Source organism: Lissotriton vulgaris, chromosome 3_1, assembly GCF_964263255.1.
Source record: "Lissotriton vulgaris chromosome 3_1, aLisVul1.2, whole genome shotgun sequence".
NCBI classification, from domain to species: domain Eukaryota; kingdom Metazoa; phylum Chordata; class Amphibia; order Caudata; family Salamandridae; genus Lissotriton; species Lissotriton vulgaris.
This window is the reverse complement of record NC_141689.1, coordinates 2,132,562,466-2,132,634,554: the sequence shown is the minus strand read 5'-3', so window position 1 is coordinate 2,132,634,554 and position 72,089 is coordinate 2,132,562,466.

The window sequence follows — 72,089 nt, the reverse complement described above, 5'->3', positions numbered from 1 at the left end:
TATATATATATAGATATATATCTATAACTATATATATATATATAGTTATATATATATATCTATATATATAGATATAGATATATATATATATATATATATATATATATATATATATATATATATATCTATATCTATATATATATATATATATATACCTACTGGAGATCGCCAGTAGGTAGTTATAGTTAGGACCTAGTTTCCATAGGAAATCCGCAACATTCTATTGGGACTAACTTTGGCGCCGGTTGATGAATCTTCGCAAATTTCTCAAAGAAAATGGCCCGCTCTGCTCTGCTCCTTCCCTGAAAGTTTTGGGGGGATTTGTCAAGTGGGGGTTGAGAAAAAAGGGGGGTCCCAAAACGTTTTTTCCCCATGTCATTAGACATGGCTATAGCCCGAACTGCTGAACGGAATTACAAGAAATTTGGCAAAATGGTAGAGTCTGATTCGCAGATCACGCTTTTGATAAAATTATGTAAGTTCCTCCAGTAGTTCCTGAGAAAATAAAAAAATATATATATATATCTAGGAGCGCGCACCCTGCGCGCACCCTGCGGGCACTGTGCGCATACGGTGCGCGTATCGGGTGTGCGTGAGCGGAATTCTGATTTGCTGTTAGACGTCTGTCAACATTCCTATAAGTTGAAACCAGGAAGTGTTGGCCGCCATTTTGTGTCTCCGAGGCAGAAGAGAGCCAAAAACAAAAGTGGAGAACGTGAAAAGGGGGCAGGGTAGAGACTCCCTGACCCCCTAGGCCTTCTCAGGGGGTCCCTGAAGGACCCCGAAGGCCCAAAAAAACAAAAAATGTTTTTGTAAATCGCGGGGTATGCGCACGGTGCACGTACGTCGGCAAGAAAAAAGACAAAAAAAATACAGTTAAATAACAAGTTTGAGTGTTTAGATGTTGGTTGGTTCTAAAAGAGCTGTTGTGTTCATTGAGTGTTTTTTGTACCTACAAGTAAGTACCGATGCAGAGTCTAAAGTTCAAGAGGAAGACTCTGTTCCCCTCATCTGTGAAATGTACACCGTCTCCTATATAAATGCCTTGCATGTTGTAACGCAAGTTGTTGTGGTACATAGAACCCATACCATAGTGTCTGAGGAAAGCAGAAGCAGACTTATTCACATGTTTCCTTGCTTTCTCAATCTGCGGACAATATTGGTTGGACCAGTTCCATTTTTGCCTTTGGCATATATTAGAATATACAAAGGCCGTTTGTGGAAAAAGTGACATCAGTTGACCAAATGTGTCCTTTCAAAGCATTTCCAGACCTACCCCAGTCAAGTTAGAATTACCTAATAGGTTGTTGTAACTGGTATTGGTATCTCAATTTTTTAAAAAGAAATAGTTTCTATTTTTGAATGTGTGTATCAAAGGTTATATTAGGGTGAGAGGAGGTCTCCCACTCTTTCACAAGGATGATGTCATCAGTTATGTCATCAGTGATGTCATTTCAGATGTCATCAGTGATGTCATGAGTGATGTCACTGACCATGCCATGAGTGATGTAATATGTGACGTCATCAGCACTGCATTGCGGGCGCGCGAGTTATAGTTAGCTGAACTAACTTTAACGGAGGAATTTCACAGGTTTTGTATGAATGAAATGCCCAGCTAACAATAACATGTGTGAAACCTATGGTTTTTTCCGTGAATTTCTAAGGTTTTTTTAATGCTAATCCCTAACTATAACGTGCCTGAAACCTATGGTTTTTTCGGTGAATATATATATATATATTCACCGAATATATATTACCTACTGGCGGTCGCCAGTAGGTAGTTATAGTTAGGATTTTTTTCAATGCAAAATCTCAAAATTCTATTTGGAATAACGTTGGCGCCGGTTGACGAATCTGCCTGAAAACTTCCTCAAAGTTGCCTCGCGCAGCTCCGGTCCTTCCTTGAAAGTTTCGGGGGGATTCGTCAAGCGGGGGCCGAGATAAAAGGGGGTCCCAAAAACGTGTTTTCCCCATGTTAATTTCCATAGGGCGGTCGAACTCACTTTTAGCCCGAACGGCTGAATGGATTACCATCAAACTTGGCAAAATTGTAGGGACTGGTAGCCTGATGTGCCTTTGCTATGTCTCAAGATATGTGCTCCAGTGCATTTTGAGTAATTTAGGTTCAAAAAAATATAAATATCTATGGCAGCACCCCGGTACGCGCACCGGGGAGCACTCTGGGCGCGCCACGCGAGGTGCGCACGGAAAGCTGATTGGCTCTCGGGTGTCTGTAAACATTCGAAACAGTCTGGAGCGGCCGCCATCTCTTGTCTCGGTAAGATCGAGACACAAGAGGTGGCAAAAAAAAGGGGGAAATGACCATAAGGGGGCAGGGTAGACTCCCCCTGACCCCCTAGGTTTGATGTGGGGGCTATAATAGGGTCCCGCGGGGCAAAAAAATAAATTTTTGTTTTGATTTGCGCTGGGGGGAGCACCCGGTACGCGCACCGGGGAGCGGACCGGGGAGCAGACCATGGGGAAAAAAGAATGACAGAGTTTTTAAAAAAGAAGCCTTTTTTTATAAATTGGAGGTAGTTCTAAAAAGAACTGTTTTTTTTCTTCTTTTTGTTGTTTTATATTTTTTTATGTTTTTTTGAACATTTTGTACTTTTTTGGGTTTTCTGAACAGTTTTATTTTTTTTGTATTTTTCATGGGGAGAAACGAAAAAACAGGGAATTGAAAATGGCTCAACTGGAGCAAAAAAAAAAAAGAAAATAAATAATTAGGGTTTATTGGGGCATTTGTGGTTGTCCCCAGCAAGGACGATGAGCTTTACGCTCTGTTCTCCATAAGAGATGGTCTTCCCACAATATTTACAGATACTTCGGAAATCTGCAAATCGTGGCTGAATGCAAGGCATCGTCTCACTTTCCTCTGGTGCCGACGGAGTGGGTTGCTTCCTTTTTGAGGTGGTGCTTGTGGCTTGGGGAGGGTTACTGGCCAGTTCCCTCATCTCTGCAGCAGAATAATTTATTGGATGCTTGCGCTGCATGTGGCGTATCATCGTGTTGTTTCCAAATGAATATTTCTTGTTTGGGTTTCCCCTGGAAAGTTCCACGCCACAGATTTTGCAAGTCACCTTGGCTGCATTTACTTTTTTCTTCCCCACTGGGATCGAAAAAAACTCCCATATAATGTGTGGTCTTGGCTGGGATGGGGTGTTTTGTTCTTCAAGCCATGTTTTCCTCTCCTCTTCCTCCTCCTCCTCCTCTTCCTCCTCTTGTTGACCACCAATGATATCTTGAAGTGGTCCTTTTGGTGGTTGTGGTGGTGGTGGTGGTGCAGATGCACCAGCTGCTGCTGCTACTGAAGCCATTATATAGATCAAAAAGGTACAGAGAGGTACAAACAGGTCTTCCTAAGTCAAAGGACAAAGTCAAAATAAGGAAAAAAGGTGGGGTCTTTCATCCTTTTGAAAAAAAAATGTATTGAACCAATGAAAAGTGTTATTTTTAGGTCAGATGACCAGGGGCTTCATCATTATGAAACCAAAACTGTTATGAACCAATGAAAAGTGTTATTTTCAGGTCACATGACCCGACGCGCTTACGTTGCGCGATCGTATTCGCTCGAGTGCTTCCGGGTGCCCTTACGCCGTGCGTATCACGCGGACGCGGCACGTCACGATCATGTTTTCATTCGCGGTATTGGCGCTTACAGGACGCTCCCCGGTGCGCGCCCCGGGGCGCTTCATAAAACTACGCTTTCCAGGGCGCTCACCGGGACGCGCACCGGGAGCGCTCCAAGGCAAAAAAAAAAAAAAACAATATACAAAAAAAAATTGGGCAAAATTGTAGGGACTGGTAGCCCGATGTGCCTTTGCTATGTCTCAAGATATATGCTCAAGTGGTTTTTATGAAAATTAACTTTGAAAAAAATATATATTGTGCTACATTGGGCTATATATATGTTAGAGCCCAAATGTAGCCCAATGTAGCCCAATGTAGCCCAAAGATGGCCACCAGAGACAAAAAAAAACCAAATGTAGCCAAAATATCAGCCAGATGTAGCCCAACTATAGCCCAATGACAGAATGTACCAGAGTGTTCTAAAGAACAACTAGAGCGTTAACAGTCTTACTTATAAAGTGAGACTTATAGTTAGGAATTAGCATTAAAAAAACCTAAGAAATTCACTGAAAAAACCAATAGGTTTCACACCAGTTATAGTTAGGAATTTGCATTTAAAAAACCTAAGAAATTCACTGAAAAAACCAATAGGTTTCACACCAGTTATAGTTAGGAATTTGCATTTAAAAAACCTAAGAAATTCACTGAAAAAACCATAGTTTTCACACCAGTTATAGTTAGCTGGAAATTTTACTGACATAAAACCAATGAAATTCCACGTTATAGTTAGTTGGACTCACTATAACTTGCGCGCCTGCAATGCACTGCTGATGACGTCACATATTACGTCAATCATGACATACATATATATATATATATATATATATATATGTATGTATATATACAGTAGTTATATAAATATTGTTTTTTTTGTTTAAATATAGCGTGTCATTTAAGTGATTTAAAAAATGTTATTTTTTTAATTGTAATTTATAGTGTTGGTTTGTTGGGTTTGTAGGGGGTTCCGTTGGGAAGTTAATAGGGAATAATTAAGTAAAAATAATTTTTTACATTTTACATTACATATTACATTTCTTAAACAAATCTCTTATAGAAACACATATTTTTTATACAGTAACTCTTCCAATCTCTCACTATCACATATACTCACTTATATACAACAATAGTCACATATACTAGTTTAAATCATATGTAGTTACTCATAAAGATACTATTGACACAGTCATTCACTCACTAACACAGCCATACACAACTCATCCACCCATACAGTCCTGCAGACATTCTGCCTTCAAAACACATACAAACAGTGAGTCAGTCATTAATGCGCCTCTGCGCTAAGTAATACCCCCCAGCAAACCATACAGACACTCATTGTGATACTCAAAAGTCCAACTAATAACCCATATAGACACTCATGTAGCTACTCACCAACCCATGCAGCCACTTATACATAAAGTGAGACACTGATACAGATATTTACATATTTAAACATTACTCGCTAATACATATTTAAACATTACTCGCTAATACATGTATTCACTAAGATATACCTAATAAGTCAGTTATACAATCAATTTTACAAAAAAAACATCCATTTAGACACTTATTTACCCATTTATTTTTCAATCAACCTTTAGAGATCCATATATAAAAAATAAATATTTTTTTGAGAAAGACACACATTCACGGGATGATGTCATCAGTGATGTCATTTCAGATGTCATCAGTGATGTCATGAGTGATGTCACTGACCATGTCATGAGTGATATGTGACGTCATCAGCACTGCATTGCGGGCGCGCGAGTTATAGTTAGCTGAACTAACTATAACGGAGGAATTTCAAAGGTTTTGTATGAGTGAAATGCCCAGCTAACTATTAATTATATTTTAGTTACGGTCAGTGAGGTTTTTAGGGGTCTATACTGGGAAGGTAATTAAGTATTTAATAACAATTCATTATTAATTCATTATTTGATTGATTTTAAATATATAAACTTTGGAATACTTATTTTTCTAGCTATATTTTAGGTTCCGGCTGCTCGGTTCGTAGTGGTATAGGGCGGGAAGTTAAATAATTACTAATTGAATAACAATTATTTATTAATTGATAATTAACAATTTTATTGAATAGTATGTATGTAGATTGCACTATTGTTTTAAGTTTTTAATACATATATATATATATTTATATGAATATAAATTTCATGTTAATTACAAAATGTCATATTAAGAATTTCATATTTTTCTACATTCATGAGTGTTACTCATATATGTAATATGTTTGAAGTACTTTCCCTACTCATGTTTAGACTGCAGTAGGAACAGTAAAATTAAACTGTTCGCAGTTCAACACTTTCCATACTGTCGTGCTTTTTGGAGTGGTAATGGCAAATTTCAACTCTCCGAAATCCAGTTCTTTCCCTTCTGTTTCACACACTGGAGAGGGAACAGTAAATTTTACCCCTCCAAAGTCCCACACTTTTGGTGGTGATATATGTAGCTTAGTTGAAAATCACTCTATGCACTCTGTGCTATTATGTTACTTATTTTAGGAGTGGCAGAGTGGAGATGTGCGTGTCACTACAGATACACAGCTACCCTGGCTACTTTGGTTTTTCCCATGACCATTAAGGCGAATACCAGTGTAATGGTTCCCTACTTTGCTAAATCACTCCTGCTTTCTCTAGATTCTGTAGTTCTGCCTTCAACTGTCATATGATGGAATTCACCAAGGTACACTTTTGACTGATTATACTGTGGGAAGCATGTATTTTCCCATGGTTTTGCCCATGAGGCAGCACATGACTTGGTGAGGTTGTTAACTTTAAAGGCAGCTGTTCTTTTGTCTGCTGCTGTCATTTTTTAGCATGGCTGCAGTTCAATTGGAAATTCAGTTCTGCTTGCATTATTTTAACAGTGGTCAACCTGTCTATGAGGATCAGAACTTTAAAGCATTATATTTCTACAGGACCACAGTTTTTTCTTTGCTTCTGTATTTTTTCTCAAAATGTATATGAAGTTTACTTCTTCATCAGATTGAACTTCGAAGTCGTCCACCTTCTGTTGTTTTTATCTCTCTGTTCGCATGACATACTTCAGCCTTTCTGGGGCTTTGTTTGTTGCAACTGATGCTAAACATACCATGGCACAGTCACACTTCAAAACCAATTGTGCATGTTTTAGCGACTCAAAATGTTCAAGGTCACATTCTGTGGCATTTCTTTATCAAAATAAGTTAGGCAAAGCCAATAAGTCTTAGCTCCAAACGACCAAGCTATTGGTTTTGCCAATGCTTCAGCTGTTTTCATGTGAACACATACGTCAAGATGCATGTGCATGCATGTCCTGCAATGTTGTAGTGGATATTCATTAGTGAAAATCCTTATCTAAGAAGGCTGTGGATGCTCACACATGCAGTACATATGCATGCAAATATGTGGATTGTGATGCCTGTGAACTCTTCATGACGCATGTGTTGGGTATGTGTTGCAATGCACAACAGCATTTAGATTTATCATTCTAACACGGCGGATCTCCATGTTAGAATGGTAAATAACTAAAAAGAAAAAAAAATGTGACAGAGTGAACAAAAATGGGGAGACCTGGCAGCACTTAGCAAATGGATGTCCCTAAACCCATTCTATATATATGTAATATATTCAAATCAATAGTTCTGGCCAACACTGTCTGTAGCCGAGTAGCGTTATTTCTGTGTCAAAATATAAACACCAAGACAGTCTACTAGTGTTTAGAAGCACAATAAAACTTCAACAAAAAAAAACACAAATGTTTTGTGAAGATGTAAGAATTTAGAAAATATGGTCCTGGGTTGTACTAGTTAATGAATACTGAAAAGTTAAGCAATACGTGTTTTGTGCTGTTATCTTGATAAAGTATAAAGTTTCATGTCAAAGAAATAAACCTACCCTATTCTAAGTACTGTGTTGCTTGAACATGAAATACCTTGAAAAAACAAGAGACAAACGGTGTTTGACAAAACAGGAACAGTTATTTTAATTAAACAGTGCGGCGGGGAGAAAAGTTATGGGAATAGGGTCTGAGGACTGTCTCAACTTATAATAGATCTGACATGGGCATTTATGCAATTCATTGAATGCCATAAAATAGTTCTGGCAATCGTTTTTTGGTAAGAATGTGAACCTCTGTCTTTGGAGCCCTAAATTGATGTATTCGAAAAGGACTCCAGGTGGACCTCGACCTTGCGTGGACACTGTAGCCAGTGGGTAACTGTTATACCTGGCTTTTTCAGCAGGTTTATCCCCAGACCTTTTGCTTTTTGGCCTCCTGTTTCTGACCTGATTTTGTTAGTTTTATGACTCTGGGCACATTACCACTACTGATCAGTGTTAAAGTGCATATGCTCTCCCTGCAAATTGTTGTTATGGATTGGGGTTTCCATGATTGGCTGATTTGATTTACTAGTCAGTCCCTAGTACAGTGCACAGTGTGTGCCCAGGGCCTGTAAATCAAATGCTGCTAGTGGGCTTGCAGCACTGATTGTGCCACCCACATAAGTAGCCTATAAATGTAACTCTGGCCTGCCATTGCAGAGCCTGTGTGTAATCTACTACTGACATGTCAACTTGACAAATGCACCCACTTGCCTGGCCCTATCTGTCCCTTTTCTTGCATGTTAGTCACCCCTTAGGTAGGCCCAAGGTCCCCTGTGGGCAGGGTGCAGTGTATGTGAAAGGTAGGACATGCCCTGATGTGTGTGGCATGTCTTGATAGTGAATTACTGCCAATTTGTTTCACTATTGCAAGGCTACCTGTTCCCATAAGATAGAATGGGGAGTTTGTTTATAATATCTTATAAACTTAACTACCCCTGGGAACAAGGTAGGAAAATAAAGTTTAGTATACCTGAACTTAGAATGTTAAAATGCATCTTTTAGTGAGGGTGATGTTTACATTCTATGTTTGAAAATCCCAGTTTTAGAAAGTAGGTATTTTTTTGCTTAACCATCCAGTGTGCTTCTGCTAGGTTTGTGTATTGCATGTCTGGCTTTTGGAGGACAAGGGCTGGAGAGGGGCAATGGCTCCACAGAGCATGGTGAGTCAGGGCTGGACTGAATTGACCTGGGCTGCATTTAGAGTAGAAGGAGGAGATTTCCTTTCACCTGAATGGGCCTGGTCTGCCTTCCACAATGCTGTCTCCACCTCCTGCCAGGAAGCTGCACTAGTGAGGACAGAACTGGTTTTGGATGGGTACAAAGGATTTTTGTGTATAAAAAGAGGGGCCCAAACCCCAGACTTTTAGATCACTTCTGGGAATCAAGAGGAACCTTTGCCAAGAAGAAGAGCTGGAGAAGCTGAGGAATTCTGGCCCTGTGCTGTTTGCTGTCTGGGGTTGGCCTGCAGTGGCTACTTGCTGCCATGGAAAGGAGAAAAAGATGTTGCTGTTTGCTGTGTCCCCTGCTTGATAAAAAATATCTCCAAGGGCTTGAAATTGAGCTTGCCTCCTGTTTTGAAGTCTCAGGACCACAAAGACTACATTTCTTCTGTCTCTCTGCATCTGGAACTGCTGTTTCAGCTGCCACAGAAGGAAATTGCAACACCAACGCGGCGAGCGACGTCGTAACCAGCACCGAAGCCATGGGCACCGCTCGTGAAGAGCACAACTCAGCACCCCAACTTGCACCGTAGTCCTGACGCCTACTGACGCCATGCCGCATCGACTATGAAGCTGTCACCAAGGCTGCTGCCTGCACCGGAGCCGAGGACACCGCTCATGACGTCCACGTCACACCGTCCAGACTCGCACGGCAGCCCCGACTTCGCCGGTGCTTTATCAACCTGGAGCCGATATTCGTCATGGGTGACTCCTGAATCCATTGACACCGCTCCGTCGTAAGGAACTGCTGCCTCGCTGTCACCATGACGTCACCTCCCTAACACAATAAGGAATGACGTCTCACCTCCACTGTACCGCAGTAAGTAATAAAGGCTTCACCTCCCCTGGTGTCATAAGGAACCAATGCCACCTGGCACCAATGAAGCATCACCTACCCGACGCCATGCACCATCTTTGCTTTCAACAATTCCAAGGTACTGTGCTTTGGGGGTCTGCTTGACTCCGCGCCTTATGCCACGCACTTCGCGGTCGTCGCCGTTCTTTGGGATTTTCATCTCTCACTACGTCGATATTTTGATAACTGTTTTGTGGATTTTTGTCGTTTGGTCTTGTTTTGGTTTAGATAAAGATTACTTATTTTTCTAAACTGGAGGGGTGTCCATTTGTAGTGTTTTCACTGTATTATTGTATTTGTTCACAAAGGCTTTACACACTGCCTCTGAGATAAGCCTGTCTGCTCATGCCAAGCCACCAAGGGGGTGAGCAGGGGTAATTTTAGAAGTGTATCCCGTTACCCTGACTAGAAGCAAGGGCCCCTATTTGGACAAAGGTACCTACCTCTGCAACTAGAGACCCCCATTTCTAACAGTAATGTGTCAATATGTCCAGCATGGGGAGTGCATGAACACAGCGTCTACTTCAAGTGCTGTGTCCAGATTGGCTATGTGTTTCTAACTTCATGTGGCATCTAACTTTATGGTATTTTGGGAACAAGAGTACCCCTCTGTCCATCTGTTCTTTATTAGGGTCAATCTCCCTGGACCATTGTGGTGTCTCGGTGCCTATCTGTGGGATTGGTCTGGGTCATGGGTCTCAGCATCTGCCTAATTATGCATTTCTGAGTCAGGGTTGATGTTGAGTTTATAATGGGTGAATTTGTCAAGAAAGATGCAATTTCGTTTTTATAAATGAATGTATAATTATTCATACTGACATCAACTTTCTCAATATTAACATTACCCCCTCAAGTTGAATTTTCAACTTCATTATCTAATTCATACTTCATGACCGTTACTTTAATGGGGGCCTCTTATTCTTCGGTTTTGACAATTAGTACCTTTCTAGTTACTTGCATTCTACCCAATTTGAGAATTTATTTTCACAGCAGGAAATCCCCAATTGCATGGAACCACACAAAAACAAGAATGCAATGAAGACTGGCAACAATGATGAGCACAGACCGGTAAGCCACCGGCGAGCCAGGAGAACAAATTCGAGACCTAATCCTGCTCAGGGGCACCTCCCACCTCATGGATATCACTTTGTAAAGTGTGCAGTTCTTTGATGGCAAGAGTCAATGTCCCATTATCCATGCCTTTCCCTGGGATAAACTTGCAACAGGATGCAGCAATCTTGGCACACACCAACCCCTCCATCACAGTCATTAAGTCTTACCCATACAGATGCTGCATCACCATGAGGCGGATTGCTCTCAGTTCTTTCTTGATCAAATTAGGGCCAAACTCAGTGCTGTTCATCATTTTAAGCAATCCCCACCTGGTTATTTGAAGCTAGTGGGCTTGGTGAAGAAGGGTATGTACTGTCCCGCTGATACTTATGTGTACGACAGCTGTCTGAATTTTTCTGGAATGTCCTTGTACTGAACCCGGCCAAAATAATCAGCATTTCTTTTTTACAGGCCTGATGCAGCAAAGTTGTCTTTTTTCTTAGCGGATGCTAGTACAAATCCAATAGTTTTTCTCCTGGAATGACCAGGGTTGAGTTGTGAATGGTTACAAGGGAAAAAAGTCAGCAACATCCGGGGATAAGCTGAGTGTAGACAAACTCGCCATACTGTCAGTACATATCCATTAGCATTGAGGTGCCCCGTTACATATCCAGAATATGCACAATTGTGCCGCAGCCTTTATCCATGCCCAGTGGAAGTGTTCCTTTACCTCTAAAACATAAGGAATACAGTGTAAGTTTCTGAACAATTAGGGCTTCCTCCTTCTCTTCTAGCTAAGTGTATCTACCCAGCTCGGTATCCCAGATTTCCTGACGGGGTGTCTATGCTTTTGTTCAACCCTCGTTTATGAGACTAATTTTCCCTCGTATCATAGAGCTGGACGGCCCTACACAGGAACTCTGGATTTGGGGTCCATTTGTTGTTAAAAGTCTGCTCGAGATACGCTAAGGGCCACCCTTGGACTACAAATTGAGACAGGAGCGGATGTGTTTGTGCGTTGAGTTAGAGGTTTCGCTAACTCCAAGAATATTTTTTCTGGGAAGTCTTTGGGTCTAACAGCATCCTCCCCAAGGTGCCCTTCCTGCATATCCTGTCGAGCTCAGTTTAAATATGATTAGGCTCTGTGAAAAGGTATAGAGCTGTTGGGTTGGACTTGTATCAGGTCAGCTTCACTACCACTCTCTGGGGCTCTACCTTGTTGGGTTTTGATTTTGGCCCTAATTCTCCATTGGTATAAGTGGAGAAGGCCTTTTGCTATTTCATGGGCCACCTTTTGGGATAAGTAAAGTCTGTCTGCACCTACTGCATGAAGTATCAGTGAACAGACGTAATACAACCTAGCTTATGTCTTAGAGACCATGGCAGCCACGTATTGATACCACGTGTTGTGTAAATAAGCGCTGTGTAGTGCATGTGGAATGCTAATGTTTGGGTTGGTGTAATTGTAAGTGCCTTTGGAGGGATCCCTGCAAAAGCGCTGTTTTTGAAACAGACTCCATTTGACCAGGCAGTTCTTTACCAGTGAATAAGTGCAGCAGCACCCAAAATAGACAGAGGTTGTACAGAAGTGCAATAATACATAACTTATTATTGAGCATTGCAGATCTTGGATATGGATCTAGGGAATGTGCCTGTGGTCCTCTGGTGATTGGGTTTTCTTGTTTAATGGTTCAATCAAAAAGTTCACAATGCAGTTCGTAATCTTGATTCACACACTTTAGATCTGTGTCGGGGTGTTGACGTGGCAGCTGAAAAGGTGTCCACTTGGGGGTTTGATTATAGACCTGCTGGATTAGAGGATGGTTCATTTTGTTAATTCAGAAAATGTTGCATGTGCCATTGCCAATGATTTTTCTTTGGGGCTCCTGTACTTTCCTTTAGGGGTGTGTTTTCACACTCCATTTGCACAATTTTTTGTGAGGCACCGGAAGGTGGCCCCAATTATGGTATCTGTTTTATACTTAAAACTCAAATGTGGCTTATTGGTGTTTCGGTGAATCCATCTATTTTATGAGCCATTAAGCCCCCCCCCCCGATTTCTTTGTACCTAACTGGGTGCTTGGGTAAATGCAAAATGTTTATGGAGTGGTCTTGTGGTTATAGGGATGGATAGTATCAGGTTTTTATTTAGGGTTTTATGAGTAACACCAGTTTTTCGAGACCCTGTCTCTCTCGGCGTGTGCATGGAGGCATTCATCTGAGTGGGCTGCTTTCAACTTCCACATGCGTGGGACTGTGCAAGGAGGGGGCGTGTCACTGCTAAGTGTTGTTGGTGGTTGCAACGATGCCCAGAGCTCACATGTGTGCATTCTTCTCCATCCTCAGCATTTTTGAGTGCTTAGTGCCCCTCCCCTGTGGTGCCAGATATCTTGACTACACCCTTTCTCCAGAGACTTCTTTTTGAGCTCCTTTTCTTAGTTTTTGGGCGCTTCCCTAGATCTCACGGGATCTGCTATCCCACTTATCATGAGGGGTTCGGAAAGTTGTTTGTGACCCCATCTACCCCTGATCTTGCTGTCTTGTGGTGTCCAAGACCAGAGCTGACTGCTTTCTCTGGATGGCATATGTAAGGCATGGTGCATTGATTAATGACTAGGCCTGAAACAGGGGTAAGTACATTCAGTGTTCTACTCTTGCCTGGAGCTGTGATGTACTTTGTGGGCTCCCCTCTCCCAGGCAACACCCTCTTCCTCGGATCATGTTGCTTCAGTGCATTTAGATTTGCAGTTCCTGGCTAGTGACTAGGGACTTTTAACTAGTAGACATGCTCCTGTCACTATTTTAGAGGGGTATGGCACTTCAACCAGATTTTGGAGATTTGAAAAACTTGAAGGAAAGAAAAGAAAACACAGCGGGAATCATAAGAACGTGAGGAGCCCAGGCCAAGGCCAAGAATCCTCACTGAACTTTGCCTAGGGATGATGTCGGAAAGTGCCCCTTTTGGCATGGCTACCCCCACTTATTGCCTAACATCTGTTGCAACCTGACTTGATGTGCCCTTGGTCCCTGCCAATTGGGTTCCCAGAGCCAGTGTTCTTTCCCAAAACTGTACCTGTGTACCCAAAATTGGCACATCCATGGCCACAGGTAAGCCCCTTGTAAAAGGTACCATGGGTACCAAGGACACTGTGACCAGGGAAAGCCTCTAAGAGTTGTAGCACCTGGTGTGCCACACTTAGAGGGCTTGTATCTTAACACCAACACACTGCCATTGCAGGCTGCGTGTTTTGGGGCATAGAAAAGTGAAGAGTTGCCATGGCACACATCCCTGTGTACCAAGCGTACAAACCAATGTCTAAGGCCCAGGTAAGTCACCCCTCTAGCAGGGTGCACTGGCCCCCAGGTGAGGGCACAGTGGCATGAGCCCCATGCCCCTACAGTGTCTACGTCCATTCTAAGACACTGTAAATGTAGTAAATCCATAAAGAGTATATGGTCTGGGAGTTGGTCATTACGAACTCCACAGCTCCATAATGGCTTTACTAAGAACTGGAAAGTTTGATGGCAAACGTCTCAGCACATTAAATCCACAGTGGATTTAATGTACAATGCATTCAGAGGGAATCTTAGAGATGCCCCCTGAAAATCGACCAGCCCTGTTGTGGATCCTGAATGGCTGCCCATCATTTGCCACCACCAGACAGGTTTCTGGAGCCCTGGGTCGAGAGCCTTTTCTCTCTGGGTCTAGAAACAAAGCCCATCTTGGGCAGAGGTGTGATATCTCCTCCCCAGGGTGGGCTGTCCCTGCCTGTAGCTGCCCCCAGCAACTGGCTCCCACCAGTTCTGGCCCCCACTTTGGACGGGAGAATCAGGGGGAAAACCAAGCTAGGAAAAGAGGTGTGCCCACCTTTGCCAATCCCAACCTTCAGGTGGGGGAGATGAGGTGAAGCTCACATCTCAGTCACCTCCATCTTAGGGAGAGGCTCATGCCCCCTCCCGCTGGAGGGTGGCATAATAGGGGGGTGTACCCACCCCAAGGAAGGGACCCATTGGTCCCGAACTGCATACCCCTTTAATGCCCCTAAATCTAGTATTTAGGAGTAACCCTGAAGCTTGCCTCCTCAGATTCAAGGAAGAAAGAAGAAGGACCACAGAGCTGTGCTGATCCAGGAAGAAAAGGACAACTACTGCATTGGCCCCAGCCCTCCTGGCCTGTCCGTGTCTGACAACACAAGGAGGTCTCTCCAATGATCCTGACCTTGGATCTGGTGTTACCTGACCTCTCTCAATCCTCAATCCTGAAGGGTTCCCCGACTGCGATAGAGCAGGTAAGAAAACTCAACGTCAGAAGACACCCCTGCACCCGCTCTGCTATTCCCTTGTTAATATGCCCCTATGTTTTTGGGGGGCTCTGCTGGGGCTTCACACCACAAAGGAAACATGGGTCCTTGACCGAATGCCTGAGAATGGGGACCTTTCAATTGTTATGTTATGTTATATGACTTTTATATAGCACAAATCACCTACAGGTCTCTAAGTGCTTCTAGAGAAGAGTGAGCAAGTCACTGGGCAGAAATATAACAGCAGAAATTTTGCAGTAGTTAACACCTCTCTCCTTAGGAAAGTTTTTAGAAGCTTCCTAAAGGTGAGCAGAGCCGGTTCCCTACTTAGGTACTCCTGGCAGATCATTCCAGATCTGCGAGAGGAAAACAGAGAACACTCTACCCTCTTTGGATTTAGAGATGTACCTGGGAGGGGCTAACCTACAGGCCTCAGATGATCGTAGAGTCCGGCCAGGAACATATTTCACCAAGCGATCTTTTATATACTTGGGTGCCTGACCGTAAATTGCCTTATGGGCAATACATAGACCCTTGAACTGCGCTCTCTGTTTAATGGGGAGCCAATGTAATTTATGTAACAGAGGAGTAGCACGTATCTTTCTAGGAAGTCTGAAAATAAGCCTAGCAGCTTTGTTCTGCACCATCTGCAATCTCATAATGAGCTTCTGGGTGAGGCCTATGTAAAGGGCATTCCCGTAATCTAGCCTGGAGATAACCGTGACGGAGACAACTGACTGTAGTGAAGATGTTGACAAGAGAGGAGCAAGTTTCCGTAGCTGCCTAAGTAGGCCAATACAGGTTCCCACTACCGTGGTAACCTGGCAAGACATAGATAGCTCAGAGTCAATTTTCAGCCCCAGGCTTTTTACAACCGGTACTGGTACCGGAGCTACACCTAGTTCCGGGGGCCAGAAGAGATCACATCATTGGCTATTACTTGTTGGGATGACAAGCAATTCGGTCTTATCCGGACTTATTTTCAATGAATTGGCTGTCATCCAGTTCACAGTGAGCCTGAGAAGCTTTTTGGCCGACTCCTGGGCCTGGTGGGAGTTGTTTAGCCGGATAAGAAGTTGAGCATCATCGGCTTAATTAAAGACCTGACAGTCCATGTGAGTCAGGGTCTCCGCAAGGGGTTGCAGATAGATAATGCAGAACCCTGGGGTACACCACAGTCCAGGGAACGCAGGTCTGATATCTTCTCACCCAGCTGAACTCTCTGAGTATGGTCAGACAGAAATGACTTTAGCCATTGATATGCTTGGCCGCTAATACCCAGATTGGTGAGACGGTTCCGCAATATATTATGGCTGACCGTATCGAATGCAGCTGATAAAATCAGGGCACTCAGCTGTTTATTGTCAGCCATAACTCTGAGCTCATCCAGAACAGACACCATCACTAGCTCTGCACTATGATGAGCTCTAAAGCCCGACTGTCTAGCTTGGAGTAGCTGGTGGTCCTCCAGATACTTCGAAAGTATCTTTAATACGTGCTGTTCCAACACCTTAGCTAGAAAGGGGAGCTAAAAGATGGGTCTATAGTTCTTTAAAGTCAGATTATCCGCACCAGGTTTTTTCAACAGGGGGGTGACCCTGGCTTCTTTGAAATTTTATCTGTAGATATCCCAAATCCAGAGAATTATTTAGTAATTCCAGGACCTGCCTCTCCAGCCTTGGCAGGGCCATTTGAAAAATCCTCGGAGGGCAGGGGTCTACTCGAGAGCCTGATTTGGTGTGGTTTGCTAATGATATTAAAGTGACTGAGTCAGTTTTAGGGAAATTAGAAAGCTGACAGCTAAGGCAGGGAGGGGGGTTGATCTGATGGAGGCAGCTGGGGTCAGTGGGGGTTTTAGCAATTTCCGAGGTGATATCCTTAACTTTCTGAAGGAAGAACTCCTGGAATGTATCACTATCTAAAGATGCAACTGTAGATTTCTGCTCAGCTTTTTGACTCAATTCCTTTAGTATAGCGAAGGTCTCTTTTTGTTTATTCTCTGCCAGAACAATCCTTCCCTCATAATACTCCGCTTTCCTAGCTAAAATGGCTGCTTTGTTAGCGGAAAGAAAGGCTTTGTAGGCATTTAGCTCTGCTGGCTCATAGCTTTGTTGCCACCGCCTCTCAGCTTGGCAAAGATGTTGTTTTTTCCCTCAGTGGTTCATTGAACCATGGGGCCACCTTTCCTTTATCTCTGACTTTTTCTTTCCGCTCTGATGCCACTATATCTATAGCCTGCCGTAGATGAGTCAGTAAGGCTTCGCTTTCTTGGTCCAAGTTGACTATTTCTGTTCTAGAGGGCGGAATTGAGTGCAGGGTAGCTATTAAGTGATGTGTCTCTTCCAAGTTCTTACCTTTCTCCACAGGGGTGGGGGCTGCGATAATTGACTATCGCTCGGGACCCAGCATCTAAGCAGCGAGTGATCAGACCAGGCACAAGGGCTAATATCTGTTACCTCTGCCCTAGGCTGTGAGGTCCAAATAAGGTCAAGGGTGTGACCTTTTTCCATAGGTAGGACTGTTGACCAAATGCCGAAGATCAATTGAAAGCATGGCGGTCTCAAATAGACCCGCTGCTGACTCTCTCTTTGTCTTGTCCCAATGGTAGTTAAAATCCCACACTACTAACAAATGTTTATATCTGGAACATAAATCCGTAATAAGTTCCAGAAAGAGCTCATTAAAGCTAGGGGTGGTCCTCGTGAGCTGGTAAACTACCATGAGTATGATGCAGGATGATTTAAAGGAGATTTTTACCTTCGGAATATCTGCATTGTCGCAATTTTCAGCTATTATTTTAGTGATCAATAGGCTCTTTTTAAAGAGGAATGCCACCCCCCCCCCCCCAGCGTCCTCTGGTCTGTTTTTCCAAAAGGCATCAAATTTTGTTGGAAGTGCTGCAATAATATCTAGAGCTGACAAGTCCCCTAACCAGGTTTCCGTAAGTGCCAAAATGTCTATATCACCATCTTGTAACAAGGAGAACAACTCAAGATGGTGCTTTTGTAAAGAGCGTGTATTTAACACCGCCACCTTCAAACCCCATACTGTCGGGAGACAGGCCTTTTCCTGAATCATCGGCTGAGATGGCCTGAACATGGCCTCCATGCTATTTATCCTCAGTAAATTTTCAGCTAGCAGCCTCGCCTGAACATTGGCCTCTAAGGTGTACTTACCCGCAGCAAAGGACCACAGCATTTCCGCAGAGTAGATCAGCGCAGGACATTGGTTCTGGCCCCTGGTCCCGGCTGGGCACGGACGGACGCAGACGAGCTTGCCTTTGGCGCGCCACCGGTGCACCCGCTGCACCCGTCGTCTCCATCAGCTGGTTATAAAGTTGTGGTGGGCGAGCCAGTAGAAAAGACGAGAGCGTGACTAGATGTGCTGCCGGAAGTAAGTATTCCAGTGAGGCCGTAACAGTCACCCGTGCTCGCTCCACTCAAACAGCACTCCAAAGCTGCGGTGGACCGGGGAGAGGTGATCAGAATACGGTGAGTAGGTAAGGAATCAGATTTGTTATGCCCCAAAAGTTTTAAGAATCACAATGTAACAACATACACCACGTTTAAAAAGAGGTTTAAAATTAGTCAGGTTCTTTCAAAATAAAGATTCCAAAAGTTCCCCAAAGCGCAAGAGCCGCCCACGTATTCTGCTTTGCGGTGCTACATGTACTTCTCTGTACTGCGCGTCAGCCCCATCAACTGGTTTTAAAGCTGCGGTGGGCGAGCCAGTAGAAAAGACTAGAGCACGACTAGATGTGTTGCCGGAAGCAAGTATTCCAGTGAGGCTGTAACCATCACCCAGACTGCACTCTAAAGATGCGTTGGACAGGGGAGAGGTGATCAGCATACGGCGAGTAGGTGAGGAATCAGATTTGTTATGCCCCCAAATGTTTTAAGAATCACAATGTAACAACATACACCACATTTAAAAAATGGTTTAAAATTAGGCAGGTCCTTTCAAAATAAAGGTTCCAAAAGTTACCCAAAGCTCAAGAGCCCCCCGCGTATTCTACTTTGCGGTGATACCTGTGCTTCTCTTTTTGGTAATTGCAACCCGCCCCTATTGAATTGGGACTCAGTGATCTGGGTGCCTTGGGGCAGATTTACCAGCCCCTTGCGCCACTTTTGCATCACTTTTCCCATGTTAAAAATGATGCAAAAGTGGCGCAAGGGGCTTGTAAATCTGCCTGCTAGTTTTTAAGTCCTTTGTCTGGGAGCCTCCCCATCCCCTCTACAGACTGCCCTCCCCAAGGGGCATGGTCAGCCAACCGTGACCTGGGGAATAAGTGGCCAACTTGGGCCCTGGGTACAGCGGGTGCCCTAATGGCGAACTTTAATGAGGATACCCAATTGACAGAACACATACAGCTGCCTTGAATCCCCGGATGCAAGTAAAAGCTTGTATTACCAACTTTGTCTCAGTCCTTCTTTTGGTTTTGGTCAAGTTAATTTTTGGGATGTGGGTGAATGAGTGGTATTTACTCTGGGGGTTTATCTTACTGCACATTTGGACTCAGCATTTATGTGAAGGCATTACCTCCCCAGATAGTTACCCCTCGCTGCCAAGGCAGTAGCCCGGGTCTCTGTAGAGCTGAGTTCCTTGTCTATGGTTGCTGTTGCCATGTGTTTGTCCAGCTACCTGATCCCTGTTGCAGTGGGGCTGCAGCTGACTGACATCCCTGCTGCTGACTGTAAAGTGTATTCTGACTTCCCTGGGCTTGGTTTTGTGGGTGAGAATTTTGTTTTGACTAGTCCTGGCCCATTGACCTCTGTTCGTGGTATGCTTTAAGCAGGCATTTGTCTGCCAGGTGGCTTATCCTGTTGCAGTGGTAACCTTCTCTAGGGTCTGGTAGCTGCCAACTTCCCTGGTCTCTACCGCTATAGCTAGATTAAACCCATCTGGGGTTTTGCAGTGAAGCTCCCTTTAAGACTGGTGCCCTTTGCGCGCTCGAATCTAAGGTGCCCCCCTTGAGGGCGGTCTTTTTCAATTTGTGTTGGAGCAATTTAGTAGTGTCTCTCTGGGCTTGCTCCTCTTTGGGGATCATACTCATGGGTTGCCAAGGAGGAGGAGGGGTGTGTCTGTCCATCCGTCTAATACTCAGCTTTCTTCCCATGTGGTCGGTGGGGACATTTCCTTGCAGTGGTTTTTTGTCTACTTTATATGCAGCATTTTTACATAACACATTTGGGTATCATATTTGACAGTGGAAAGGGGTCCTTAGGCATGGTGAGTGCATCCTGTAGCATCACACAGCTTGTCTTCGGCACTTCCGGGTGCAAAGAGGTGCTCTGGTTGTGGTATAGACTGAGCTTGGTGTTTCAAAAGGCATGTGGGATCTAGCTGTTACAGCTATTGTCCCCACATGCCTTGCCTCCATTTCTTTTTCTGTCCCAGGGAACCCAGGGGACATAGCAGACATGTATGTAATGTAATCACAACTCTCTTCTGTCTTGCATACCCTATTGGCTATAAAGGTTTTCATCTTTTTAGCTGTCCCAACTAGGAGGCAGAGAGCTTGATGAGCCCACTGTAAAACACATCCAAGAATTTTCCCATGTATTCCAAGTCCGCCTCAGCTGGTGGGTAGGGAGTGTCTTCCTTGCATACCTGTGATGTGGGGTTGTTTTGGTGACAGGGGTCCTAAGGTGGGAGCCTCTGGGGAGGAGCAGGCCTTGGTCCCATCATTGTAAAACTGGATGGCCATTTTCAGTTTCGTCAGCAAAACTCAGCCTAATAGAGTCATTGGGGATGAAGGAGAATATGATAATAGTCTTCTCAAGTGATTCCCTCCTATCTCTAGTTCGAGGAGTTTCATGAAGGGATCCTCATAACTGTGCCGAAGAACCACTGCATGTCCATGGATTTTTTGGATAGGGGAACAAACCCTTCTTTAAGACATGATTTTGCTGCCCCGTGTCAATCAAGAAGTTGTAGGGCATGTTATTTACTAGCACTGTCCCTGTGGATTCTTCCATGGACTGACACGTCACTGACAGAACGAGACACGTGAGAGTAGGGGGGTGCATGTCATCCACCGGACACTGGACCAACCCTTGTTGACCTCGTAGTCTATCTACTTCTGGAAGCAGAGGAGGGATTGCAACCAGGTCTCGCCTTTGGGAATTCTCCGTAGTATTTCCTCGGGCCCTGCTACTATGTGCTTTATCTTTTTTGAACCTCTGCAGTAGTACCCTCATAGGTGCCGCCACCTTCTGTGCCATTACGGCCACAGCTGTTCTTTCCAGGGCCACATGCTCCCAGTTCAGGGGTTTCGCAGTAATGTCCTGCTTTTGTCCAAACTTTTTCCTGCAATCTCTTTCTCTTTTTCTTTCTTTGGCATGCCCTATTTCCCACCAATCGAGGCATTGCTACATGTAGGGGAAGTTCTATTTGAGATATCCATCTCTGATGCAATCCTCCACTATAGCCATGTCCTCTAGCTCAAATGTCCCTTCTCTATGCCAGGACCAATCAAATTGTTTCTTATCCTTAGTCCAGTCTGCTAGCAGGTCGCAGAAAGGGCATGCAACGATCTCCCCTTCCTCTCTCACTACTATCTCCCCTGGATTAACCTATAACTGTCACATGCAATAGTCCCCACTCTTGTCATCAGTTCCCAGGGGTACCCTTTTTCAGCACCACAGCTGTATCACTGTCTAGAACTGCCATAAATCCTCCTGTCACTCGTGTGTGTTCACCTAAACCAGTGGGTGTGCGTGTTCCCCTCACCACTGGAGTTCTATTTGTTGAGTGGGTCGAACTTCTGGGAGCCCTCGCACCAGACTGGTGTTGCAGTGGGATTGCCTGGGCCTGCTGGCAGGGGTGGTCGGCACAAGTAAATGTGGTGGGGTGGGGCGGATGCAGGCAGGTGGGATGGGTGAAGTCAACAAATGACGGAATAGGTATACTTAAATAAATAAATAATACATATTCCGTCGTCTGTCAGTTCCCCCCTGCCGCGCCCTGTACCACCCCACCGTGCTTACCTGTGCCGGCCGTCGCTGCCTGCTGGCCTGTTAGTCTCTCATGCCTGGGACAAACCTACTGTGGTTTGGTAGGGGGCCTGCCGACTTCTTCAACTGGCGGATTGGATTTCCTAATGCAGGTAGAACGGACTTGATTCTTGCTTGCTATCTGTATTGTAGGACTGTTGATATGGTCTTCCTTGAAGATGGCCCATAGTTTACGGGACACAGGACTCAATGAGCCTGATAGTCTGGCAATAATGGCTCAGGGACAAAAATAACAATAGTTCACAGAAAAAAAAAGGGAATAACTCGAGAACCATAGACCCCTATTGGCCAAACACAAGTTAGACCTAATCTTTGAGGTCTAAATCTTCTTCCCTAAATGTCCAAATCACATCTTGTATCACACCCAGAGTCCAAGTGTACCATCTGTGTCATGCCCAGTGGTCCATGCAACCAATACCTCTCACTCCTTTCAGATACCAACATTGTTAAGAAACCGGTGGCACAAGGAAACCATTTTAGACTAAAAAATAAGATTGAGGTGCCAACTCCGCCCAATCAGGATAGCTTTACCACAAATTTAGCATTCTGAGAGCCATAAAGGGCTATGCAATAAATATTCATCTTTCCTAGCGTGCTGACTGGTATGCAGTCAAAATATCGAGTTAAAATATAGAATTGCAGTAATATCGAATAAAAAATATAGAATGGACACAATATCGAATGGACAGAATATAAACAACAAAAATATCGAATAGAATAGGAGTAATATTGAATTCAAAATATAGAATGGACAAAATATCGAATGGAAAGTATATAGACAACAAAAATTTCGAATTTGAGGTAAGTAAGTTAATATCAATTTTTTAATAATATCGATTTGGAAAAATTTTTTTTTCATGTAAGTATATGTGTGAAAATTGTATATTTATTTTATAATTTATTTTAAGTAATTAATTTTATGGTATTTAATTTTTGCGTAATATAATTTTGTAGCGGGTTGTGGGTTTATAGGGGAATAGGGTTAATTATAATTAATTAAATATTTTAATTTATCTATTGGTATTTATCTTGAATTCATTGTTAATTAATTTTTAATTGGTAATTAATTAAAATATAATTAGTAATTAATGTTTATTAATTGATTAATTGATAATTATGTTAATTTTATTAATTTATTTTCTGTTGTGGGTTGTGGGTTTATAGGGGAATAGGGTGGGAAGTAATTAAATTCTAATTAATTAAATGTTTAAATGTATTTATTGGTATTATTCTTGAATTAATTATTAATTCATTTTTAATTGGTAAGTAATCAAAATATAATTGGTAATTATTTTTTTAATTGATTAATTGATAATTATGTTAATTTTATTAATTTTTTTTCTGTTGTGGGTTTATAGGGGAATAGGGTGGAAAGTAATTTAATTGTAATTAATTACATTTTAAAATGTATTTATTGGTCTTTATTTTGAATTAATTTTGAATTATTTTTTAATTGTTAAATAATTATTTGTTAATTGGTAAATACTTTGTATTAATAGGTAATTATTTTTAATAATTAATTTTTATTTGTATTTTTAATTGATTATTATTATATTAAATTGTTAATTACTTCTAATTAATTTGTAATTGGTATTTATTTTTATTCATATATGAAGTATTTACTTTCCCTACTGTTCCACTCGCTGGAGTGAAAATATTAATTTTTACTCCTACTCTATCCAACGCTTTCCCTACTTTTGCACTCTCTGGAGTGGGAATAGTAATTTTCACCCCTACGCTATCCAACGCTTTCCCTACTGTTGCACTCACTGGAGTGGGAATAGTAATTTTTACCCCTATGCTAACCAACGCTTTCCCTACGGTTGCACTCACTGGAGTGGGAATAGTGATTTTTACCCCTACGCTATGCAACGCTTTCCCTACTGTTGCACTCTCAGGAGTGGGAATAGTAATTTTTACCCCTACGCTATCCAACACTTTCCCTACTGTTGCACTCACTGGAGTGGGAATAGTAATTTTTACCCCTATGCTATCCAACGCTTTCCCTACTGTTGCACTCTCTGGAGTGGGAATTGTAATTTTTACCCTCCCACTATCCAACGCTTTCCCTACTGTTGCACTCACTGGAGTGGGAATAGTAATTTTTACTCCTACGCTATCCAACGCTTTCCCTACTGTTGCACTCTCTGGAGTGGGAATAGTAATTTTTACTCCTACGCTATCCAAAGCTTTCCCTACAGTTGCACTCTCTGAAGTGGGAATAGTAATTTTTACCCTCCCGCTATCCAACGCATTCCCTACTGTTGCACTCACTGGAGCGGGAATAGTCATTTTTACCCCTACGCTATCCAACGCTTTCCCTATTGTTGCACTCACTGGAGTGGGAATAGTAATTTTTACCCCTACGCTATCCAACGATTTCCCTACTGTTGCACTCACTGAAGTGGGAATAGTAATTGTTACCCCTACACTATCCAACGCTTTCCCTACTGTTTCACTCACTGGAGTGGGAATAGTAATTTTTACCCTTACGCTATCCAACGCTTTCCCTACTGTTGCACTCACTGGAGTGGGAATAGTAATTTTTAGGCCTACGCTATCCAACGCTTTCCCTACTGTTGCACTCACTGGAGTGGGAATAGTAATTTTTAGGCCTACGCTATCCAACGCTTTCCCTACTGTTGCACTCTCTGGAGTGGGAATAGTAATTTTTACCCTCCTGCTATCCAATGCTTTACCTACTGTTGCACTCACTGGAGTGGGAATAGTAATTTTTACCCCTACGCTATCCACCGCTTTCTCTACTGCTGCACTCATTAAAGTGGTGATAGTAAATTTTACCCTCCCGCTATCCTACGGTAAAAATATTGTATATTTTTTATTAATATTATGTTCATATATATATATATATATATATATGTATTAAAAAATTAAATGGTATGTTTTTTTAACTTACATTAGTTATTTATTAGTTTATTTAACGATTTTAAGTATGTTTAAGTTAATTATATTTATTATTTCATTAATTTTCAATTACTTTTCAGACATTTAAAAAAATTCGATATTTTGACTAACTATATTTTTTACGATATTTTTGATTCGATATTTTTGTACTTACCTGTTTGGAGATAGGGATTCGATATTTTTGCATTCTATATTTTTTCTTCGATATTTTGGTAAGTCTATATTTGTGTCATCTATATTATATCAGTGATCCATGCTGACTATAATAAAAAGGTACTATTAATCAACAAGGTCCACCTCACGTAGGGTCAGTGTGTATCCTGTTGTTAATGGAATACACAAAATGTGTTAAAATACCCCTCACACACCAAAAGGGCCCTTGGTGTCATGCTTCATCATCGGGGTCTTCCCGCCCGGCTGCCGAACAGGGCAGTGCTGCGACGAGCGACTACGCTGGAGCACCTTTTTAGATGAAAGTGCTATGTGAGTGAAATGGAGTGAGTGTCAGTGGGGTCAGGGGTGAGATAAATACGTGATGTTAAAAAATACCTGGCCTGGTGATAGAAAAAACTATTTAATAAACACTGGCTGGTATTGTTAAAAAAAAGGGTGATTCAGAAAGAACAAGCGGGTTAATGTGCGTCCTTTCCTGTGTGGGTCAACATGTTTCGGGGCACCATGCCCCTTCGTCAGGACCGGGTTCAGTTCCCCCTGTCACTCACTGATGTCTTTCCACAATAAAAAGAAAAATGTATGTATAAAGGTGTATGTACAGACTAGTGTAATGGTACTATTTCTATCAATGTGTATATGTATATACTTTATGAATATACACAGCCCTAACTAAAACAGAAATACTGATGTAGTATGCTTAGGGAGGTAGGGAGCAATGCCCCATGAGCCAGCTCTGGACAAAGGGTATTTGAGGGTCCAATCAACCCCCAGCACGATTGTGCTTCCTCCTTCGTCCGTGGCTTCCGTGTTTTCAAAGCCACGGTCGAAGGAGGAAGCACAATCGTGTTTTAGTTAGGGCTGTGTATATTCATAAAGTATATACATATACACATTGATAGAAATAGTACCATTACACTAGTCTGTACATACACCTTTATACATACATTTTTCTTTTTATTGTGGAAAGACATCAGTGAGTGACAGGGGGATCTGAACCCGGTCCTGACGAAGGGGCATGGTGCCCCGAAACATGTTGACCCACACAGGAAAGGAAGCACATTAACCCGCTTGTTCTTTCCGAATCACCCTTTTTTTAACAATACCAGCCAGTGTTTATTAAATAGTTTTTTCTATCACCAGGCCAGGTATTTTTTAACATCACATATTTATCTCACCCCTGACCCCACTGACACTCACTCCATTTCACTCACATAGCACTTTCATCTAAAAAGGTGCTCCAGCGTAGTCGCTCGTCGCAGCACTGCCCCGTCCGGCAGCCGGGCGGGAAGACCCCGATGATGAAGCATGACACCAAGGGCCCTTTTGGTGTGTGAGGGGTATTTTAACACATTTTGTGTATTCCATTAACAACAGGATACACACTGACCCAACGTGAGGTGGACCTTGTTGATTAATAGTACTTTGTTAAGAGAAGGACGTGCCCACCTTGGTGCCTGACAGCACCACCTCTTCACTCCCCCCTTTTGATTTCTTGACTATAATAAAAAGGTGGCTTCCACTGGATCCCTTCTGGGGCCCAGAAAACTCTGCTGGGACATATAAATTAGGTTATATACCAGATTTCTGTTAGTAGCAGGGTGCTCAGGTTATATTTTTACACTTCTACCTAGTTTGCCATGTGCCACAGGCTTCACTAAGGTCCTTATGTAGTGTTGTATCCTCTGTGATGGCTGCTTCTGGAGGGACTTCCACCCAGCGGGTTCAGTAGCACTTCCAATCAATTATGGTGTCTGCTCACCTTCCTTGATGTGCAAATGTGAATCTGTCCGGGCGGGGTCTCCTTCCTTTGGCTGCAGTCGGGTTCGAGGTATCAATCCCGGCTGCGCCTTGTCCCACCGCCGCAATCCTGCTCCTCCCACCGCCCAATTGACCAACAGCAGATGTGACCGGCTCAGCTGCATCCTCCTCAATGTGGGCAACCTCCACAAACACGCTACAAAAATCTGGGACTTCCTCGACTCTGTCGATGTCACCTTCCTCGCGTAAAGCAGGACAATTCACCAAAGCCATCATCGACTTTATCGCCCCCTAGGCTCTCTCATTCACCAATTACATCCTTCTCGGCGACCTCAAATTTCACCTGGATAACCCCAGGGGCAATTTTTTAGGTGCAGGAAATTACACCTAGCACAAACAATCTATGTGTGCTGCAGAAGTGGAAATAGCTAAATATAGCCTAAATACCAGGGGTCTTATTTACAAGCCCCTTGCCCCGTCGGTAAAACACTTTTTCCCACATTAAAAGTGACGTACAGTTGGCGCAAGTGGCTTGTAAATAAGCCCCCAGGTATTCCCTTGTGGTTTTTTTGCCACTGCCCCATGCCTGGTAAATATGGAGCGGTACAAAAGGGGGTGGTGATGGACGGAGCATCTGAATCAATCAAACACTCACACCAAGTCAAAAGATCTGGGCTTAATCCATCACCGTTCTTTAGCCCACTCTGCCACCCCAGTTCAGACACGGCTATATGCAAATCAGTCTGACCCTGTGCCTCATGGGAACAGTCCAGCCCGAACTGTCAAGCCATGTCTTCCCTGGACCGGAAACAAGCTTCCGAGGACCGGTTTCTGGCATTCCAGCCGTCTTCAGCCCGGCTTGCTTGAATCCAGTGGCAAAGTGAGCAAGGGACTCACGTCTGAGCATACCCTGCCACACTTATGGCGGCCAAAAGCGGTACAAAAGGGGGTGGTGATGGACGGAGCATCTGAATCAATCAAACACTCACACCAAGTCAAAAGATCTGGGTTTAATCCATCCCCGTTCTTTAGCCCACTCTGCCACCCCAGTTCAGACACGGCTATATGCAAATCAGTCTGACCCTGTACCTCATGGGAACAGTCCAGCCCGAACTGCCAAGCCATGTCTTCCCTGGACCGGAAACAAGCTTCCGAGGACCGGTTTCTGGCATTCCAGCCGTCTTCAGTCCGGCTTGCTTGAATCCAGTGGCAAAGTGAGCAAGGGACTCACGTCTGAGCATACCCTGCCACACTTATGGCGGCCAAAAGAGGTACAAAAGGGGGTGTTGATGGACGGAGCATCTGAATCAATCAAACACTCACACCAAGTCAAAAGATCTGGGTTTAATCCATCACCGTTCTTTAGCCCACTCTGCCACCCCAGTTCAGACACGGCTATATGCAAATCAGTCTGACCCTGTGCCTCATGGGAACAGTCCAGCCCGAACTGCCAAGCCATGTCTTCCCTGGACCGGAAACAAGCTTCCGAGGACCGGTTTCTGGCATTCCAGACGTCTTCAGCCCGGCTTGCTTGAATCCAGTGGCAAAGTGAGCAAGGGACTCACATCTGAGCATACCCTGCCACACTTATGGCGGCCAAAAGCCGTACAAAAGGGGGTGGTGATGGACGGAGCATCTGAATCAATCAAACACTCACACCAAGTCAAAAGATCTGGGTTTAATCCATCACCGTTCTTTAGCCCACTCTGCCACCCCAGTTCAGACACGGCTATATGCAAATCAGTCTGACCCTGTGCCTCATGGGAACAGTCCAGCCCGAACTGCCAAGCCATGTCTTCCCTGGACCGGAAACAAGCTTCCGAGCACCGGTTTCTGGCATTCCAGCCATCTTCAGCCCGGCTTGCTTGAATCCAGTGGCAAAGTGAGCAAGGGACCCACGTCTGAGCATACCCTGCCACACTTATGGCGGCCAAAAGCGGTACAAAAGGGGGTGGTGATGGACGGAGCATCTGAATCAATCAAACACTCACACCAAGTCAAAAGATCTGGGTTTAATCCATCACCGTCGGTGTTGGATTAAGCCCTGATCTCTTGACTGGGTGAGAGTATTCTGCTTAATTCAGAAACTCTGTCCATCACCACCCCCTGTTGTTTAATTATTTTTTCCACCATAAGCGTGGAAGGGTATACTCAGACGTGAGTCCCTTGCTCATTGCACCATCAGGATTCAAGCAAGCCGGGCCGAAGACGGCTGAAATGCCAGAAACCGGTCCCCGGTAGCTTGTTTCCTTCCCAGTGAAAGAATTGGCTTGGTAGTTTGGTTTGCCACTGGGCCAGGGACAGACTAATTTGCACATAGCCAGGTTCTGAGCTGGGATGGTGCAGTGAGCTAAAAAACGGTGTTGGATTAAGCCCTGATCTCTTGACTGGGTGAGAGTATTCTGCTTAATTCAGAAACTCTGTCCATCACCACCCCCTGTTGTTTAATTATATGGTAAATATGGAGCAGCATCAAAAAGCAATGGTTGTTGTGAAGGAACGCACACCACAACACCCATTGCACGGCCCTTTCACTCTAAGTGCTACGTGAATAGGGGCATTATTTACAAGGCGGCGTTAAGCCACGTTAAGTGGCCTAACGCCACCTTGTAAATAAGGCGAAGGAATTAATGCCATCAGAACAACTGAAAAAGTGACGTTCTGGTGGCGTTAACTCCTTGTAAATATGCCCCAGTGTGTCTCATTCACCAAACTTGAAATAAGGCATTTAGTCAAGTTTTACAAAGGCAGAAACATTTAAGTAAGCATTTTAAGCACTAACATGATGGGTAGAAATGGCTGTTCCTTGGGCAATGTCAGAACTGTGGTCAGAAACGTACAATACAAATGAGGCGAACGCCCATACATTTATAAGCACACCTATTTTACACCTGTGTTTCTGGAGTAAATGAAGCATAAATTGTGGAAACTTGCACAAAATGTGCTCATTTTAAAGGTAATGTCGAGGAAGGAAAACCATCTCCTGCAAAAATATCTTCCATGAACATAAAAAGAAGGTACAAGATCTTGAAGCCGCACTTTTTAAAACCCTATACATATGGAATCTATTACAAAACGGAGGTTTGGCAAAGGTAGTGTAAGGAAAGCAATGCATGTAAATCTTATTGCACGTTTAACGCCTTCTGGAATTTTTCTGAATCGTGTAATTGGTCATAAAATTACAGTATGTGTTGCTTCACTGCGCCTTTGGCATGTGTGGCTTTATTTATTAATCTGATTCTGAATGAGTGCTGTTACTGATATCTATGGGATCTTGGACAGGCCCCATAGTGATCATTTGTATGAATTTTTTACAAGTTGCAAAGGTAGATGTTCAAAATGCAGAATTATTGCCAACACATACCGTAAAGATGGAAGAAAAAAAACAGTTAAACAAGGGAATATTTCTGTAACTTTAGATGCACCAGTACCTTCATCTACTATCTGCATGACTGTCATATAACATTTATGGATGGGTCCACTGATGCAGCCTGTACCTAAAGATCACCAGCCACACTGTACACATAACCATAAAAACCTCTCATTGATTCATCACCTAGAAATATATTTTGAGAAAAGATGATGTAGGGATTAAGACTGATAATTTGGAATCTTACTTTTGAGATACATTTCTATAGCACAAACAGCATGAAGCGTTCATTTCTCCCCTATGTCTGTTAGTTCAGATTTTATAGGAGGAAACCAAAAACTGACAGTCAGTCCCAAGCCTGTTGTTACCACATCTCCTATTAAGTTCCCCGACTGGTGCACTTAATAGTCTTCTCACCTCATGCTATTGGTCTACCCAAGAGGGGCTAAGGAAAACACTCTGACTTATCTGCTCTGGCTACTCTGTCCTTTTATCCCTACAGCTATCCCATCTCTTTCAAAAGTCATGCAAAATCCCATTCTGATTATTTTATCTACAAAATATATTCACAATGCATCAAGACTAACTCAACTGAAATCCTCTCACCATACCCCAGAACTCTCTGAAACTTCTGAATATCAACTGTGCTTGAACCAAATAAACTTAGCTGATCTCCTAGCAACACACCTGTCAGGACTGAACACAGAGGTGGAGTGGTGTTTTTTTCTTCTCGATTGTCAGAGTAAAGGGTGACTCCCCAGAGCATTCTACCCTGTACAGAACAGTAAATATGAAATGTGTCAAATGTCTCTTTAGTTAGGAGGAAAAGTCATAAAGGATAAAAAGTCTCACGCAAATCTTTTAGATTTTGATTGAAGATAAGGTATAATATTGAAATAGTTAGCAAGTTACTTAACACCCTGTGAAGGATAACAGAGCCAAGAAAAAATATGCAGGATGTGAGAAATTGGACTGTTGTTTTACTGGGGGATTAACCCTGGTCAAGCAGTGGCCACAAGACCTGTCGGGGTGAACCACATAAGTCACTAAATTAACCTGCGGGTAACTTTCAAGTAACTTGGCACAAAAGAAGTAAGGCTTAACTTAGAGGCATTGTGTACACACACAATGTGAAGCACACAAACAGTAATACAGTAAAAAGCCAACAGAAAAATTATTCCAACCAATTTCGAAAAATATAATACATTTTAATGCATAATTTGACACCAGAATAACAAAAATCCAATCAGTAGAAAAAGAGTTCTGACTGACTGAGTTATGATTTTTTTTACATTTAAGATGAACAATGAGTGCCTAGGAGATCAAAGTGCCTATTGTGGATATCTAGTCATGTGAGATTGAGTCAAAGTAGAAAAATTATGGCAACCACATTGGAGCGCTAGTCGGATGCAGTGGATTGGTCCCGGTCAGCGCTTATCTTCAGACTTAGAGCTGTATGAGGTTGGAGGATGTTGCTGACAAGAATTCCATGAGGCTGGATACTCCTTTGGCGAAGGACCCTGGAACAGAATTTGCTGCTGCAGAGAAGAACGTTGCAGGAGCTGTCGTGAAGTCAGGCCAATCGGCAATGCAACTTGGACGGATATACGAGCAGGTTAATCCTGGTCTTCTCTCTGCTCTCAGAGCAGTTTCTGGCCAAAAATGTGTCCATCTCCCAAATTTGGGACTTTGGCTATCTTGGCACATTTAACACCACTACCAAGGGTCCAGAACGGGAGGTGCACCACTTGGGGGTTTAGGACTCACTCAGGTTGGGTCAAGGTGTGGGTCAAGATGGTTGGAGATTATTCTTTCCCTGAGGCTCTGATCAGAAGACCTGCCAACTACCTTTGGAGTCACTCTGACAGTGGCAGCTGGCACGGAACAGGGGTGGTCGGGCGGGGGAGTGGAAAAAAATATTACAATAACCTCTTCACGACCGCCGTCTCTCCTTCATCATCTCTCCTTCACTTCTCTTCCTGACAAGTCCAGGAAGCACACAGTCTCCCCTAAGCCGATCACAATGCTGCTGTCACCACCATGACAGCAGTGTTGTGATTGGTCTGAGCGCCGTGGTTATGCTTTCAGACAGGGACTAGGAGCCTGTGCATGTTCTCCACCAAACTGTGGGATACAGCAGGGTGGAGAACATGCTAAGTGTGCATGACTGTTTGGCTGGCCCCAGACGGCGAGCCAAAATGTCATGCACACTTAGAGAGTGCTCACCACTACTTCCCCTGCTTTGGACTGCCCTGCCCAGCCCCACCCCGTCTCATACCTAGAACTGAGCCTCTATAGAAAAATAAAAAGATAATAACATTGCGTAATTATCATTTTATTTTTCCTTTTTTGCACTGTTGAAATGCAGTGGGTGACACTCCTCTGCCTTAGTGGAGGAGCTGCCACTGCACTCTGATTGTCCTGGGTTCAGCAGCAGAACAGGACTCAAACAACAGTGCAGGCGTCTGAAGGTTCAAGGCAGACTCTAGACAGCAAAGCAGTTCTTCTAGCACAGTAAAGCAGTTTTGTGGAGTACACATCAGGTCACAGCAGCAGGCAGTCCTCTGAGAGTCCTTCTAGAGGTCCGGAAAGTGAACTGAAGAGTGGGTCTGAAGGGCCTATTTTTATACCTGGTGCCTTCTTTGAAGTAGGAGGTGTTTCCAGAGAATTCTCATTGAAGTGTTTGAAGTTTCTGCTTCCCCTGCCCTGGCTCCAGACTGTGTGCATGAATAATGCAGGGTTGCCGAGTGAAAGTCCTTTGTGTGAAAGCGGGGAACAGCCTATTCTGTTGCAAATAGGGCTGTGCCCAGCTCCACCATTCCATCCTGCCAGTTGATGGCCCATTCAAGCACACCTAATTCTTCTATTGTGTCCGAGTTAGTGAGCGAAATCAACAAGGAAGAGGCTGCAGGCACCAAATAGTTAGGGCAGGAAAATGCCAACTTTCTTAAAGTGGCGCTTTCAAAATTGTAACTTAAAATCCAACTTAACCATTAAAGAGGCTTTTTAATTACAGTTTCTTGACACCAAACATGAAATGTTCCAGATCAAAGGTTAGCACTTATTAAATGTAACCCAATGTCTTAATTACAATGCAACCTTCCTTATGAGCTACCTGGGGCCTAAAACTGCATTCAGGCTATAGTAGAAGGCCAGGGACATATTTTAAGGGGCTACTTAAGTGGGTGGCACAATAAGTGCTGCACGCCAATCAGTATCATATAATTTACTGCCCCTGGGCATATGGTATACCTCTCTCCAAGGGATCAATACATAAATTAAATATGGCAATCAGTTGTAAGCCAATTTTACAATGTTTAAGGGAGAGAGTACAAGCATGTTAGCACTGGTTAGTAGTGCTAAAGTGCACAGAGCCCTAGAGCCAACAAAAATGAATTGCAGCAAAAAGTAGAGGATGAAGACAAAATGTTTGGGGAAAGGCCACCCTAAGACTGACAGGTATAAGTAGAACCCAATTGAAGTTCTGATTGCTAAAAGCAAAAATCAGGGCCAAAACCCTAGCAAAGGGGAAAAGGAACATGATGATAAATAAGGGTTGAATTTGCTGAGGCACATCATTCACTTGGAAATGCCTTCTTATACATTATGCAAACAGTATCAGACATTACATGAAAAAGATCTACTTCATGTTGGGGTGAAAATCTTCAATATCATTCTAAGCACAGACCTCTTTCTTGGGAAGGGAGACCATATTAGGCTTATCCACTGCCCTTTCCTGAAAGTCATGGTGTTCGATTGGTACATGAAGAAGAAGACCAAGTTTGACACCCTCCATCCAGCACTAGATGTCGCTGTCCACCACCGCTCTTAATGCTTTACACTCCAGGAAGCTTGTTGAACATCCTTCCAAGAAACGTCAAGTGCGGGGTTGCCAGAGAAATCTGGGCGGTGCAGACACATAGCCATATATTGATCACTACATCCACCTACACGTTGGCCAACGGAGCATGGAGTACAGCTTACTCATCTGAAAGTGTGCACTCTGTAAAGTTCCTAGCACTGCTCTTGGCAGAGATGTAACAACATCACGTTGACTTCCTCTTCAATCCATAGACATAAATCTGTTTCACTTCTAACCTTCTAACCTATCCTTCAATTTCCTAATTCTGATTGATTATACCATAATCTATATAGACCCACTTGATTTTCATTAGAGACAAGTTATCACTCATGCATAAAGATTTCTAGACCTTCAACCTGGTGGACTCCAACGCTCTCTCATCAATAGTACTTTTGTCTATGCTACTCAGAAGATCATCTTCTAAGACCTTATCTTTTCATCAGAATTATCACGCACCTGGCTACACCATTCACTTTGCTAATCAAATAAATACTTCCTGACCCCATTGCATTCTACCAACAAGTTATTGCTCCATTAAAATAAAGGCAAAAAGCCTACAATATTTGTTCTTTCAAATATATGTAATCTCATTGGCCTGTACCACTCGTAAGAAATACAATATATCTGATTGTTGCAAAAACAGTTCTCTTTGCAAGCTAAACTAATCTGATTTGATCACTACTCCATACATTTCTTTCAAAACAGATCATCTTTCTTTAAATGTGAAAGGATAGAAGAACAGAAGAAACTTATCAGAGCACACTCATTAGCTCTGGGGACCTCTCATTAGCCTTGAAATCATTGTCATGTGCTCCCACTTTCTAATTTCTTTACTGAGAAGAACCTAAACATCATTGAAGACCTGTTCTAAAATAAATTAAATAGAACCCCAGTGCTTGGTACACCCAAGAAATAAACAACTGTAAAGAAATTGGAAAAAATACAGAGAAACAAACAAACTTCCAGCCCGCAAACTCCTGGCAGGATAAAGCTGCACAAAAGCAATATTCTACAGATTACCCATGAATTGGTTCCAATTTCCACTTTCTTTTCTCACACCGACAAACTTACCTCTGAGACTGCCAACATTATAACCTGACAATATTCTAAAAATCCACTCTGGCATTTCATCAGATCACATCCTATAGTCAACTTTACCTTAGTCATCCATTTTGCCGTCATGCTTGTTTAAATGTTTAGATTTAACACTACCTCTTAAAATCCTATTGGTAACCAAACTTTCATCTTGCTATGAGGACCATGCCATCGAACTTCTTCAACACCTTTGCAATGGAAATTGCATTGCTATTTTAATTTACCTCAGAAAAACACTATTTTCATCCATGGAATCTGGCCAAATGCCCCTATTTAAAAAAAATAATAATCTGAACTCCTTTAAACTTTAACACCTCTCAACTTTATCCAAGTTATGGATGCCCAAATGCAAACTCACAGTACAAAGCATAAACTTTTGAGCTCATATAAATCATTATTTCGAATTGGATACACTATCAGCACCTGGATGTCCTCTACAAGTCTACTGATTGATTGACTGGTGGAGAAAGCCACACTAAAGGTGTTCAAAGTCTCCCTTAATATTCTGGATCAGGAGATGCTTGCCTATTGGTGCTCCTTAACTTCTCCAGAACATATACCATAGTTGACCATGACCTCCCATTTTACATGTTTTACACACATATGGGATTAAGCAGGAAGGTCAACAGATCACCTGTTGTGCCGATTAAATCCTTCAGGTCAGCCACTCTTTTCCTTAAAAGTTGAGTGCCTCAGGAGTATATCCTTTGGGCCACTTTTTAATTAACATTTGCATGGAGCACCTGGAGCTGATTTTACCACAAAGCAATATAGTATTCATCAATGTTCAGAAGAGTCACGTGATGCCCTGTAGCTGCAGTGTTGAAGAATGGTCCATAAGGGCCAGATGCATGCACATTTTCAAGATAGCTGCGTAAGATCATTTGAACAAACATAAACCTAAATGGAATACTGAGCGACTCTCCTGAACATCTGCCATGGACTTGGCCTTTCTGAACCTTTGTAGGCCAGCTCTGCCTTATGATGACACAGAAATTGACTAAGGTTCTTGAATTCCTATGCAACTGGGTGAGGTTGGATTCCCTCAATCTGGACTAACTTGTTCTTCATTAATCTAATTACCTTATAGACTGAATTTCTCCTCATTTACTTGCAATGCAATTCTCCGTTAGTTCCTCTACAGCTGCTCAGTTACTCTCTGCAGCGCTTCTCCATATACCTTTACAGGCACTGCAGAAGAGTTTTTTGTGTGTGTATATTTATCGCTAATTTCCATTTTAGGCAAAGCGGTGAGTATTGTGTTAATCAAGTATTTACAATTATGAAGTTCATAAATATAAGAACAATGGTCGGTACAGAGGCAGCAGTTATAAAATAAAGACCTTAAAAAATCCACATCAAGTTAGCTTCAAAATGCTGAAAACATGAAGAAATCCAAGTATAGGGATAAACATTTATACGGAAAACATAACTGCCCCATAGGAAAGGATTGGAATCAAGTGTTTAATTTAATCGGATGGGAAATGCAAGAAGTTATTAAAAAAATGTTAAAAACGTCTGTCAAAGCGATGTCCATGTGGGTCACCTCGACTTAGGCACACTCACTAACTGTAGGTAACTGCCTCTTTTGACATGGTTAGACCCCACTTTTACCTGGTCTATGATGTGATTTTCGAATTGAAAGTGCACTGGGTCCCTACTAACCCGGTTTCCAGTGCTAAATCTCTTTCCTAAAACTGAACTATAATTGGCACAACTTCAGCAACCCCTCTAAGTCCCTAGTAAATTGAGCATTGGTACGAAAAGGGTCCACTGGGGCTACAGCACAAATTGTGCCACCCCAGAGACCCCTCAACAAGACTATGCATGCTGCCATTACAGGCTGCATGTCTTGGTGCAGAGAAAACCTGTATGCCATGCCCCGTAAACTGCCTGAGGTATAGGTAAGTAACTCCTACTGCAGACTTTACAGTACTAAGGCAGGGATCTCTATATCCCATGCGTGGTCATGCGCGCATGAGCAGATATGACTCTACAATATCTAGTCCATTCTTGGATATTGTAAGTGCACAGGGAAGAAATTAAGAGTACCAGGGCTGGATACTCATCAATATGAGTTTCCTAGCTTCATGATGGTTTCTCTGTACCCTAAGTTGGTTGGTACCAAACATCTTGTCCTCACTGTATTGGATATATTAATAAATGCAGACTGGAGACCCTTTAGAGGGTCCCCTAAAAACCTACCAAGCACAGGTGTGATCTCTGACTAGTCTTAGCCAGTCTGCCATCACAATACATGTTTCTGGCCTCATATGGTGCATGCCAGCACTCTCAGAGGCCAGGAACAAATTCTGCTTTGGGCAGAGGTGCTTCACACCTGCCCCAGGACAGGATGGCCTTCCTAGGCAGGAAGGTGATGCCACCTTTGAAATGCAACTCAGGCAGCTACAGCTAGTGGAGGATGCCACCCCTTCTTGCCTGCTCGACATTTGGTGGTAGGACAGGTGGAAAAGTTAGGTAAATTAGGAGGTGGGTCCCCATTTAGCCAACACTACCCCTAAGGTGGAGCAGGTGATGTGGAGCCCACTTTTCATTTCCCTCCATCTTAGTTTGAGGGGGAATTAGCCAATTAGGGCCAGGGTAGTGCTCCTTTCCACTGGAATGGTCACTAAGATGGTATAGACACCCTAAAAGTAGGTAACTCATTAGCACTACCTGTCACCTCCTTCAGTGCCCCCAAATGTAGTGTTTAGGTAGCATCCTTGGACACTAAACTTAGATCTGATGTACACAAATAGAAAAGGACAAAGAAGAGCTGCTTACATGAAGACTGAAGCCCGGCTGCAGAAAATTGGCATCAAACCCTGCCTCCTGCCTTACGGACTTGACAATCATGGTGTGCTGCCTTGTCGTGCAACTGTGAGGCCTCCAAGAACCGCAGAGCTCCCTCAGCCTTCTACAAATCACAAAAGAACTCTCTTGGAGTGGAGGTACCGCTCCCCTACAGCCTGCAGGTACTGAACTAGAGAATCCGGTTTTACCGACTTGCTGCTCCCAGCTACTCCGACGCAGTACCCAAACCAAAAGTGGTATATCAGCTCCAGAGGGTCAGATCTATCTCCCCATCAAGTTTAGAGACACCAGGACCTACCAGAGCTATGCCGCACCAATACCAGGGATACGGGACCCTCTGCAGCATTCGCCGAGACAAAAGTCCAGTCCAAACTCCAGCTACCCGTCTAGACTCCTGAGACTCACTGCGTGAGTGGCTCAGCTATTCCAGAATTGCCTCTCCAACCTGTCTGCTGCTGCCTGCAAGGACATCATGACAGGCACTGCCCGGATGACCTATCTGATCTGCACCCAGCCTGGCCAGGCTACCGATGAACCAGCTGTGCTCCCATGATCTTGAGGCCCTTGGTCCTGCTCCCTTGAGTGGGACGCCTCAGACTTATATTTGGACCCCCTTGTGCAGTGTGTTTTCAAGTGGCCCCCTTCTTCGCAACGCATACAACCACCTCAGCACCTGGCTCCCAGCTGAATCCTGGATGCTCCCAAAATCTGCTGGTGGAAGATCGGGCCTGGCCTTCCTACCTACTTCAATTCCAAAGGTGAACCTTGAAATCCAACTGTGTGATTTTATATGCATTTTTCTCTTTTCTCCCATTGACTTCAATAGTGCATAATTGCGCACAAGAGTAATTCATTTTGCGAACTTGAAAAATTCAAAACATAAAAAGTACTTATTGAAGAACGAAGTTCTTGGTCAGAAACATTACATAAAACTCTGTGCTATTTTAAGAAACTGTTCTCTGATTTATTCTTGAGTGTGTGCTCATCACTACCTTCTTATAAGCCTAACTGCACGCCCACACTACCACAAATAGAGCGTTAGTATTACCTACTTTTGCCTCCATGTACCAATCTGGGTCTCACTGGACTCTCTGCACAGTGTACTTCCTATTAGCGCATTATTTAGAGAGCCAGCGTCCTACACTTGCCACAAGTGAATGACACAGATCGAAGTTGGTAGTTGGTCCTGCTGAAAGTTTTTACCTTCCAGCTTAAAAACTTCTCTGTAGGTCAGAAATGTCTCTGGGCAAACCTGGAGTCATTAGCTGGCTACGAATCCATGTGGGGTGATATACTTCCTGAGAGAAACCACTGTTGATATGGATAAGAGTTTGTTGACATTCCCTGCACATGATCTGTCGGATAAGATTTGTATAGACAAAGTATGTGCACATGTGTAAACCCCTATCCAGGCCCACTAATCTTTCTGTCCTTTCCTACTTACTTTTCTTCCATGTTGGGGCTAGTTATGTAAGCAGCAATGTATACGGGTCTACTACTCATCTAGGCTAGCCCTGTAACAATGGTAGTGATTGTATTCTGTATAAAAATAATAATAAAAAAGTAATACTATTATGAAGTCACATTACAAGAGACAGTAATTGAGACTTAATAATAATGCATTATAAAATCGTGGAAGGTGACAAACATTTAAATGGATCTGATTAGGGTTAAGAGGTGTATTCATGTTTATCATAATTCGCATTTGTCCTGATTACGGGTGGAAATTCAACACATTGGAACCAATCTTCTAGAGGAGAAAAACAAGGCACACAAAATCAACCACTCTTGTGATTGTACGTCACAGACTGGGGGTTGTTTTCATTTGCTGAAAGAGTTTCTTTATAGAAGGCGCGATTGTGCAGTTGTTGGTATTAGTCCTGCAAGAAAAACGACGACAATAATACTTTCTCTAAAAATAGCTTTTGATTCTAGAAACACTTGTGCATGTATCATTATTTTCCTCTCAATTCCACAGGAATGTTTTGGTGCATTTCGTTAAAATTAAATACTTTGGAGATCTTTTTACTTTGAATTGCACGATTTCCCATCGCCGGCCCTTCGGTGACCTTCCACCGCAGGCATTGTATCGAGTTGCACTGCTTCCGCTTGTCACTTTTGTCAAGCTATACCTTTAGTTACCCCTGGTTCCGAGAACAATTACAGCCTTATTCATCAGGTGACTTTAAACTAAGGCTATCAGAAACTGGCACACAGCCCAACTTTGACGGGATTTATAAAGTGCACACAAATGTAATCCACTGTGATGGATTATTGAACGGACTGGGGACTGCAACATTTCCAACGCAGGGTCTACCCATAAGGTAATAATGGCAATTTTATAAGGCTTTGAGACTTTTTTTGTTGCAGTTTCATCAAACAACTATATTACATCATTACCTGCACACATGCTTACATTTTTTTCTGATGTTATACACTTTATCATTTTGTGACGCATTCTGATCAGGATGTATCACTCTGTGCGTTTGTCGAGCCGTAGCCTATTTTCCTCTCTAGCGAGTTGTCAAACCACCCCCCCCCCCCCCCCCCCCTTCCCTCGGTGATGGTTTATTCCGCAGCCTGTCTGCCGTTCTTCAATCTTCCTCGCACTGACAGGTCAGACAGGTCCCTGGAGCGCCTGAAGCCAAGTACCTCTACAGCTGTGTAAACAGCCCTAGCCGCATCTGCACTGTAAATCTCGGTTGACCCGTGGCACCACCGTTGGGTGGCGTTGGCTACCCCTGCTCACACTTCAAGCTTGGTATGGCCCGCATGACGTCCTTAGTGGACATGCAGGATTTAACAGCTACTGCCTCCCCCGTGGAGCTTCTTATTTATGTTACATCTGAGCTCCTTTTCACTCTCCACGGCCACAAAACGTGGCCATGAGTATTTAAGCCAAGCATATGTAACAATTCACACAACATTAAAGACCTACACTGCAGTGTTGTCTTAAGGAATTTTGGTACCCTGGACAATACATATTTTGGGTCCCCCATTTCTGAACAATTTTGCATTTTAACACCCTTTTTCTGCTAATTCAAGACTGTATAATGCCAAACAATATTGATTTATACGTTAAACTTTCAGAAACTTGGTCATACAAAAACTTTCGAAATGTGTCCTAGCTACGGCTCAATGAATCCTTAAACTGATACTTGCTAGAGAGAGAGAGAGTCTGGGGTAGATTAGGGCGCAGGTGTAGGGGGCCCTCAGTGTCAAGTGCTGCTATGCAGTGTTGGTGCAGTTTCTCGCTACAGTGCAATGCTGGACCTCTGAATCACAGCTGGTCTGCTGAGGGAAGGCAGCAGCCCGGAGTGCTTTACAGGGAAGACATGGCCTCAGACCTGCACTGGTATTCGAAAAGAGTAATTCGGGAGGCTGTTCTTGATTGTATTGTTCTGTCTTCTAATGGCTTTTACTCAGCACTTAATTTGTAAAAAAAAATAAGTGCCAGGTCACATTGCCCCTGCCACGCTGCCAATGATAGTAATAACACAACTACTAACCATTACACTCCTACCTACAAAGTGTGACAATTCGGACTAATCCAGCCCCCATAGCTATAAGAATGGTTTGTGCGGCAGGTAATAGTTAGTTTTAATGTGTATTGAATATATAATCAACTGTTGTTGTGGTCTTCTCTAAATTAGCCAGACAGGGTCGTCGCCAAATTTGTTGTGATAAATAAAAGATGTAATCCAAGTATATTCTTCAAGTAGATTTATTCTTCCAAGAAAGACCTGAACTCTTCATGCCAGACAGAGCTGGACCAATTGCTCATTGAAGCCACAGGCCTGACATCATAGAACCATCTAAAGCATCATAGGGATGCAACATTCTAATCAGAGAGACATGTAAATCAAAACAAATAGGTAAATCACCTAGCTGTGTCTGGCATGAAGAGTTCAGGTCTTTCTTGGAAGAATAAACCTACTTGAAGAATATACTTGGATTACATCTTTTATTTATCACAACACAGGGCCACCTTGTGGCAGATTGTCACAAGTGCCGGTGTTGACAATTAAGTGCCGGTTCTGAGCGCTGCAAACCTCAACTCAAATCAAGCACTGCTTATAGGTAGCACACCATACATCTGACAAGGCACCGGAGTACATTTGTAGTACAGGTGTGGGCGTCTCGTGCTATTCAGTGACAGTGCTTGGAATGAGAGTGTGTGTGTTTTAATATGACCTGTATAAGTAGTGTGTCGATGTTGTGTTTGATGACCAGGGTTTCTTGTGCCTTAGTGTGTATTCAAGCAAAATAAGTCAGAGATCAGAAGCTAAAACATTAGAGGATCATAGATAGATAGATAGATAGGTAGATAGATAGATAGATAGATAGATAGATAGATAGATAGATAGATAGATAGATAGATAGATAGATAGATAGATAGATAGATAGATAGATAGATAGGTAGGTAGATAGATGAGTATGGGTGGAGTGTGGCCCATGTGGGACGTGTTTTGTTGTCGTGTTTTTGGTAGAGACTGCTCCAACCATGTTGCAGCAAGTGCGTAGGCATGGAAACGGTAGCAGCCATAATACAACCAGCCTTAGTATGTGCCTGAGTAATTCACTCGGGGGTGGCAGGGAACGACCCATAGAAATGTGTAATTATATAACCTTTGACCCTGTCACCAGGTAGGTCGCCCCCTCAGCCGCCACACGGTCCCCCTGTACCCCCGCTGCCCGCTGTGCCGCCTGTAACCGCTGCAGTACTCTCTTCTGCCTCGGACTATTTCCTTCCTCGATTTTCCTTTCCTGTGCCATTTTACTGCCTTCCTTTAAACTTTCATTGTTCTCCTCAGTCTTTTACTCCATCACCCCTTGTGCCTGTGCCCTCCCCCCTGCCCCCCTGGTGCTCCCCTCCCTCGCGCTTCCCGCCGCTGCCACCCTGCGACCCTGCCCCCCTGGTGCTCCATTCGCCACCCCTCTCCCACCTCCCAGCTGCTCCTCCCTCCCACAGCCCTTCTTATGGAGGCCGTGCAGCGGGCGCGAAGGCAAGCCCGTCTGCGCCCACCTGCACCTGGACCGCGCCCAGCACCAGAACCCCTGGCCCCCGCCTAAACCAAGAAACCCGACTGAGCTACGACACCACCACCTTCCTCGCACTCAACACCGGCCGACCAGCCGCCTGCTACCAAGCCACTCAGAATCGCACCCACGGACCCTTCTCCTGCCAAACCTGCAAATTCACCTGCGTCCGAACCTACATCCCACCACCCAGACCAGGCAACAACAACAACCAACTCAAGTGTATCCTGCTCCACACCGCTCCGTCCACAAGCACGCCGTCGCAATCTGGGACCTTCTCGATACAACAGCACCATACGTCGCTTTCCTCACAGAAACCTGGATGAACGCCTCCTCAGCCCCCGACATCGCCATAGCCATCCCGGACGGCTACAAGATCACCCATATTGGGAAAACTAAAAGACGCGTCAACCAAACCGGAGGAGGATTCGCCATCATCCACAGGAACACCATCAACGTTACGACCAACTCCGAAGATTCCCTCACCACTGCCAAACACCTACACTTCCAGATCCACACCGACCCCAAGACCACCCTCAGAGGAACCCTTGTCTACAGACCTCCGGGCCCACGTACCCAATTCAGTGAAGCCATCGCCGACTTCATCAGCCCACATGCCCTCGCCTCATCAGACTACATCCTCCTAGGGGACCTGCACTTCCACCTGGAGAACAACAATGACAACAACACCACCACCCTGCTCGCCAACCTCGCCAATCTCGGACTCAAGCAATTGGTGAACACCCCCACCCACTATGCCGGCCACATGCTCTACCCCATCTTCTCTGCCAGCAGCCACGTCGCCTTGAGCCTCTCCACCGGACTACACTGGACCAACCACAGCTGCATCCACTTCACCTTTAAGAAGACCACATACCACCACCGCCCGCAACAGATCCCCCGTAGATGCTGGAGCAAAGTCACCGCAGACCAGCTAACCACATCACTGAGCCAGAACCCACCTATCACCACCACTGACACCAACGACGCAGCCCGCAACCACACACAGTGGATCGTCAACTGCACCGACGCCCTTGCACCACTGAAGAACGCTACAGGCAAGCCCGGCAACAGGAAAACAACATGGTTCACCGACGACCTCAAAGAATCGAAGAAATCCTGCCGAACCCTCGAGAAAACCTGGCGCCACGAATAGACGACAGAAAACATGACAGCCCTCAAGAACGCCACCCGCAAACACCACAAGCTGATCCGTGCCACCAAAAAGACATCTGTCAAAGAACGGCTGGACAACAACACACACAACAGCAAGGAACTCTTCAGCATCTTAAAAGAGCTCTCCAATCCCAACGCCAACAGCAATGACATCACACCATCGCAAGACCTCTGCAACTCCCTCGCCACGTTCTCCACCGTAAGATCGCCGATATCCACAACAGTTTCGGCGCCCAGACCCTGCCCCCAGCCACCGAACCAACGCCCCCTACAACCACCCTCAGCGCCTGGACTCCCATCAGCACCGAAGACACCGCCCACGCTATGAACACCATCCACTCCGGCTCTCCTTCCGACCCATGCCCTGACCACATCTTCAACAAAGACAACACCATTATCACTCCCCACCTGAAGGACTGGGTTATTTAAGACCCAGCGGTGCCAGGGGACAACACCTGAAACCTTCGTGGGTAACCTGCTCCGGCGTACGAATGACAGAGACACGGGACACTTCCTTCGGCGTCAAAGATTCGAGGTTTATTACTGCAGGGAACACAGAAGTCACAGCAAGTACAACACGTGCAACTTGGGGAGACTGTTTCGAATTGCTGCAAGTGGGTCGTTCCTTTTATACATGTTTCTCCCATAGGGTTACACGGTACACAAAGGTTTACAACTCGGTTCCCATAATTATCCCCGAGAGGGGTCGCTTTGGTCACTTTGATACATTCAGAGTCCGAAACATAAGTGCGGAAACATTTGGCGGTTCCCAACTGTAAAAACCCATCTTCCCACCATTAGTACATTCCAATCGGCAGTAAAACAGATCGAAGAAGGAACAGGGACAGGTGCAGAGGAAGATGGAAACAGTGGGGAGATCGAAAAGGGTGTAAAAGAGGAGGTATCGGGAAACACGAGCTACAGGCATCAAAGGGACGTGCCTAATGAGATGCACGGCTGAGACAATAAACCGGCACGGCAAGATGAACCTCGAGGGGGGCCATCTGCCTTACAGTATCATCCCCCTTGTCATAAAGACACTTTCAAAGGACATGTGTCTTCCGCAGATATCTTGAGAATCCCAGGGTCGCGAAGCGGACAACGTCCGTTCGCTGGCTACTTGAGGGCAAGAAACAAAATGGATGCCGTATCTAAGATGGAACCCGTGGGTACAGATAGAAAAACCCACGAAACAGACGAACGGTTTAGGTTAATGCAGCGAAACTGCGTACACCCACTAAACTCGTCATTTGCGGTTCGTAGATACCAGACTCGACCATATTCGTGCGAGTCGAAAACACCACTTACAATTGTCACGGAACCTCAGGCGCTCCTTTTGCCCTCATGTAGGCAAGCACTAGTCGGAATCATACTCGATATTCATCAGACCATCTAGATGTTGTTGTAACATAGCTCTGTCCAACCGAGCTCCCTTGGTAACAGGCGGCTGTCTTATACACGTTGTAGCACAGAGGCCACATAAGGCAGGACCACACTGCACACAAAGGCAACACGTGAACAGGAACACTACAACAACTCCGATAATCATCAGAATCTTCCAACCCCAAGTCGACATCAGGCCCCAAAACCACCCAAGTAGCGTCCAATCCCCTACGTCCACGTGTATGGACTCAGAGATCTTATGCAACTTTGAGACGGCTTGATAAACAGTCGGAGCATTATCTGGAATGAAAATACAGCAGCTCGAATGGATCACCTTACATACCCCACCTCGATCTGCTAAGATCACGTCTAAAACCATACGATTTTGTAACGTCATAAGTCTATCCGCCTGAAGTTCTGTGGTGATATTACCAAGGGCACTGGCAGTAATATTAGTTGTCGATTCCACCACTCGAGTCAGTTGTCTCAGGTTCCTACTATTAGCCATAGGCCCCCAAAACGGGAGGAAACCCTTGAAAAAGTCTCCTGCCTCTTGACCGGCAGTGTCCTCTTCGCTAATTACGCCTCTCACAACTCTAGTCTTGTGATAATCGGCATCTACAGTGAACGTCGGAGGCAACAGATTTGCGATAAAACATGAGCCCACAATGTCGGAGGGCAACCATGCATACGCACGATCATGGCAGATAAAGTATGTACCCTTGGCAGCCAGAAACACAGGGGACGAGACCATCGGCAGAATGTAATTCTCGGTGCAAGCACTCTCTCCAAGTCGAGCCTTAGATCTTCGGCCACGACCCATTAGACAAAAATTACCAATGTGGGGTACGACCCATATGGGAGGCGAGCTTCTAAGCTGTTTTTCACTCGTAAGCGCACTATACTCGACCTTACTCAGGACCCTATAGGCTTGTACCTCTTCCTCTGGGATGAGCGACGGCTCATAGATATCTCTATCCAAATCTTCTATCGCTATCGACAAAGGCTTATGATACGAGCCAGGGCCAAAGTAGGGAGATCGTGGCTCTCGACTGGGGTAAGAATCTAGTGCGCTTCGAAACATTGTTTGGAATGCTCGAGCTGAACCCTGAGAACTATACGGTAAGACCAGATATGGAATTCCCTTATCCGTGGTATGTGGCATCAACCCACACACCCAACAATTAGTAGTGTTAACCACTAACTGGTGCTGGTGAAGGAGCTGAATAAAGGAATTATTACGGAATTCTGCACGTCTAGCCTGCTCGTGTTCGGGTAAGATATGGAAAGAATGAGGGGATGCAGTGGAGGTAAGTTTAGGGTCAGAAGTAGGAGTAGGTATGGCAGAAGGTAAGAAGTACGACATCATGTAATACACCCCACCCGCCAATAGTGCAGAAACAATCAAAAGCAACACGAATATTTGAAACATAAAACATATGGTACGACTAAGTTGTTGTAGCTTGAATCTTTGTGCCTGAGCTTCTTCCAAGTCCATCAGCTTCGAAAACGCCATCCCCTATGACCGTCCGCAACGTTTCTTGACGCACTTCGTTCTGTGTAGCAGTAGTCAGTTCCTAGGAGTTCCCAGGAACCAACGGTCTTCAACCTAGTGTCAAGACCTACTAACCAGAAGGAAGTACACGCGCGGCCCTACGGCCTTTATTTATAATATATATACAAAATGTCTCTCAGCTGTGGAAGCAAAAATACATGTGGAACGAAACTTCAATATATACAAAAATAATTACAATGATACGGATATTCAGACTGATCGTGGAAAACGGGATAATGCAATTGTCAAGGGACAGAACAAAATCTTTTTATTTGTCCTTAGTGCTGGATCGCAAAAAGTATCGAGTTTTCTTAGGATGTGTCTGTTCATCAAACAAAGGATCCGTTGAGGGAACAGAGTTCTGCTGATCAGTCGAATGTTCTGGTCTTGAGTCTTTTGGTAACAAATGTTCAACAGTGTCTTTCTGCTGCACTGAGGATTCTCCGACAGGTTGTGCGTCGCTAAAAGGTACAAAAGCCGACAATCCTTCGGATTCAGCTGAACCAATGCCACTCCTCACCCACGAGTCTGCTGGTAACGGTATAGGAACTTTCTTCGTATGGGTGGCATGTACCCAATTTTTCCGGCCCTCTAGACGAACAGCAGTTCTCGTGGCGAGGAGAACCTGGTAGGGTCCAGTGAAGCGGGGTTCCAAATTCTTCTTACGGGCAAAATTGCGCGTCACCACCCAATCTCCGGGCTGGAGCTGGTGGCCTGGACCCTCCGTCTGCGTCGGCAATGCTTCGTAAACCTGTTGGTGAATTAACCTCAGTTTAGCAGTCAGATCATGAAGATAGTCAATCAACATTGGGTACTCAAGATTACAGAACACACCCGGTCTAGGGACCCCCCAAACATTTGCAGGACGACCGAACACTATCTCGTAGGGACTGAGCCCTACTCGGGAGTGTACTGTTGCCCTTGTTGACAATAAAGCTAAGGGTAAAGCGTCAGGCCACGAAAGACCAGTTGTAGCCTGAATCTTCGCTAGCTTTAGTTTAAGGGTGCCGTTATACCCTTCAACCAAACCAGCTGACTGGGGATGATTGGCGCTATGGAATTTTTGATTAATTCCAAGGCCCTTACACACATTCTTCATCACACTCCCCACAAACTCACTTCCGTTATCAGACCATACAATCCGAGGCATTCCATACCGAGGAAAATATTCCTTCAGTAGGATTTTCGCAGTTGACAGAGCAGTGTTGTCTTTGAGAGGATAGGCTTCAATCCATCGGGAGAATGCGCAAACCACAACTAAAACGTATTTCAGGTTATTGCATCGCTCCATATGGATGAAGTCTAATTGAATCACCTCAAAAGGACATGAAGGGGGAGCAAAACTACCAGGGGGTGTTGGGGTTCCCTTACCAGGATTGTATAACATACATACCATACAATTCTTAACCAGACGTTCAGCACATTTCATGATACCATCATTCTTCCACACAGGGGACAGCAACTTACAGATACCTTTCACGCTAATATGTGCTAACCCATGTGCCATTGTCACAACAGCCAGCACATACGCATCTGGCAACATCCATCTCTTATGTTCCGACAAATCGATCCAACAACCATTCGCATCCAACTTTCCCGTACTTTCTTTCCACTTCGCCTTTTCAGTCTCGGTGGCCTCATTCTGTATCGCTTTCACACTCTCGATAGTATCCTCACACATACTCGTCTCTGCAGGCCACCTAACCGAACTCGTCACATACATTCGGGTGCTAAGGTTCCGGGCAGTCTCCTTAGCAGTCTCATCCGCAAATGCATTACCACGACCGACATCATCCGTCACCTTACGATGCGCACTACATTTAACAATCGCTACCTGCTTAGGCAGCGTAAGTGCATCCAAAAGATCATTCACAAGCTGACCATGCTGAATTTTCGTGCCATGCGACGTCATAAAACCTCTCTCTCTCCACAACCGTCCAAAGCTATGGGCGACGCCAAATGCATATTGGCTGTCGGTAAACACATTCACACGTTTCCCTTTCGCTAACACACACGCTCTAGTGAGAGCAATCAGTTCTGCAGCCTGGGCAGAATTCTGATTCAATCTCGCAGCTTCCACAACAGTATTCAAAGTTACAACAGCATATGCAGTAGTCACATCACCATTCGGCAATTTAAAACATGAACCATCCACATACAAAGTTCCATCCGGGTTTTCCAAAGGAGTGTTTTTAAGGTCCACGCGACCTTTCGTTTCTTCTTCAGTCCTCAAATAGCAGTCATGCTCTGCTATTTCATCTGACTCTGTGCTAATTGGTAACAAAGTTGCCGGGTTCAGGACATTGCAACGTTTTATCTGAATATGACTTGCCAGCAACGTCAACTCGTATCCAGACAACCTCGCACTCGTCAAGTGCTGAGTTTTCGTACGATTCAAAAGAGTATCGACTGCATGCGGAACCATCACCGTAAGCATATTATCCATGACCAATCCTGCTGATTGTCGGATGGACACCGCAGCTACCGCTGTTGCTCTCAGGCAACTTGGCAATGCTCTAGCTACCGGGTCCAAGGTCGAGGAAAAATATGCACATGGACGTTGCTTTCCACCAAAAGGTTGCGTTAAGACACTCAAAGCACAACCTTCCCTCTCGTGAACATATAATGTAAACGGCTTACTGTAGTCAGGGGTACCTAACACAGGAGCCGAACACAATGAATCACGCAATTCAGAAAAACTTTTCTGACATTCTTCCGTCCATGGTAAAGGAGTTGAAACATCCTTGCACGTGAGAGCCACCAATGGTTTCGCTAACAATGAAAAATTTGGAATCCATTGCCTGCAATGCGACGTGATACCTAGAAAGGCACGCACATCTCTTTGGGTTGTTGGCACAGTCATTCGCGCAATTGCTGCAATTCTCTCTGGGGTCAACCGCCTTCCCTCCTTTGACAATAAGTGACCTAGATAGGTTACTTCTTGACAACAATATTGGAGTTTGGAAGGTGACACCTTGTGATGTAAGTCACAGAGATGTTGCAGCAACGACACCGTAGCAATTTTGCAAATGTCCTGAGTATCTGCAGCTACCAATAAGTCATCAACATATTGGATCAGGGCCGCACCAACCGGCAACGTAAACGCATCCAGTTGACCCTTCAAGGCTTGACTGTAAATCGATGGACTCTCACAGTAGCCCTGAGGAGCACGTTTAAACCGGAAGCTGCGACCACCAAGAGAGAAACCGAAAAGGTCCCTGCTTTCTTCGGCAATCGGAATGCTGAAGAACGCATTCTTCAGATCGATCACCGAAAACCAAGATGCTGAAGCCGGAATCAGAGTCAGTAGCGCCGTGATGTCAGGCACAACGGGAAACTGAGGAATCACAATTTTATTTACCTCCCGTAAATCAATAACAAAACGATAAACAGGTGGTTTCGAAGGATCAGTACGTTTTAAAATAGGCAGTACAGGGCTGTTGCACACGTTTCCCCGAGTTTCTTCAATAACATCTTTCTCGATCAGATCATAGATGATCGCTAACAATGCACGTTCACCATCAAGAGAGATACGATACTGGGGAATACGTGGCAATCGCACGTTAGATTTCAGTTGAACAACGTAAGGGGAGATGTCAAGCAGGCCCACATCATTGGGACCTGTTGCCCACAAAGATGTAGGAAGAGAACTCAATTCCGGTGGAAGCTTATCGAGAGACAAGTACATAGGAGAGACAACCCTCTCTCCTAACGTAAGCTTTACTCCTGCAGGAGAACAATACAAAGTTGCATACAAACGTTTTAGCAAATCCAGGCCCAAAAGATTTTCACCACAACCAGTAGTCAAAATCAACGGAGCTTCAAGCTCACAAGGCCCAATTGTAAGAGGCAAAGGGCGCGAAACTGGATTGCTAACGGGGGCGCCAGAGAATCCAACGGAAACATTTGTTAAGCCAGACAAAGGTGCGCCAGGGAGTTTCGAATGCATTATGGAACTTTTTGCTGCACCAGTGTCCAACAGAAAAGGCTCAACGACGCCCGATGTAGCAACTGCGACGTAAGGCCCTCTCTGATCAACCGGAACTGATACCACTCCCTCTCCTTGTCTATGGCTGTCCTAGTAATTACTGTCGTCAGTTCCCTGATCGACGTAATAATCGTCTACATTGTACTGCGCAGATCGTCCTTGCGATGATCCACGTTGATCAAAACAGTTATTGGAATTCGATGAGTTGTCTGAACGATCATTTTGAGCACCACGACCTCTACCACGTGATGTCTGCTGAGAACCACCACGACCTCCCCTAGAGGAGTTACCACTATTACGATCATTTAGAACAGGACAATTGAATTTTAAGTGACCCTCCTGTCTACAATAGGCACACTGATTGTATCCTAACGAAGACCTTTGGGAGGAGGAGTCATTTCGAGATTGCGATCTATTCGATTGTGGCTGCGATCGATTTTGCTGTGAAGCATTCTGATTCGAACGCGGAGGATAGGCCTGCTGCAACAACACTTTTGTTTTGAGTTCTTTCGTCTTTTTATCAGCGCGGTCGTTCTCCTCTTTTTCTCTGTTCTCATAATACTGTGCCGTAGCCAGTATTTGAGCCGAGGTAGAAACGGCCCACGCACTCTCAGAGTTTTTCAATTTATTGCTCAAGTCGGGCAGTAAGTTAGAGACAAATGTATCCACAAACAACCGTTGACCACCCTCAGTGCCCATATCCTGACCACTATGATCGATGAATGCCTCCTCAAATCTCGTAAAGAAATCAGAGACACTCTCGTCCTTTTTCTGCTTGCAAGCTGACAATTTGTCCCAGTTCACCCTCATAGCTGGCATAAGTGTTTTCATTAGCGTAATTATTCTCTGTGGGAGAGCCGTAATGAGCTGCTCGGGCTTAGCCCCACCAATTTGTCGTGTATCTGCCGCCGTAAGGGCAGCCCAATCACCACCCAATTCGTTTGCATGATCTTCCTGACGAATCTTAGCCCATACCGGTTGCGGTACGACATTGCCAAACAGCATATCGATATCGGCAAGATTCCTTATCGTAGCGTCTACGAGCTGCGACAATTCTTTATAGTACCCTGCAGGATTTTTGCGAGGGTCAGGCAAGGATTGCTTCACCTGCAAAACTTCCGATCGTTTCCATGGGAGATGTATCCATACTCTCTGGAAATGTGGCGGAATAATGGGAATAGCATTAGCATCGCCTGGCATCTACACTGGTGGAACTTCCCGCATGGGAAACTGACCAGACGCATCTAACTGTCTCTCAACATCCTCAACAAACAAGGCTTGAGGTATAGGAGTGGGACGGAAAGATAACAACCGTTCAACAGCGCGTCGAACGTTGGTATCCACTATCAGTCCGTTCGAGAACTGAAGCTGTAGATCAGACAAAGCAGTCAACACATCGTCAGGTGCATCGGCCGATATCTGATCGCGCAAAACCTTGCACATTTCTTCGAAAACGTACCTCTGTGTCGGAATATTAAACTGACAGAACGTTTCAAGTACAGCACGTGGAGGATTTCTCAGAGGATATGTCATCCAACCCATCGCCATATTATACAACGCGGCACGCTCCCTATTACCGGGAAGCTGGCTACGCCTTTGAGGACCGTCCGAACCAGCGGACCCAAGAACAGGCCCAAGAGAATTAAAGAAAGCTAGCCGCAACAGGAGAGGTACGACTTTGAGTAGATGGAGAAGTATAGCACAAAGGACTAACAAGAGAAGGGGTAGAAACAGAAGAAGCAACAGGAGTAAGTAGAGCAGGAGCAGTAGCGGGAGCAGGAGTATGTGGAAGTGGAGGAGCAGTAGGAATAGCAGTAGGCAAAGGAGCAGGAACAGTCGGAAGAACGGGTGCAGGTTGAGGAGCAGGTACAGGGGGAACCACAGGAGCTGCGGTACCCTGTACATACGGAGGTGGCGACTTCATAAGATAAGACATTAAAGGATCCTCAACTGATTCTTCCTTCTTGTCCGACTCCGTAGGCAAAGCAGGATAGCATTTATCTATGGACATACGCTGTAGCCTATCAAACACTTCCTTTTCCTTATCCTCCTTATCACGCTGAAACTGCTCTGCTTTTTTTACAATGGTAGCCACACCATCTCTCTGATTACGTTTAGTCTGCCTGATCTCTCTCTGTCGGGCTTCTTTACGCCACAACCGAAAAGCATCAAACATGGCCGGCCTTGACTTTTTCGTAAACAATTTAGCCTCAAGATTATCTAAAATCGGGGTCTCAAAACTACCATGAGGTGGCCAACTAAGGACACCGTCTTTTTTAGTGTAACGAATCCAGTATTCATTAAAAGTAAAAGGACCTAGTCCGTGCTTACTGTAGAGCTCATAAGTGGGAGTTCCAACCGGGGGTATCGGACAAGAGTCCTCCAGTCGGGAATCCGTACCACAACGTCTGAAACAACTAAACAAAGTACAGCGACCAGGCATCTTGCACACTAGCCGTGTTTCACAAACTTCAAGGGTTACGGGATTTACCAAGTCCCAGCAAAGAGCAAAAACCCTCGGTTTTTGGCTGCTGCAGTCGTCAAATAACACAACAAAGTACCAAGAACCACAAATGCAATGGAACCATGCAACAACTAAGTAACCACAACCAAGAACTCTGGGAGCGACCCACAAATACTTAACTCAAAGATCAATGGCGTCACCAGGAAGGCCCGTCAATCGTCTCGCTATACCAAGGTCTACGCCAGGCGCCAAAACAGGTCTACAGTCAGGGCAGCAGTCCGTCGCAGCCGTCAGGAGGCGGGAATCTTCGCGGGAAAAGTCTTCGGGCCACTTGTTTCGACAACAGGATCGATGAAGCGGAGTGCACCTTCCCTCGGAGATTTCACACGAAGTTCCTCACGATCGTCGGGCTTGGACCGGTACCACTGATGCAGCCCTACGTTGGGCGCCAAATGAAGGACTGGGTTATTTAAGACCCAGCGGTGCCAGGGGACAACACCTGAAACCTTCGTGGGTAACCTGCTCCGGCGTACGAATGACAGAGACACGGGACACTTCCTTCGGCATCAAAGATTCGAGGTTTATTACTGCAGGGAACACAGAAGTCACAGCAAGTACAACACGTGCAACTTGGGGAGACTGTTTCGAATTGCTGCAAGTGGGTCGTTCCTTTAATACATGTTTCTCCCATAGGGTTACACGGTACACAAAGGTTTACAACTCGGTTCCCATAATTATCCCCGAGAGGGGTCGCTTTGGTCACTTTGATACATTCAGAGTCCGAAACATAAGTGCGGAAACATTTGGCCGTTCCCAACTGTAAAAACCCATCTTCCCACCATTAGTACATTCCAATCGGCAGTAAAACAGATCGAAGAAGGAACAGGGACAGGTGCAGAGGAAGATGGAAACAGTGGGGAGATCGAAAAGGGTGTAAAAGAGGAGGTATCGGGAAACACGAGCTACAGGCATCAAAGGGACGTGCCTAATGAGATGCACGGCTGAGACAATAAACCAGCACGGCAAGATGAACCTCGAGGGGGGCCATCTGCCTTACAGTATCATCCCCCTTGTCATAAAGACACTTTCAAAGGACATGTGTCTTCCGCAGATATCTTGAGAATCCCAGGGTTGCGAAGCGGACAACGTCCGTTCGCTGGCTACTTGAGGGCAAGAAACAAAATGGATGCCGTATCTAAGATGGAACCCGTGGGTACAGATAGAAAAACCCACGAAACAGACGAACGGTTTAGGTTAATGCAGCGAAACTGCGTACACCCACTAAACTCGTCATTTGCGGTTCGTAGATACCAGACTCGACCATATTCGTGCGAGTCGAACACACCACTTACAATTGTCACGGAACCTCACACCTACGGAACATCATGAACAACTCCCTCACGTCTGCCACCTTCCCAGAGAGCTGGAAGCACGCAGAGATCAACGCCTTACTGAAGAAACCCACAGCGGACCCTAAAGACCTCAAAAACTGCCGCCCCATATCTCTTCTTCCCTTCTCGGAGAAAGTGATCGAGAAGATCGTCAATAAACAGATGACCGCATTCCTCGAGGCTAATGGACCCCTCGACCCATCCAAGTCTGGATTTCGAGCCGACCACAGCACCAAGACCGCCCTCATCGCAGCCACTGACGACATCAGGACCCTACTTGACAACGGGGAAACCACCGCCCTCATCCTCCTAGACCTCTCAGCTGCCTTTGATTATTTTATTATTTATTTGTTACGCTTATAATGCGCACAGCTACCCAACAAGGGTTTCTCGGCGCCATGACGTAGCACAGTGGTAAGGCATGGGACCTGGCAGGAGCTGTTATTGATCAAACAACCAGGTTTTGATGTTTTTACGGAACCTCGAGTAGTTTACCTCCTTGCGTATATGGGGGGTTAGCTCATTCCAGAGAGATGGACCTAAGTGTGAGAATGATCTGCCTCCCATTCTTGATAGTTTGAACGTAGGCACGCAAAAATTGGCTGTGGATTGTGACAGTAGGCTACGCTTAGGTGTGTAAGGTTGGACTAAAGCTTGAAGATATTTAGGCGCTGTGCCCGCTTTTATCCTGAACATATAGCTCAGGGCTTTGAACTTGATACGGTTCTCCACCCTGAGCCAATGTAGGTCTCGCAGATGAGCCGAGATGCTGGCGGATTTTGGGATTTTACACAGCAGCCTAGCAGCTGAGTTCTGGACTAGTTGCAGTTTCCGCACTACGGCTTAATTTGAACCCAGGTACAGGATGTTACCGTAGTCAAGCCGGGATGTGATAAGGGCATTGACTACGGTTTTTTTGGTTGAAATGGGAAGCATCCAGAGAAGTTTTCTAAGCCATTTCAAGATGGTAAAACATAAGGCTGCCACCTTGCAGGATTGCTGTTTCATGGAGAGAGTACTGTCCATGATGACCCCTAGGTTGCGAACCTGGGTGGTGGGTACCGGAAGATTTCCCATTTGGGTAGGCCAGTGGGAAGAATTCCACAGGTCTTTCAGTTTTCCCTATATGAGGACCTCCGTCTTGTCTCCATTTAGTTTCAACTGGTTACTTGTCATCCAGTCGAATATGTCACTGAGACCTTGTTTGAGATGAGAAGGAGATAGTGGGCTGGATTTCGAGAGAGAAAAGATGATTTGTGAGTCATCCGCATAGGTCATTAAGGTAAGTTCTACTTTGCCAGCCAGGTCAGCCAGAGGCTTGACATACAGATTAAAAAATAGTGGGCTCAGAATTGAGCCCTCGGGGACTCCGTGCGGTGCACTGAAAATGCCTGAGCAAGCTGAGGCTGATATAATTTGGAACGTCCTGTGTTCCAAGAAAGAACTAATCCACTTTAGTGCTTCACCGCGGATCCCAATGTTTTCCAATGTGGTTAACAGCCTTTCGTGTGATATAATGTCGAAGGCTGCACTCAGGTCTAATAAAATGAGGGCTACCGTTTGATCATCATCAAGGAGTTTCCGAATTTTTTCGGTGACTCCCAACAATGCTGTTTCCGTGGAAAAGCCGGCTCGAAAACCTGATTGTGATGGGTGAAGGAGATTGTTCTCTTGCATAAAATGAGTTAGGACCGAGTGGACATGTCTTTCCAATGTTTTTGAGAAAACAGGGAGAAGCGATATAGGTCTATAATTGGACAGTGTTTCAGGATCCGCTGTTGTTTTTTTTAGTAGAGGGTTTATCATTGCGTGTTTCCACAGCATAGGAACCGTAGAAAGTACAAAGGAGGAATTTAAAGTGTCTAGTATTATCTCCAAAAAAGGGGCGTCCAGTTCATTTAGTACATTAATAGGGATTGGCTCACTAGGAGATCCTGATTTAATGGTCTTAAGGATGGTCTTCAGTTTATCTGTTGTAATGGGAGGCCAATATTCCAGAGTGGCCTTGGCAATAGGGATGCTGTCAGAGTCAACTTGGGTGGGGCTGTCAGTCTTATTACTTTTTAGGTCTCGCCTGTTGTCGATGCGCATGCGCATCGAGCAAAGCGAGACTATTGCGAGTTATCCACTCTTTATCCACACTGCAAGGAATCGTGGCGATTCCTTGCAGTGCACGATAAATTTAAGGTCAATGCGCATGCGCATTGAGCTTATGCGCATGCGCATTGACCTTAAAAGTCACGGGCGCGTGCACGTCCGTCTTTGTTTACCCCTCCGCCCCCTCCCGCCGTGTCGCATTTCTCCTCCCCCTCCCCTCTCTTCCTTTCGTCTTCCTGCCGTGTCGCACCTCTCCCCTCTCCGCCCCCTCCCCTGCCCGCCCCCTCCCGCCGTGTCGCATTTCTCCTCCCCCTCCCCTCTCTTCCTTGCGTCTTCCGGGCCGTGTCGCACCTCGCCTGCACGTTTTCGGCAAGGAACTTTGTCAGCGCTTGTCTCTTTTTGCCCACTGAAATAACCGTGTTTTATGTTCATCAGGCTACGTATGTGAGCGGAAAGAGCTGCTGGCAAATGGCTGCTGCAACATCAATGTGCCAAGTTCGCAGTTGCACAGCTGCAAGAGCTGCCTGCCAAATGGTTGTTGCAGTGTATATGAGTACTGTGTCTCCTGCTGTCTTCAACCCAATAAGGTTTGTGGGCTCCCGGCTTTTGATTGTTTTTCCCCTTTTCAAGGAGTTAGCTTGAATTAACTTGTGAGCACCTCTGCTCTTTGCCAGCAGGTTAGGTTGGAACAACATCTGAACCGGACATTTGTCATTCAGGTAGGTTAGGACTGGTTATGGCAGACTCTTCAGTAGGTTAAGTTAAAAATGTGTGTTCTTCCGACCAGCCTCAAGAGAAAGTGAGTCTACCATAGTTCTCTTTTGTCATCTAAGGGATTACTTTAGAAACGTGTCTTGCTTTCTTTGTAACCGGCTAACTAGACCTGTGACTCTTTTATATATAAGATCTCACTGCACATAAGGAGAAAATCTCTTTTCTTTAAAATAAGGTTGGTGCAAACCCTTCTGCTGGCAATTATTAGTGTTCAGTTCTCTTCTCTTAATTGTTTTGTTTAAACAAAGTCTGATACAACACAGAGTAACTATTTCTCAATACCGACTAACGAATACTGAAAATTAATTTACGCCCGGGGAAAGTGGTGGCAGACCTCTCCGACTTACGTTTTCTCGATCTCCAGCTCCACTCAAGCTTCTGCTGCTACCTGTACTTCCCAGTAGGCCATGTCGCACCTCTCCCCTCTCCGCCCCCTCCCCTGCCCGCCCCCTCCCGCCCGTGTTTGTTTACCCTTGCCTACTCTCTCTCTCCCCTCCCCGCCCCCGTTCCGCCCCCTCCTCTTCCCGCCGTGTCGCATTTCTCCTCCCCCCTCCCCTCTCTTCCCTCCGTCTTCCTGCCATGTCGCACCTCTCCCCTCTCCGCCCCCTCCCGCCGTGTCGCATTTTTGTAGAAAGGCGCAGAGGAACCAAGCCAAAGCGCTGTTGGAAATGCAGCAAGCTTATCCGTGACCTCCTTTGGGTAGCCTCGGGCTTCGTTTACTCTACCTGTCTGGGCTGTTGTAGGCAATCCCACTGTCCTCGCTGTGGGCCGCCCCTGAAAGTTGCGCTCGTCAGTCTCTCAGAATCTCTGGGTACTGGTAGAATGTCTGCAGCATGCTTTTGGGCAGTCTCGCTGCACTTCCGGTGGGCACTTTTGTCTGGTCTGTTCTGTTGGAGCCTCACACCCTCCATGGCAGTGATGCTGGCAGTCTTATTGCCCTGAAAACGGAGGTCTCCTATGTGTTCCTGCCGCAGTCTCTCTGTCTAGTCTATGAACAGTGGCTACGAGGTGCTCTGTTGCAATCTCACTATCACCCCTCTGCCGAGCTGTCTACACACTGCCCCCAGTCTTTTAAATGGAAGGTGTTTTAAAGCCGCTCTTCATCCTTCCTTACTTGCGTCCTCTTCTTTCGTTTCTCCCCTCAGGCCCTACAATAAACGCTCCTCTCGCCCGTCTGCTCCTTTCCAGGCGCCCCCAAACCCTGACGGAAACCCCTCACAATCCTCTCTGAACCCCCCTTTATTGTGCTACTGCCTCCTTCACTCCTCCACATCACCCCATGCCCCCCCCCCCCGACTCCCCTGCCCCCCATCTTCAGGTTTATTTCAATAATCCTTATTCTCCTTTCGTCTCCCCCTCGCCCCCTCATACCCCACACTGTCCGGTCAGCCGGCTGCCCTTCGTTCTCTCCCTCTCCCTTCTTCACGGCCCTCCCCAGAGTCCTCGCGCACCTGTGTTCACTCACACCTCCATTCTGTTCCCACGCACCTCTTTCCTTCAGCTATTTCTTTCCCTCGCTCTGGATTACTCACTCTCCCCATCACACCCCCAGACACCCTTTCGTTCACCTCATCTGCTTAAAGCCAAAAACTAGGACATTTCACGGAAATAGAAAAAGGACTACACCATAGTGGTCTCTCTCCTGTCACTAATGGCTGTGTTCGCATCTTGCTGTCACCGTGTCAAGTTGGTTTAATCATTTGGATGCTCCGTCCCGTCTTCGCGCCCCTCCCCCAGCACCCCGAGAGCCACTGAGCCGAGATGAAACACAATAATGGAGTCTCTCAGCTGAATGTTGTTGGATGTGGTGTAGTTAACAGCACCCAGCCGAAGCTAACTGGTTGGGTGACGTAGCTCCTGCCCCCCGTGCCCCCTCCCCACACACACACACAGAGCGAGGCTCTCCTTACAAGCCGCCCCTGCTACTAAGAGAGGGGCCTAGACCATGAGATTGTGAACTTGATTTAGTTAGTGTTCCAGGACCCTGCCTCTTTCTTTCGGGCGCCTGGAGGGATACACAATTGTGCAACCGGTAGACAGGGGGCCTCTGTCACAGCGACCTGGCCAGGGCTGGAGTGTTCGCACTAAGCACCCCATTTGTTCCGGGGTATAAGCCTGTTTTTTTAAGCATTACTCTCACTCTCTCACTCACTCTCACTCACCCTCACTCTCACTCACCCTCACTCTCACTCACCCTCACTCACCCTCACTCACCCTCACTCACCCTCACTCACCCTCACTCTCACTCACCCTCACTCTCACTCACCCTCACTCTCACTCACCCTCACTCTCACTCTCACTCACCCTCACTCTCACTCACCCTCACTCACCCTCACCCTCACTCACCTTCACCCTCACTCACCCTCAACCCCTCACCCTCACTCACCCCCACTCACCCTCAACCCCTCACCCTCAACCCCTCACCCTCCCTCACCCTCAACCCCTCACCCTCACTCACCCTCAACCCCTCACCCTCACTCACCCTCAACCCCTCACCCTCACTCACCCTCAACCCCTCACCCTCAACCCCTCACTCACCCTCACTCTCACTCATCCTCACTCACCCTCAACCCCTCACCCTCACTCACCCTCAACCCCTCCCCCTCACTCACCCTCAACCCCTCACCTTCACTCACCCTCAACCCCTCACCCTCACTCACCCTCAACCCCTCACCCTCAATCACCCTCAACCCCTCACCCACCTTCACTCACCCTCACCCTAAACCCCTCACCCTCAACCCCTCACACTCACCCACACTCACCCACACTCACCCACACTCACCCTCACTCACCCTCACTCACCCCACCCCCACTCACCCTCACTCACCCTCAACCCCTCACCCTCACTCACCCTCAACCCCTCACCCTCACTCACCCTCAACCCCTCACCCTCACTCACCCTCAACCCCTCACCCTCACTCACCCTCAACCCCTCACCCTCACTCACCCTCAACCCCTCACCCTCAATCCCTCACCCACACTCACCCACACTCACCCCCACTCACACTCACCCACCCTCACTCACCCTCACTCACCCTCACTCACACTCACCCATCTCACTCACCCTCACACCCACCCTCACCCTCACTCACCCTCACACTCACCCTCACTCACCCTCAACCTCATGCTAAAGATTTACAAAAAAACCCATTAACAATTCTAAAAGCACTAACTCTAATGCTGCGAGACCTATTGCATTTCTAATGCTTGTTATTTCTGTGACTAAAATATCAATTTTATCAGTAAAAAACTGTGCGAGATCCTGACATTGTTTCTCATTTAGAGGTCGGGCAGTTGCTGTAGTCTGCGCACCGGCCAGTTCCTTGACCGTGTTGAACAAAGTTTTTGATCGGTTTGTCGCTTCCATAATGGTATTTGACACATACAGGGCTTTAGCTTTCAATCAATCAATCAATCAGTGACACTTATAAAGCGCGCTACATACCCGTGGGGTCTCAAGGCGCTGGGGGGGGGGGGGAGCTGCTACTGCTCGAACAGCCAGGTCTTCAGCTTCTTCCTGACGGAGAGGTGGTCTTGGGTCAGGCGCAGGTCGGTCGGGAGGGAGTTCCAGGTCTTGGCGGCCAGGTGGGAGAAGGACCTTCCTCCTGTAGTCGCTCTTCGGATGCGGGGGACGGCGGCGAGGGCGTGGTTGGCTGATCGGAGGTGGCGTTTGGGAGCGTAGAAGTTGACTCGGCTGTTGAGGTAGCTCGGGCCTTGGTCGTGTAGGGCTTTGTGTGCGTGGGTGAGGAGGCGGAAGGTGATTCTTTTGTTGACGGGGAGCCAGTGAAGGTCTCGCAGATGTCCGGAGATGTGGCTGGTTCGTGGGATGTCGCGGATGAGTCTGGCTGAGGCGTTCTGGATCCGCTGGAGTCTCTTCTGGAGCTTGGCGGTGGTCCCGGCGTAGAGGGCGTTGCCGTAGTCCAGTCGGCTGGTGACGAGGGCCTGGGTGACGGTCTTCCTGGTCTCGGTGGGGATCCACCAGAAGATCTTCCGTAGCATGCGTAGGATGTTGAAGCATGCCGAGGAGACGTTGTTGACTTGCCTGGTCATGGAGAGGGAGGAGTCCAGGATGAAGCCCAGGTTGCGTGCATGGTCTGTCGGTTTGGGTGCGGTGCCCAGGGCGGGAGGCCACCAGGAGTCGTCCCAGGCGGAGGGAGAGGAGCCCAGGATGAGGACCTCCGTCTTGTCCGAGTTCAGTTTCAGGAGGCTGGTCGTCATCCACTCGGCTACCTCTTTCATCCCTTCGTGCAGGTTGGCTCTGGCGGCGGCGGGGTTGTTGGTCAGGGAGAGGATCAGCTGGGTGTCGTCGGCGTAGGAGATTATGCTGAGGTTGTGTTTGCGTACGATGGCCGCGAGGGGGCTCATGTAGACGTTGAAGAGGGTGGGGCTCAGAGATGATCCTTGGGGGACGCCGCAGATGACTTCGGTGGCCTCTGACTTGTACGGTGGTAGGCGGACTCTCTGTGTTCTCCCGTCGAGGAAGGAGGTGATCCATTCCAGCGCCTTGTCCTGGATTCCGACGTTGCTGAGGCGCCGTACTAGGGTGCGGTGGCAGACCGTGTCGAATGCCGCGGAGAGGTCTAGGAGGATGAGGGCCGCTGTTTCTCCATTGTCCATCAGGGCTCGGATGTCGTCGGTGGCGGCGATGAGGGCGGTCTCGGTGCTGTGGTTGGCTCGGAAGCCGGACTGTGAGGGGTCGAGCTTTCATGCAAGCAGCATGATATTTGTTCCTTGCATTGTTGTAAGTCGCTTTTTTGTCCGGTGCATAGTTTTTCCGCCATAGTCTCTCCAATGATTTACACTTAGTTTTCTCAACTTTCAATGAATCATTGTACCAAGGGGCTCGGGGACGGGGGCTTTTTCCTTTTATATGGGGGGTGGGTAGGCATACATCGTCTGCATCGCCAAGCCACTCATGAGTTGCTTTGGCTATACTTTCCATGTTCTGGCCCTTTGGGGGGGGGGGGGGGGGGGGGGTTCGCCCAATGCCTTATTGAAGTATGAGATATTTAAATTTTTCCAATTTTTTCTTGACGTAGTTTGGAAAATGGACTGTGAAAAGCTCGCAGCTGGTAGTTTAGGGCTGAACTTAATTAAATAATGGTCCGACCAACAAATGAGGGTTGCATTGTGCCATACTAACTCATTAAGATTCGAAAAATAGGATCCAGTAGATGCCCTGCCTTGTGCATAGGGCCTGCGTTTAATAACTTGATGTTCAATGCGGTTAGATCGTCTATCATGTTTGTACATGAGGTATTAGATACGTCCTCTAAATGCAGATTTAGGTCTCCAATCAAGAAAAAGTTTTTTGAGCCCAGATGAAAAGGGGTGATATAGTTGGCCAGTGTAGATGCCCACTGGGTGGAGTTTCCAGGGGGCCTATAAATCAACATGCCAGAGAGAGTGAAGTTGGGATTCATATTTAATTTAAAGAAGGCTGCTTCACAGTCAGGGATATCTACAGGGTCGAGGCTGCATTTAAGCTGCCTCTTAAAAATAATTCCAATGCCACCTCCTGTTTTTCCCGCTCTATCTCTCCGCACAATGGCATAATTTGAGGGGAGAGCTGTGGCTATGTCAGGGCCAGCACTATCTTGTAGCCAGGTTTCCGTCACGAAGAGTGTACTAGGTTGTTCTTCAAATAGGAGATTAAAGATATCCAATTTTTGCTTAGGTAACGAGCGGCAGTTTACACTATAGAGCAGAACGTCTTGCTCGTTAGGAACAGATGGCTGCTCTCGCTTTCTGGGCCCCTTCTTTTTGTCAGGATATGGTTGGATATTTGTGAGTGAGAGATTGCAATTTGGGCAGGTAGCAATTCCTGCATGGTGCACCTCGAGTGTGGTGCAACCATCCTGCTTGGGGGGACGTAGCACCTTTAGCTGGTTAGAGGAGAATACCTGTCTGCTCTGCGCTATTTGAGCGTGGTTTCCTGCCCCATGCCCCGTCCTTGCGGGGACGGGCACAGACGGGCTAGTCTTTGGCTTGTCTTCAGTGCGGATACGGCGTGGACGCTGCGCGCATCCGCTGGCCGTATTTGGCGGCATCAGGTTATTGTAGAGGACGGACTAGCAGTCAGCTCCGCCTCCACACACTCGCCCAATCACTGCACAGCACCGGGAGGGAACCCAGAAGAAAGTACCGCCCTGCACCCTCCACGTCAATCAAGCCTAATGCTTGCGGTGGAACGGGGCTGCAGAGGCGAAAAGTGAGCAGTAAGATTAGAGTGAGACAGTGAATTTACAATTAAAAATTTTTAAACAAAAGTGCATCTGTGAATTTTTTTAAAATCATGATACATTGATACAGTCTGCCATCGCACCCTAATAACCTGCCCCCACAACGCCAGGATCCAAGGTAAAGCCCTGGACTGGATCACCTCGTTCCTCTCTGACAGAACCCAGAGAGTCTGCTTCCCCCCCTTCCTCTCCGCGGCCACTGAGATCCTTTGCGGCGTACCCCAAGGCTCATCGCTAAGCCCAACCCTCTTCAATATCTACATGAGCCCCCTCGCCACCATCGCATGCAAACACAACCTCAACATCATCTCATACGCCGACGACACCCAGCTGATACTCTCCCTCACCAAAGACCCAGCAACCGCCAAACTCCACCTCCAGGAAGGAATGAAAAACGTCGCTGAATGGATGAAACTCAGACAAGACGGAGGTCCTCATCCTCGGACCATCCCCATCCGCCAGGGATGAATCCTGGTGGCCCACAGAACTGGGCACCGCACTGACACCCACTGACCATGCACGCAACCTGGGATTCATCCTGGACTCCTCTCTCACGATGACCAAGCAAGTCAACGCCATCTCATCTTCATGCTTCAACACCCTGCGCATGCTCCGTAAGATCTTCCGGTGGATCCCTACTGGAACTAGAAAGACGGTCACCCAGGCACTCGTCACCAGCCGACCAGACTACGGGAACGCCCTATACGCAGGAACCACAGTCAAACTTCAGAAAAGACTCCAACGCATACAGAACGCATCCGCACGACTCATCCTCGACATCCCCGGCCACAGCCACATATCAGTCCACCTGAGAGACCTGCACTGGCTCCCCGTCAACAAAAGGATCACATTCAGGCTCCTCACCTACGCACACAAAGTGCTCCAGGACATAGGTCCCGAATACCTCAACAACCGCCTCACGTTCTACACTCCAACACGCAAACTCCGCTCCGCCAGCCTCGCCCTCGCCACCGTCCCACAGATCCGCAGAACCACCGCCGGAGGAAGATCATTCTCCTACCTGGCGGCCAAGACGTGGAACTCCCTCCCCGCCCACCTACGACTGACCCAGGACCACCTCACATTCAGGAAACACCTCAAGACCTGGCACTTCGAGCAGTAGCGGCACTCCCCCCCCCCCCCCAGCGCCTTGAGACCGAGCGCTCTACAAGTGTATTGATTGATTGATTGATTCATGGTATGTTCTCAGGGGAGTCCACCCAGGAGCAGCAGTGGGGAAGAGGCAGTATGCACACAGCCACGGTACTTGGTATGAAGACTCTACAGAGGAGCGGGAAACTGCGTCCATTAAAGACCAGTCCTAGTACACCTCTGAGGCTTCCCTTACGCAGTGGGAGGGAGCAACCCATAGGTATGGCCATTATACAACTAACTAAGGTACCCCCACCTAAAGATATGGAATGAGCCAATACTTGGTGGTGCACCATATTGTAATGATCTCATTTGTATGTATTAGAATATGATTTCCCTTGTTTGTCTTGGGAAAGAATTTGGGACTGAATGACAGCAAATGTCACACCTCCTTTCAATATATGATTGAGTACCTAATTATGTTTCCAAGTTGATAAAGATTTTTCTGGAGAACTTGTGTCAAAAGTCCTGCCTTCCAGTAACACATCTGTGCCTACTATCAATTGCATAAGCTTAACCTTGTATAGACACCGATCATTGGGCTTGTGTGATTTCTTGTATTCCTTACGACTATGTGGAGTGTGCAGTTTTCTCTTTTGCAAGAATTGGGCCCTTGTTTTCTAAAGTTTATGTAGGCACTCGTGTGACACAAATGTAGTTTATTGCTGGTCATTCGGGCCTTTCTTTTGCATCGCCCTGTGTGCCCAACTTTAGTAAATGAGGTCTCTTGGAAATCGTGAACTAAGAAACCATATGTGTGCCGCAGGAAACAAGAAACTAGAAGGATTGAAAAGAGGACATAGCTTGGCGCCAACACCTATCAATCTTTTTATATGCGAAGTACATGTCTTCTTGTACACCATGTCTTCTTCTGCACCATTTTTATCGTTGTTGATAGCCTCCTGGATTCGGAGCACTCAGTCTACGTCTGAACCCCTCCCAGATGAGTGGGTGCCCCCTGAGGGCTCCCAGGCCATTGCCAGATGCACCTTACCCTCTTTATTTACACACAGTAGCCACTTGTTGATGCAAAACAGTCATGGTTTATTCATACATCAAGTATCATCAGAACTAATAATTGATCAACACAAATTTCATGCACATCTGATATTGTTAACACATCTTTTAGTCCATTGCCATGACAGCAACCTCTAACGGTGCCTAGAGCAACAGCTTCTCCTGCATGTGGCCATCTAGCACCTACGTGGCCCCTAGGCTTCACCTTACTGACCATTTGCCTGCTACTCAGTGCCCCTGCTGTAAGGCATCCTAAGGACGCGTACTTGAGCGAATTCTATTTATAGGCTATTGTGCTCGTCCTAACTGTTCTTCTGTGTTGTCGCCGCCACGCTGCCTGTGGTTTTTCAACCTCAGGCAGCTCCCCTGTGCTTCCTGGCTCTCTTTCCTAACTGAAACTCAGTTATTCAAGAGCGCCCACTATATTCAGTAGAAACAGTTCCATAACCACTCCATTCAGCTGAACCCCATCTGCCTCGTAGTACCCCTGGATTTTTGGATTATTGAGCTCATGTCATACGAAATCCCATTGTTAGAAATGGGATCTCTGGTTGGCTAAGGCTTGTTAGTAGCAAAATAAAGCACAGAGTTCCCCAGAAAGACTGAGAAGGAAGAGTGTGTATGTGTATAGGGAAAGTCAAGAGGGGAAGGAAAAGGGGGGAATTCCCCTCTTGGGAACTAGAACCCTCACACACCCAGCAAGCTAGGTGTCATGCTTCATCATATGGGTCCTGCTCCTCGTCAGACTGGCGCTGCAATGTCTGACGGGTACCCGCGAAGGGGCTCTTTAGCGGAGATCTTTTGTTCCAGCCATATGGTGCATGCGTGTGAGAGGGCAAAAGAAGTGTGTAGTCGTGCGAAAGTGGTGGTGATTAAAAAAGGTAAGTCAATCCACAAGGATTTTTAATAGCGTGGCTGACTCCCTTGGTTAAAAAGGTGGGAGGGGAGATAGAACGCTACGGAAGTAAGTGGCGAAGGTATCTACAACCCTCTGGTTAGGTCGACATGTTTCATGCTAAACTAGCAATTCCTCAGGATCTTGGTGACTAGTACTACACAGTGAACTAAAAAACTTATATATAACCTTGACTTGGTTGGTCTGTGATGAGCAGGCCAAATGGTCCTGCTTCGAGTGATGCAACCTAGAGGAGGGGAGAGCACATAGGGACGATTGTCAGCATAATTCTCCAATAGAGTCTAGGTGCATTTCCCTATAAATAAAACATACACACTGAATTATTTATAAGACTCAGCCGAGTTAAAAACAATGGAAGATTGAACAAAAAAACAATGAAAGATTGGACAAAAAAGCTTACCCTGGGAGTATCCCAAAGGTGCCCCGCAGTCTGCTCCTGTGGAACCTGCACAAAGGAGTCAGGGACCTAGGGAATGTAGGGGAAGGAGGAAGGGTATAATTAATTTCCTTCGATGGGAGCCGGTGTTAGACCTGGCACCTTGGCGTGAGTCTCCCTTCCACTTTTTGCTGGTGTGCCTCCGATGTTTTGCTGGTTTTCCGATACTCAGGGCACTGCGCCACGGCTGACCCGTGCCGCAGTGCAAGTGCTCCCTACTGTAAATTGTACATGTGATTGATGTCCATGATTGGTGCATTGGATTTACTGTTAGTCCCTAGTAAAGTGCACTAGGAGTGCCAGGGCTTGTGAATGCCAATACTGCTGGTGGGCCTGCAGCGCTGGTTGCGCCACCCACCGAAGCAGCCGTAAGATGTGTCTGGGGTCCGCCATTGCAGACCCCGCGTGCAGTCGCGTACTGTCACGCTGGCTGGGCAAGTGCACCCACTTGCCAGCCGCCAAACCTTCCCTTAACTTCATGTTAGTCACCCCTATGGTAGGCCCGAGGGCAGGGTGCATTGTAAGTGTAAGGTAGGACAAGCCCTGATGTGTGTGGCCTGTCCTAGTAGTGAATTACAACCAAACTCGTATTTCACTATTGAAGGCTACCTGCTTCCTTTAGGCCAGAACGAGCGGCTGGAATTATTACACCCTATAATCCCAGCCGGCTCAGGGGGCACGGTAGAGAGTCGTGTTTAGTATGCCTGAACTCAGAATAATAGAATATTTCTTTTAGTAAAGTTTATTTTAATATCCTGTGTTTGCAAATGCTACTTTTAGAAAGTAAGCATTTGCTTGCTTAACCATTTCAGCCCGCCTCTGCTGGTATGTGTATCTGACTGTCTGGGATGTGTGAGTGACAGGGCTGGGGGATGACAGGTGGTGAATGCGTAGATTGCACCTTAGTGGGAGGTAGGAGTGGCTCTTGACTCGGAATCTTGCTGTGCTCTGCCACCACAAAGCTGGCTCCACCCTCCTGGGGAGCGACTGATGACTCAGCCGACACCTGGCCCAGGACGGGCAAATCCCCATCAACAAGGTACTTCTGGCTGCCCCTGTCCACACAATGGTGGCTCCACCTCCTGTGGGGCGTCTGATGCGCCTGCCCCTCACACTGAAAGCAGAAGCCGGAGTACACCCACCAGAGTACTCAAGGACTGAAAGTGGCTATGCAAAGGCCCCCCTGGCCTGCGAGACCAAAAGAAATGCAGTATAAAAGACGGAGCCTTGCTCCTTGTGAATTAGATCCTGTTTGGGCTACAGAAGGAACTCTGCCCGACGAGAAGGACCGGGAAAGACAAGGAAGAGTGCTGACTCTTGCCTGTGTCTGGTGCCTTGCTGCAGAAGGAGAGGACAAGGAAAGACTACAAGAGACTTTTGCTTTGTGAAACTTTGTGCCAAACTCTGCTGAAGAGATCTCCAAGGGCTTGCTGCTGAACTTGCCCCCTGACCAGCGCCCCAGGACCAGTGGGCGCTACATCCTGAAGAAAGCGACTGTGTGTGCTGCTTATCGCTGCAGTACTGACAGAAAGGTCTGGGAGCGCTGGGCAAGCCTGCCAAGCTCCCCGTATCCAAGGCATCGACATCCCCCCAAGCACCGTGACCGGGGCCCAAAGCAACAGCGAGAGCAACGTGAGGTCCAGCCGCCGCTGGCCCGAACACCGTGACTGCACCTGCACTGGGAGCCCGAGAGCAAAGTAAAGGAGGACCCGTCCGGTCCAAGCTCCCGGATTGACTGCGTCAAGCCACCTGCGAAGACGGACAGCTGCCTATGATAACCCCCCTCTGGTCGGTATCCTGCCCGACAGCTCAGCTGTGAGCGCACAGCTGCAACCGGCACTTGGCTGGGTACGTCCTGCACTTGGGGACCGTACTGCCACTTGCCGCCACCACACAGCCGCCGACTCCAAGATCGGAGCGAACGTCGAAGGAAGGACCCTGCCGCCACAGAACACCGCCGCCCCGGATGACCCGTGACCTGCCCGGCTGAGAGCCGCAGCGAACAGCGACCCCGGAAAAGCAACGCGACATGGGACAGCTCCCCTGGAAGCCGACCGCTCCAAAAGAATCGAAAGGTACTGTGTTGTATCCTCACGGTGCGAGCGTCCTGCAACCCGAGCTCGCACCGCGCTATCTACTCCCAACACAAGCCTACTCTGAAACCGAGGCTCGCACGGCGCATTGAGGCGCTACGAGACACTGAACCTTGTCGAACCTGGGCAGAAGGCCCAACAGACTGCGTATTGCTAAAAGAGAACTGTGGCAACCTGAACTCAAGTAACCTGGAACCGATATTGAAAGTTTGATAACTGTATTTACAAGCCTGCTTGAAATCTATATAAAGATATATATTTTTACAAATACAGTTTGGTGTCATTGTGTGGTGGGTTGGTTGTGATGGTATGATATTGCAAATGTTTAACCCTATGTGCCCCAAAGATTAGCCTAAGACTGCTTAAGCCACACTACGTAGAGGGTAAGCAGAGGTTGTCTGGAAGGTAACCCTCAGCCCTGACGAGGAAGAGAGAGTCCCTGCTTGTCGCTAGTGCTACACTGCGCCAACTAGAGCCTCCCCCTTCCTACATTGGACGCAGCGGTGAGGATTTTCGAATTTACATTTGCAGTGTCTATACCTTAACTTCTGACCATTGCACGGTGATTACAGTCCAGATACTTAGCCACAGGTTTTATTGTAATTTTGCCGAGAGAAGATCCCTAGCGAAGAAGCCATGCCGGGCGCGAAGAGCCTGGATAGAGCGGAGTCCACGACCTCTGAGATGTTGGAGGTGGAGTGGGACGCCACAAAGCTGGATACGTACTCCAGAACGGAACTTAAGTTTTTTTGCAAGAAACTCAAGGTTCCACACACCGGTTGCAAGAACAAGCCACAGCTCTACAAAGCCCTGAAAGCCTGGATAGAGTCCCGAAAGGCCCCGGAGGATCAAGATGCCCTCGCGGAGCAGGAGGCAACTGAGGAGCAGAATGCACCTGTAGATCTAGTGGATCTCGAAAGGCAAGACAGCGTGCTCAGCTTTGGTAAAGGCCTGTCGCCAGAGGAGCTGGCGGACAGGAAAGAAACAAGGGATCATGAAAGAAAGCTGGCAGAATTAAAAATCCAACTGGAGCTTGAAACCAAAAGATTGGCGCTGGAAGAGCGAAAGCACCAAATGGATTACGAATTGAAAATGAGGGAGATGAGTATAAAGGAGAGAAACTTGGATCATCCTCCCTCTGGTGGCAGCACAACACCAGTGCAGGTAGAGTCAAGAGTGCACATCCCCAAAGATGTAGTTAAAGAGTTCTTTAAGGGGGATGACATAGGACAATGGTTTAGGGCATACGAGGTAGCCATGTCCTCCCACCGGGTCCCTGACAAGGATTGGGGAGCGGGGTTGTGGGGAAGGTTCCTTAGCGAAGGGCGGGACACCCTACTAGATTTGCCCGTTGAAAACCAGAAATCCTATTCCCACATGAAAGAAGCTTTAATGAACAGGTACGGGCTTACCCCTGAAATGTATAGACAGAAGTTTAGGGGATGTACTAAGCGGCCTGGGAATACGTATGTGGAGTATGTGACTTACTTTTGCAGAGCACTGGATGGTTGGGTGAAGGGTAGCAAAGTGAATGATTTTCAAGGTCTCTTTGATTTAATTGCATGGGAGCACTTGTCTGATCACTGTTTTCCTGAGTTACGCCAACACCTGATCGATAGCAAGCTGTCCAACCCGAGGAAGCTTGCTGAGGAGGCGGACCGCTGGCTCAGCACCAGGGTCCACAAGGGTCCCGTGGGAGACTCAGCCAAGAGTGGGCAGGGTCCCCAGCAGAAGAGTGGGGGGGACAAGGGAAAACAGAAAGGGTTCCAAAAAGGCCCCCAAAGTAATCCCCAAGGGAACCAGCAGCAAGGTTCTCAGCCTCCCCCACCCCCATAGCAGAATGGGGCCCCGACAGGTAAACCTGTTCCAAAGGGGCCCTTCAATTGTTTCAAATGTGGTGAGCCGGGGCACATATCCAGTGACCCCAAGTGTCGCCTGTTTGGAAAACCCGCACCCACTGGTGTTCCGCCCCGTCAAGTGACTAATGTTCACTTAGGAGAAGAAGTGATGGTCCCGGGGGGTGGAGATCCCGTTCAGATGACCCTAGTCTCACTAGGAGACAGCGAGATGGTCCCTACAAACTACCTGCCCTCTAACACTACGAAATATGGGCAGGTGGTGATCATCAATGGTAAGGAAGCTGAGGCTCTTAGAGATACAGGAGCCAGTGTGACTGCAGTGAGGCAGCACCTGGTGTCTCAAGAGCAGGTTGTACCCCATGCCTACTGTAGGGTTATCAACGCTGATAATTCAGAGAGTCAGTGTCCGATGGCTCAAGTTCCCTTCGAGTGGGGGGGGGTCTCTGGTACTCTGCAGGTCTGTGTGAGGAAAACCATGCCTGTTGACTGTTTGCTAGGGAATGACTTGGAGCACTCCCCTTGGGAAAAGGTGGAGAAGACGACTCACCTGAGGA